The sequence below is a fragment of the Malaclemys terrapin genome, chromosome 13 (genome assembly GCF_027887155.1).
Source record: "Malaclemys terrapin pileata isolate rMalTer1 chromosome 13, rMalTer1.hap1, whole genome shotgun sequence".
Taxonomy (NCBI): Eukaryota; Metazoa; Chordata; order Testudines; family Emydidae; genus Malaclemys; species Malaclemys terrapin.
The window spans coordinates 38,747,449-38,817,889 of NC_071517.1; the positions used below are offsets into that span (position 1 = coordinate 38,747,449).

Sequence of the window (70,441 nt, forward strand, 5' to 3'; positions counted from 1 at the left end):
CCAAAAATTATCCAAACCTGCAGGGAGAGACCCAGAGGAAGGGCCGGGGCCAGGCAGGAAAGTGACTCTGCACCAAGGGCCCCTGCTTGTCCCAGCTCTGCTCCTGGGGCGGGGGGGGGGAGGACCAGTGGTCTGCAAGTCCCAGAGCTGCTGCCCTCCCTGACCCCCCCCCCCGGCTCTGCTCCCCTGAGCGCCTGCAGGTGCGGAGCCAGCTACAGCCGGGCAGTTCCCGAGTCACATTCAGTCCGTTCTGATCTCTCCTCCCCTCCCCATTGATCAGCTGTTGCTTCCCACCCATCCCCACTCAGTCACTTCGGATTTCAGATCCCCTCCCTCTACAGCATCCCCCCCCTTCCTCATTCTGCCTCCACCCAGGGCAGGGCAGTGGGGGTCGGGGGGGTGGGTGAGAACTGGCTGGTGCTTTTTGCTGCTGCTGCTTTTTTTCCTCAGCCGGACAGAGCTGTGGTGGACGGTGCTGGGCAGAACCCAGCGATCCCTGGGGAGCAGGAACACCAGCTGGGGGGCATTGACACCCCTACACTGGCTCACCTGGGAAACTGCCCCTACCAGGCACACCCCGCCAGCTCCGGGCCCTGGAGGGGGGGGACTGGTACTTTAAGAGGAATTTGCTCCGCCCCAACCAGCCAGGGACATGGACCGGACCGTTACGTTCACTTCCTCTTACTTCTGTACTTTCAGTTTTGAAGCATGTGGAAGGCCCAAGCGTGGGGCTCAGCCCTGTCAATTCAGCTACAAATGTAACAAAAATAACGATGACTGGTTGAGTCTCAAACCCTCCAGCTTCGTGACCCCATGTGCGGAACTGGTGCTGCAGCCTCGGTAAGTGACATGGGGACCAGGGCCGGATTTAGGGGCACGTAACCGAGGCGATTACCTGAGGTGCCAGGCTGGGGGGGCGCGGGGCTCGTGGGGCTGTTTATGTTAGCAATAAAAGGAAAAATCAAATGTTTGAAGTAAAATGTTTCAGGATTTCCTTATGTGGCTCATTTGTCACTAACCTCCTAGAATGTTCTAGATCTTTGTAGAATTTTGTGGAACCTTCCAGACTTTCTGGTTCAAAGCTTCTTTCTGTGACTCAGCAGGGAGGGGAGTTCCAGGCTCTGAATCCCCAGCTGCACGGCTCTGACTGAGATCTCCGGACACACAGCACTGAGGTCCCTTCAGATGGGCTGTTAGCACCAATGGGCCTCACTGAAGGGATTCTCAGGGAGAAACTAGTGTAGTGTAGGAAACGGCTCTCTGCAGGAATTTGCTACTTAGGGTACACTCAGCCGTCTCACAAAAACTGAGCATGCTCAGTAACATCTGCTGAAGCCACTGCCCTTCACCTGGCCCTTACTAGGCATAAGATTCTGCTTGGCAAGCAGGACCTAGGTTCCCCAGGGCTGGGTTCTTCCAGCCTCAGAATCAGACGAACAGACTTGAGACCATTACTCTGATCTAATGGTCCCTTTTGGCCTTAAATTTGGTCTCCATGAAAGTAGATATGGTTCTACTTTAGCTAGCTACACTTTTATCATTAAAAACCTCAACAAATAATCAAACTATCATCATAACTCCCCAGACAGTGTCCTCTAGCACCTCATGTTTCTATTGTTTGTCTTTGTTTGTGTGTGTCACAGGGCCTATATACCCATTCACCATGGGCAAAGAGCATTTGGGCCCACAGGCATGTCACTATGACTGCCCTTAGTCTCAGGGCTGCATGACCTAGTGGCCGGAGTCGATATATGAATCAGCGGGGGTGAGGGGGTCCAACCAGGGCCGGCTTTAGGCCAATTTGCCCGATTCCCTTGAATCGGGCCCCGCGCCTAAGAGGGCCCCGTGCCCAGCGGTGAGGTGGAGCCGGTTCCCAAGCTCCAGAAGCTGTCCACCCCACCCCCAGCTCTCCTCCCCTGAATGCTCCACCCCCTCCCCTACTTCCCGCGAATCAGATGTTCACACGAGAAACCTGGAAATAAGCAGTGGCAGGTAAGCTGGGGGGGCGTGAGGAGGGCTCCAGGGAGGCGTGGCGCAGATCCCTCCGGGCGGGGTTCTAATCAGGAGGTGTCACCAGGCTCTTCCTCGTGGGCCACGACAACCAGACTGCCACAGAAATGGTGGGAAGAGGAACCCAGCACTGTAGCAATTATTTCAAAGGACACGTTGGTATTTATGTCACCAGCTTTTATATTCGGTTGCTTTCAGCCCCGTTTCCCCATATATTGTCCGTATTTGGTGTGCCTCACCTGTGATCAGTCTTTTGCCTTTCTGGGAAGTCCAATAAATCTTGAGGGAGAGAAGTCTCAGCCTGTAGGATCTAGCCAGGAGCTTGTATTTTACAGGACTCAAACTCCCATTTCCAGCAGGTTTGCTTCAGGATTACTAGTAGCCAGGGCTCCCCTCCCCCACTGCATCAGTGAGTGAATCCAACTGGTCAACACCCTGGACTGAGGGAGTCACACACGTTTAAAGTCTCCCTTCTTCCCCAGGTGACCGGTTACTCTGCCAGCAGGAGAGATGAGTCTAGTATTTATGGTTGCTTTGCTCCTACCCCAGGGCACCATCCACTAGGCCAAAGTGTATTGAGGTAGGGTTACCATATTTCAACAATCAAAAAAGAGGACGGGAGGAGCCCCGCCCTAGCCCCGCCCCCATCCTGCCCTAGCCCCGCCCCTGCCCCTTCCACTCCCTCCCACTTCCTGCCCCCTCAGAACCCCCAACCCTCCCCCCCACGCCTTGTCCCCTGACTGCCCCCTCCTGGGACCCCTGCCCCTAACTGCCCCCCAGGACTCCACCCCCTACCTAAGCCTCCCTGCTCCTTGTCCCCTGACTGCCCCCTCCTGAGACCTTCCCCCACATCCTAACTGGCCCCCTAGGACCCTACCCCCCTACCTGTCCCCTGACTGCCCCAACCCTTATCCACACCCCCACCCCCTGACAGCCCCCCCCCCAGAACTCCTGACCCATCTAAACCCCTCTGCTCCCTGTCCCCTGACTGCTCCAATCCCTCTCCCCACCCCTGCCACCTGACAGCCCCCCCCAGAACTCCCAAACACCCCCCCCCGCTCCTTGTCCCCTGACTGCCCCCTCCTGAGACCCCCCCACCTGTACTCTGCCCAAAACCTTACACCCCCCACCCCCAGACAGCACCCCCCGAACTCCTGACCCATCAAACCCTCCCCCCTGCTCCTTGTCTCTTGACTACCCCCCCCAAACCTCCCTGCTGCTTCTCTGACCCCCTGGCCCCCTTACTGTGCTGCAGAGCGGCACGCTCGACAGCAGGGGAGGGGAGCAGGGTCGGAGCTCCAGACTGCCGGAGGCCGTGATCTGCCAATGCAGGGAGGGAGGGGGAGAGAGAGGAGGGGAGTGGTGTCAAGTTGCAGGAGAGAGGAGGGGGTAGTGGAGGAGGGGCTCTGGCTGCCGGAGCCCCATGCGAGTGGCACGATCCGGCTGGCTGCCCTGTAAGCCGTGCGTGCTCTGCATGGGGGGAAATCCGGACATTGACAAATTCCCCCGGACGCTATTTTTAACTGAAAAAAGCCGGACATGTCCGGGGGAATCCAGACGAATGGTAACCCTAATTGAGGAGGAGGACGTGCCTCCATTCTGTCTGTGTCCCAGCGGGACTGTGGGGTGTGCAGGGGCACACTGTCCGGTGCAGGGGACGCTGGGTGATTTTTCTCAGCAAGCCTCTAACAAGCTCTACAGAGCATAACAAATAAGGATACTCAGAGGCTGCTCACTCAGTCTGTTTGTGCTCCCAGCCCCTCTCCTCTGTTCCTTCTCTGCTTTTCCACTCCTCCTCCTTGACGATCTCCCATTCATTTCTCACTCTGTCTTTCCTTCTTGTTTCTCCTCCTCCCACTCCTGGCACCTCCTCAGTCTTCATTCCTGTGAGTGAGAATAGCTGATACCCGCAGCAGACACCTCCTGCTGCCAGCACAAGCCCACACAGAGCGGAGCAAGGGAAGAGAACAGAAATGCAGAGAGTCTGGCTGCCATGGCCTCAGCAACCCCAGCACAGACAATGCAAGACAAAGCCAGTGCCTGCCTGTCTCCTCACCCCCCTCTGCCCTCCTGGCACATGCCCCTCCCCTTGCACAGCCTCTGTCCCCTGACGCCTGCCTATCCCCTCGCCCTCTCCCCCCATGCTCCTGGCACCTGCCCCTCCCCACCCCCTCTTTGACCTCTTGGTGCCCACCCCTCACCTCACCCCCTCTTCCCCAAGGCAACCCAGAAATTGCCCTTCACCTCACCATCCCCAGCCTTCTTACCACCCGTCCCTCTCCTCCCCTTCCCTCTGCCTCTGGGTACCCACCCCTCATCTCCTCCCCTCTGCCCCCTAGCACCTGCTCCACCCCTCACCCCCCTCTGCACTTCTGTACACGTATCCCTTTGCTCACCCTGCCTCTGGCCCACGACACCTGCCCCTCCCCCAGCAACCTCTGTTCTTGTAGCATCCACCAGTCCTTTCACCCCCCTCTGCCTTCCTGGCACCTGCCCCTCCACACACCTCACCTCTGGCCTACAAAACCCACCCCTCTCCTCATACCCTCTGCCCTCCTGGCATCCTTCCCCTCTCCCCAGCAGCCCCCACCAACACTTGTCGGCCAATTCCCTGTTGAGGGAAATCAGCGTCCAATACATCTCCAACTCCCTCTTCAGTTCCAGCACCGTGTGATGTTCAATATCAACCTAGAGGTGCTGGTCGACTCGGGTGTCTCAGGCAATTTCATGGATCTGGAGTTTGTCTAAACTGCACAAGATCCCCTCCCAGTGCAACGACTCCCTGAGTTAGTCGAGTCCACAGATGGATCACTCCTTTTGTCAGGATTGGTCCCCTACCAGATGGCTCCCTTAGAAGTAACTACTCTTCAAGGCCACCAATAAGTCCTCCAGTTTCTTCTTCAATGCTTAGCCAAACAGTTGGTCCTCATGATCATTCTCCATTTGGTCCATTCCTGTGCAGCTGGAAGGGCTTGATGGCCTGAGAATCCAACATGGGAACAGACTTGATGAACCAATGTAATGGGGGGCTGCCTTTGGGCTGCCTCCACCCCTCAGTTGATGGAATTTTATCCAGGATATTTCAAGCCACCCAGATAACGGAGTTTCCCGGAAGGTCTTGTGGCATTCTTGCGACATGTCTGAAAAGTGTAAGGTGCCATATGCAGACAATGGCCCCAGTAGTCTGTAGACCAGAGCAACCGTAAAAATCTTCATTATACATGAAGTCATTCTACTTTATGCCCAGTATACGATGTTGGCATTTTGTGTGGAAAGCCTCCAGCTTTCCCCAGTCTGAGCTGCGTAGTGTCCATGTTTCACAGCCGTACAACAATATGGAGAGGATGCAGCTCAAATACATCCTGAACTTGGTTGTCATGCTGAGATGATGTTGGTTCCATCTTTGTTGTAAACGACTCATGGCAGATGCTGATTCAAATCTGATGGAGCACCTCCGTGTGTGAGTTGGAGGGTGTCGGGATATACCCCCCCCCAAATCTGAACTCTAAAAGACCCCCTAAGCTTATCTTCTACCACCTTAGGTTAAAACTCTTGAAATGCACAATATTCTGCCTTGGACAGATTTTGCTACCACCACCAAGTGACTTACACAAATATTCAGGGAAGGGTCACTTGGAATCCGTATCCCCTCAAAATATCCCCCCAAACCTCTATACCCCCTTTCCTGGGGAGGCTCAAGAATAAAATACCAACCAGCTGCCTTAGCAATGTGAGCACAGACCAAACCCTTCTCTAAGGACTTTGGAATCAAAGGATTCTTTAAAAAAAGGTAAATTTTATTAAAAAAGAAAGAAACACATCTGAAAACTCAGGCTTTAGGGATTAAACACCAAAAATAACTTTCTTGGGGTTCAGCTTAAAGGTTACAAGCAAAACAAAAGCACCTGGGGTTAGCACAGAGGAATCCACAAACCAAAACGGTTCCTAATTGCATCTGTCTTAACTTTTCCTGTGCTACTTACATATCTGGGGTTCCAAATGAGGAGTTTCTAGGTATGATGCTGATGATTTCCCATACCTGGCTTAAAGCTTACAGCTTGTTGCTGACTTCCCCTCTCTCCAGCCCGAGAGACAAACAATCCCCCCCACCCACACACCCCCAGCAGTTTTTCCAATTTGAAAGGGTACAGACTCCCTATTGGTTCCCCTGGTCAGGTGCCAACTCAGGTTAAGCCTCTCTTAATCCTTTACAGATAAGGCAATTAGGGTACAGCTGCTAAGGAGGATTCTATAGCTACTGACTGGCTGGGTGTCCATAAAAGGGAGCTACCCCCCCTCATTTATCACAGAGGGTCAATAGCACATTTTAGCAGCTCTGGGGGGGATGCCATCAGCACCGACCACATGTCCATCTTCAGGTTGCAGATGGCGTGCTTCACTTCATCCAATGTTGGTGCATCAGTACAAATGTCTGGGTCCAGAACCGCAGTGGCTGCCAGATCGTCCAGCTCTGAGCAAGCAGCAGCTGTAGCTTGGTTCACGGCACTATGATAATGTTCCCCCCCGTCATCATCTGATTTACATGGATGGCCTTGGCTGTCGTTCAGGATGCTGTTTGTAGTGACGACCTCTTGATCGCTGAGGTTGCGGATCACATGGAATGCTGGCTTTGAGTCACCCCTGACTAAGCCAAATTCAACATCATCTGCCTCTTGGTTATAATATGCCTTGCAATCGTGGACTGTTAGGGTGTTACATTTTCGCTTCAGCTGATTATCTTATCACCACGCTGGTGGCTGCGACTTTCAATTTAATTATTTGGAAGGCCTCCTCCGATAGCCATAGTCAGCGTGTTGGGTTCCTATAGCCAATCATCTGCTCAGTGGATTGGTTGAGAGTAGAAGTGAAAAGGACCAGGCATCCTCCATGTCATCAGGCAGGTTGGCTAGAGCCAATAATTCCTCATAGGTTTTCATAGAATATCAGGGTTGGAAGGGACCTCAGGAGGTCATCTAGACCAACCCCCTGCTCAAAGCAGGACTAATCCCCAGACAAATTTTTACCCCAGTTCCCTAAATGGCCCCCTCAAGGATTAAACTCACAACCCTGGGTTTAGCAGGCCAATGCTCAAACCACTGAGCTATCCCTCCTCCCTCTATTGCTGATGACAATACAAAACCTTTTGGCTAAACCTGGCACATGAAGTGCGTCAATGTCAAACTACTTCATAGTTGAAGAAGCCTTACCTGCTCATTGGAGTGTCAACACCATACGGGCAACCACTAAGTGGTGATCTGTGTTCGCCGTACATTCCGCACCACGATATACTCTACCGGAAGCGAAGAGTTGACTGTCATGTGTGATGATGTGGTCCAACTCCTTCTGAGTAATGCCATCATGAGAGATCCATGACATCTGGTGTATGTGTTGCTGCTTGAACCATGACCCAAGAATGGAAAGATTCTGGGAGGTGCAGAATGTGAACAAGCAGCAAAAGTATTAATTGAACATGCCTGAACCATATTGAACAATGACCTGTTCAAACCCAGTTTGCAGGGAGCCAGTAACTGCATTTAGGTCGCCCAGGATCACGAGATTATCATGTGGAGGAACTGTGCATACTAGAGATTCCAATTGATGATTGAGTTAAAGATAATTTCCACCAACAGATTCCTCTGTCGGTGCATAGACTATGACAATGAGGTAACTGTGCTGATGTTTAAGTCATGCAATAAGTAAACAAGAAGACACTGTTACCAGCTTTGCCCGTTACTTTGGGGTATGCTCATTTATTAGGGTTACTCTTCTGGGGGGGAAGGTGTTCTGTACTTCTATCAATGTACTGCTTATGTCACTTGTGTTCTCATACAGAGCTCTACTTCTTCCTTCTACATGTTACCTCCCAATAGAGCTATCCTGCAGGACCTAGGTTCCCCAGGGCTGGGTTCTTCCAGCCTCAGAATCAGATGAATAGACACGCACACAGTTACAGAGCGCGTCTGAGAGGACTGGGTTAATCAGCACTCCCAAGATGACCCCTTATATGTCCCTGGACTCAATAGGCTGGGTCAAGCAGCACTTCCAAGCTGCCACCCTCAAATGTCCCAGGTTCAGCATGTCACTATCCCCACTTTCACGTTACAATTGTTCTGGTAGTAACCCACTTGATGAGCAAACCCCACTGGGTTTTAGGGCTCTGCAGGAATCTTTTAGCTTAGGTATGAGGAGCGTTGCTGCAGAGCGAATAAAGAAACCAAAAAACACCTATGAGGGCACGAGAGAGAGAGAGAGAGAGAAGCAACCAGCTTAATCATGAAAGTTATTTATTGTCAGGTAATAACCATAGGGGAGCCAAACAAATAAAACAGTTTTATTAAATTTAACTTAAATTTGATCATAAATGTCAGGTTTATAAAACTATACTTGATCACACAAGTCAGGGTCAGAAGTCTATACCTAGAGAGAGACGGGTTCTCACCACTCCATTAAACTTGAATCAATCGGGGGCTCCCAGGTGATGGTGGTAGCTGAGGGTCTGGAGTGCTGGAGACAGGCAGAGCCCCCAGCATGATCAGTCAGGAGAAGATGAAGTCCCAATGGAACGGATACAGATTTTGGATCCAGGCATCAGAACACTTACTTGAGCATAGGTAGGGGTTTTTGTAGAGAAACCACAATGATTCAAGAGAGAACACTAGATTTGTTTGTGTGTAAACAAGGGAGAATACCAAAGTTGTTTTGTTCAGGCTAGACCATGGGAGCTGATCATTCCTGGCTTTGGGCAGTGTTCCTTGGAGGGAGCTCACAATGCAATTAGGTAGCTTCACTATTTTGGATACCAATAAAGGATTTATTACTAGAATTGGTCTGATAACTACTGAGCTGGATGTGTGCAGGCGTGGGTTCATTAACCTCTGGAGCAGAGATCCCCCATCATGCTGTGCTTCCCTGCTTTTCTGGTCCCAGAGTTCTGTGTGGTTCTTGCCTTGGAATCTCTGTTCTCTATTCTGTATGCTACTGGAGATGCCGCCTTCTCCCATCTTCGGCGCAAATGAGGCTAGGGGAGTTTCCTTAATCCTGTCATCCTTATTCCAGGGGTTTAGATGTCTCTCCAACTGCCTTTTCATTGCTTTTTGTAAGTCTTTCTTCTGATGCAGATTTGGTTCAAGCAGAGGCTGGGGGTGGAGGGGAAGGTCTTTTATGAGTCAGACAGGCTGGGTACAGCACCCTGGTTTCCCAAGAACACAGAGTTGAGAGGTAACAACACAGGTGTCCAGATTATCAAGGAGAACTTGGCCTCACCTCGCAGTAGTAGTGCTATCCCATGTAAGTAGTTGGGGCCGCCAGAATACAGAAATAAAGAATCTTCCAACTCGTGATGTCCGTGGTCTATCAGCCTTGTTTCTGTTAGGCCTGCGATTGATATGCCAAGACCGTTCATTTCGCATGAGACTGCGATCTGATGACCATGCCTGTGAAGAGTTGCAACATTCCAGGTAACAATTTTGATGGACTGGTGGAGATCCCAGATAAGATTGGATGCATAGTCACAGTATATTGCAGATGTGCCTGCCAACATCAGAGGACCTGCATCCCCAGGGGGGTCTTTGTCACAAACCCGTCATATTTGAGCTGAGAGAAGACAGCACCAACAAGGGATCTACAGCTGAAAGTAATGCAGGGGCTTTAACCCTGGTGCTGGGTACTAAGTAATTCCTCCAGTTTGGGATAATTCATTCACCACATCTATCAGTTGTCCTTGCCACTCCCTGGCTTCCTATCCACAACCCACGCAGATGCTGGCAGTCAGGGATGGTACCCTTTGACCTATCTTGCCAACAAACCTGTTTCCCAAGAGCCAACCTGGGACCAGCCACCCTTTGTGGTTTACTTGGTCCTCTAAAGAATTCAGAGATGTGAAGAGAGGATCTTGTTAAATATCAACACTATGCCGAAGTGTCTGACAAAAAGAAAACTGACACCCGACTGCCTAATCAGAGCTATGACTGCCTCATCAACCACCAGCTTAGAGCAGAGGTTCCCTACAGGTGCATTGACTCCCTCTCCAAACCCAAACTACAGGCACTCTGGAGCTATCTTGAGGAAATCCTGCAGAAGGGGTTCATTTGTCCCTGCATGTCCCCAGTGGAGGCCCAGATCTTCTTTGTTTCAAAAAAAGTCAGCTCCCTCCATCCTTCTGTGGAATACCGAGCTCTCAAGTTTATAATCTGAAACCAGTACCCCTTACCAGGGGCGGCTCCAGGCACTCCAAGCACATGCCTGGGGCAGCAAGCTGCCATGAGGGCGGCAGTCAGGCAGCCTTTGGCGGCTTGCCTGTGGGAGGGAGGTCTGCTGGTCCCACTGCTTCGGCGGCAGGTACGCCGAAGGCGCAGGACTGGCGGACCTCACGCAGGCATGTCGCCGAATCCGCATTATCAGAGGACCTCCCGCAGACTCCTGTGCTTGGGGCAGCAAAATACATAGAGCCGCCCCTGCCCCTTACTGCTAATTAATGAACTGTTTGAAAGACTCTGCTCTGCTGAAGTCTTCACAAAGTTGGACCTCTATGAATTTTATAGCTTGGTGAGGATCTGGGAAGGAAACAAATGGAAGTCCGCCTTTCATATCTGGTATAGCCACTTTGAACATTTGGTCATGCTGTTTGGATTGTGCAACGCCCCAGCAAACTTCCACCATTTCAAAAATGACATCTTTACAGACAGGCTGGACCAATTTGTAGTCATTTACATGGACAACATCCTTATTTTCTCTAAAAGTCAGGACCTCCACAATCATCATGTATGCACTGTCTTGGAGACCCTCCACCAACACCACCTCTACATGAAGCTTAAGAAATGCAAGTTTGATAAGGACACAGTGGAATTCTTGGGATGTTTTGACTTGCCTGAGGGATTCACCATGGAACCACGTAAGGTGGCGGCAATATCCGACAGGGTCTCACCCAAGGATGTACATCGAGTGCAGTGATTTCTGGAGTCCACCAATTTCTACATGAGGTTTATTAAAGGATTCTTCCACCTGGTTGCACCCATACTGGTGCTCCTGAAAAAGGGGGTCCAGTTCGCTTGTCCACTGAGGCTTATTTGGCCTTTGATCGACTGAAGAGGGCATTCACCTCATTACCCGTACTGATTCAACCACATCCCACCAAACGTTTTACAATTGAGTTCTAAACCTCAAACTTTGCCATAGGTACAGTATTATCTTAACATGTGGGCACCCACAACCAAGTACACCCCTGCACTTTCTATTCTCAGAAGCTAACCCTAGTGGGGAAAAATTACAATATTTGTGACAAGGAGTCACTGACTATCAAGGCAGCTTTTGAGGGTGGTGCTTCTTCTAGGAGGAATCCAATTCCTGGTCCAAGTCCTGATAGAGCACAAGAACTTGAAGAGCCTATGGACTGCTAGCTGCCTTAACCAATTCCAGATCCACTGGTCCCTCTTCTTTGATTGCTTCAATTTTGTGGTAACCTATGGCCCAAAGACAAGAAATGGGAAGGTGGATGCCTTTTCCTGGAAAAAAAATGACTATCATGAACCTGGCAAAAAACCCTCTACCACCATGCTCAAGGTTTCCAACTTTGTCAACGGGACAATAGACAGCAGTCTGAGTGATATCCTCCATCCACCCCAGGTTCTCCAATGATCCGTTTGCTACCCAAACCCACCAGATCCTGACTGATGTGGGTACCTGACCAAGTTCTAAATTCTGACTATAGAATGGCCTCCTCTATGACAAGGGTTGTATTCAAGTTCCAGCAACAGCCTAGGCTTCAGGAATTGAAACTATGTCACAATTCACTGCTTCAGGGCCATTTTGGCCAATTCAAGACCTCTGTAGCCTTGGTCTATTATATAAATGGACTTCGTCATAGAACTGCCATGCTCTCAGGGAAAACTCGGTAATCCTGGATGTTGTTGACCTCCTAACAAAGCAGGTGCACTTCATCCCATTTGGTATTGTTCCTACTGCACAGGAGATGGCATGGCTCTTCCTGAAAAATGTCTTCTGCTAACCATGGTGTCATAACTATAAAGGGAACGGTAACAGCTGTCCTGTGTACAGTACTATAAAATCCCTCCTGGCTAGAGACTCCAAAATCCTTTTCCCTGGAAAGGGTTAAGAAGCTCAGGTAACCTGGCTGACATCTGACCCAAAGGACCAATAAGGGGACAAGATACTTTCAAATTTGGGGGGGGGGGGGGGGAAGGCTTTTGTTTGTGTTCTTTGTTTGGGAAGTCGTTCGCTCTTGGGACTGAGAGGGACCAGACATCAATCCAGGTTCTCCACATCTTTCTAAACAAGTCTCTCATATTTCAAACTTGTACGTAAATAGCCATGCAAGGCGTGTTAGTTTTCCTTTGTTTTCTCAACTTGTAAATATACCTTTTACTAGAGTGTTTATCTTTGTTTGCTATACTTTGAACCTGAGGCTAGAGGGAGGTCCTCTGAGCTCTTTAAGTTTGATCACCCTGTAAAGTTATTTTCCATACTGATTTTACAGAGATGATTTTTACCTTTTTTTCTTTAATTAAAAGCCTTCTTTTTAAGAACCTGATTGATTTTTCCTTGTTTTAAGATCCAAGGGGTTTGGATCTTGGTCCACCAGGAGTTGGTGGGAGGAAGGAAGGGAATGGTTAATTTCTCCTTGTTTTAAGATCCAAGGGGTTTGGATCTTGGTCCACCAGGAGTTGGTGGGAGGAAGGAAGGGAATGGTTAATTTCTCCTTGTTTTAAGATCCAAGGGGTTTGGATCTGTATTCACCAGGGAATTGGTGAAGGTCTCTCAAGGCTACCCAGGGAAGGGAATTAGCACATTGGGAGTGGTGGCAGCGGACCAGACCTAAGCTGGTAGTTAAGCTTAGAAGTTTTCATGCAGGCCCCCACATTTGTACCCTAAAGTTCAGAGTGGGGAAGCAGCCTTGACACATGGGTTAACAATAGGCATTATATTGGACCATGCCCCCAGTGCATCTCCCAAATCTGGTGTATATTTCTAGACTCCTTGGCATCGAGTTCCTCACCTCATCCACCTATTTCCACCAGACTAATGTGCAAACAGAGAGGGTCAATCAAATCTTGGAGCAGTAGTTTTGCTGCCTTTTGAGTTACCACCAGGATGAATGGCACCCCCTGCTGTGCTATGTTGAGTTTGCATATAACAATCCAAGCCACACCTCAACCCAACATAGCTCGTTTCTTACAAGCCATGGCTTTCACCCCTGCTGCCACCCGGACTTTCCTGTGAGTTCCCCAGTATCAGCACCTGCAAATTTAACTTCCTAGTTACACTGGGTGCAGCAGGAGCTCAAGGAACATTTGCAGTCCTCCAAAGATGCCTATAAACACCATTCAGACCAAGACTGTCAGGCTCTTCCTAGTCTGGCCATAGGGGACAAGATGTGGCTCTCTGCCCTCAACCTTAAATAGAGTTTCCCATCCATCAAACTAGACTACTAATACCTGGGCCCCTTCAAGATTACAGAATGGTTAAACCCACTGCCTTTCCAGTTACAGTGCCTGAGTCCCTGAAGATCCACCCCGTCTTTCACATCTCACTTTGAAAACTCCAGACCAAGAACCAGACCCTAACTGCTCTAACTCACCTCCACCACCCATAACAGTCCAGGGACAGGAGGAGTACTTGGTCCACTGAATCCACAACTCTTGGCAAATTAGAGGAAGGCTCCAGTACCTGGTGGACTGGAAAGTCTACAGTCCAGACATGTGGTCATGGGACCCAGCAGAGAACATACATACCCAGGATCTATTGCGAGAGCTGCATGGGAAGTACCCCAAGAAACTGGGCCATGAGGCCCCTATGAGTTGCCATCGGGTCAGGGTCTACTGTCAGGAATCAGGGACTGCCAGTCTCTGGGCAACCGAACCAGTTCAGCTGGCCTGTAGTAAGCTGCCTGATTGGCTACGCTGCCTGATTTCCTTGGAAGAGTCAGCAGACTAGCTCTTAAGTCCACCAGCAACAGTGGTTCAGTGGCAGCTCAAGCCATTATCCCATGGCTGGGCTGTGACAGCTCCTGCACCGGCTTGTTCCCAGTTTTGTTCCTGCCTTGTTCTCATCCTGCTCCTAACTCGGCCCAAAATTTGCCCTTCTCTTGCCTCATTCCAAGTAACCCAGTTCTGGCCCTCGGCTCCAATTCCTGACCTCTGACATCAGCTCTAATCCCTGGGTCTGGCATCAATGACTCTTGCTCTGACCACCAGGCATGATCACTCATATCCTGGCCACAGACACTGAGATGTTTAATGTCTATTTTAGTTCAGTATTCACTAAAATTGTGACCAGATACTCCACACAATTAATATTAACAGCAAGGGGGAAGGAATGCCAGCCAAAACAGGGAAAGAACAGGTTAAAGTATATTTTGACAAGTTAGATGTATTGGAGTTGTCAGAGCCTGATGAAATTCACCCTAGGGCACATAAAGAACTCCCTGAAGTAATCTCAGAACTGTTCATAATTATTTTTGAGACCTCATGGAGGACAGGTGAGATCCCAGAGGACTGGAGATAGGCACATTGTACCTATCTTTAAAAAGGGGAATAGAAACGACCCAGGGAATTATAGACCACTCAGCCTAATTTCAGTACCTGGAAACACACTAGAACAAATTATTAGAGAGCTCCCCTAAGAGGTGTGGGAGACCCCAGTTCAAGTCCTTTCTCTCCCTCACACAGAGGGGAAGTGAACGTGGGTCTCTTCATACTGCAGGTGAGTGCTCTAACTATCGGGATGGCACATCCTCCTCTGTCCAAGTATCAGGAGGTAGCCGTGTTAGTCTGTATCTACAAAAACAACAAGGAGTCTGGTGGCACCTTAAAGACTAACAGATTTATTTGGGCATAAGCTTTCGTGAGTAAAAACCTCCTCTGGACAGACTTTGTCTGAGACTGTAACTGATGGTTGTCCTCTGAGCAGACCTGCTGGATCAGACCCTGCAAGTGAGATAAGCAGAGGAGCACCTGTATTCCCCAGGTTCATGGTTCGTGCTAGGGATTGGGCAGGAGATAGGCATGGGGGTGCCTAGTGGGAGGCAACAGTGCACATGGCTAGCGGCAGAAACAGGCACCTAAGGGACTTCGGTGGGTGGGAGCATCCGTGCTGAGCAGCAAGGACAGGGCACCAGATCTGGGCTCTGCTCCCCCGCCTGCTCCAGTTCCCTGTTTTGGAAGGAGCGGGGCTGGGGGGAGGGGAGCTCAGGTGATTTATCAGGATCCAGCCCAGGGAGCCCCACGGACCCCTCCTCTCCGGGCTGCTGGTTACAGCGTAACAGTGACGGGACCCGCCGCTTCCCCCCAGGATCCTCCTCTAGCCCCAGCCCTGAGCCCCCCGGAGATTTCACCGACACTCAGACCTGGTCATTGCACTCGGGGGGGGGGGGGGGGGGGGCGGCGGGACTGTCTCCGGGGGCGGGAACCAGCCTCGGGCTCTGCCGACAGCAGCTCCGGAGCCTGCAGCTGAGGGGAGAGACCCGGGGGAAGGGCCGGGGCCGGGCAGGAAAGTGACTCTGCACCAACGGCCCCTCCTCGCCCCAGCTCTGCTCCCGGGGGGTCTGCGAGTCCCAGAGCTGCTGCCCGCCCCCGCCCCTCTGCTCCCCTGAGCGCCTGCAGGAGCCGAGCCAGCTACAGCCCGGCAGTGCCTGAGTCCCAGTCAGTTCGTTCTGATCCCCCATTGACCAGCTGTTGCTTCCCGCCCCGTTCACACTCAGTCACTCCGGATTTCAGCTCCTCCCCCCCCCCAGCATCCCTCCCTCCTCCACCGTCCTCATTCTGCCGGGTTTCAGAGGGGAAGCCCTGTTACTCTGCATCAGCAAACACAAGGGGGAGTCCCTGTGGCACCTAGACTCAGAGACTAATACATGTATTTGGGCATGAGCTAAAACCCACTTCATCACCACATTTCTTAGTCTTTAAAGTGCCACAAAGACTCTTCATTGTTCTGCCTCATTCTGCCTTCACCTACGGAAGCGGGGGTGGGGTGAGAACTGGCTGGTGCTTTTTGCTGCTGCTGGTTTATGTCCCCAGCCGGACAGAGCTGTGGCGGGCGGTGAATTACTGAACCCAGCGATCCCCGGGGAGCAGGAACAGCAGCTGGGGGGGGGCATTGACACCCCTACACTGGCTCCCCGGCTAACTGCCCCCCCAGCCCTCCCCCCCAGCTCCAAGCCCCGCGGGGGGGCTGTTACTTTAAGAGGAATTTGCTCCGCCCCAACCAGCCCGGGACACGGACCGTGACTTCAACTTCCCGCTACTCTGGTACTTTCAGTTTTGAAGCGCAGTGAAGGCCCAGGCGGGGAGGGGGCTCGGCCCCCTCAGTTCAGCTACAAATGTAACAAATGTAACTGGTGCTGCAGCCTCGGTGAGTGACATGGGGACCAGGGCCGGATTTAGGGGCATGTAACCGAGGCGATTACCTGAGGTGCCAGGCTGGGGGGCGCCGGGCTCAGGGGCTGGGTTTGTTGTTGGTAATAAAAGGAAAAATCAAATGTTTGAAGTAAAATGTTTCAGGATTTCCTTATATGGCTCATTTGTCACTAACCTCCTAGAATGTTCTAGAATTTTGTGGAACTTTCCAGACTTTCTGGTTCAAATCTTCTTTCCTAGATTCAGCAGGGACGGGAGTTCCAGGCTCTGAATCCCCAGCTGTACGGCTCGGTCTGAGATCTCCGGACACATGGTGCTGAGGTCCCTTCAGATGGGCTGTTAGCACCAATGGGCCTCACTGAAGGGATTCTCAGGAGAAACCGGCACCTCCTGACTCTGAATGTCAACCTGGCTGTGGGAATGTCCCTGCAAATTCAGAAATTTCTCTGCATCTGAACACAGACTGGGAGGCTGGCACAGAGCTGGGCTCCCTTTGTGACAGGTGTGTGTGTGTGTATTTGTGTTTCTCCCCCCCCCCCCACTTTGCTATTAACTCCCTAAACTGAAGTTCCAGAGGCAGGGGGTGAAAGACTAGAAGAGAAAACCCTTGGTCCACATTCAGTGAATCCCTCCCAGCTCCACCTGGGTCTGCAGGGCCATTGCCCTGAAGGCAGGTGCTGTTACCATTGCCGCCCACCCTATGGGTGCCTGCCAGGGCAGGGAGTGCTTCACCTCCTTCCAGAGCTCTGCCAGGGGGAGTGTGTGTGTGTGTGGGGGGGGGGGGGGAGCACGGTTAGTAGGGAAGTCCATGAGTCAGTGACCTGGAGTCCTGGTCACATTCCCTTCCAGTCCAATGTTGGCCGCTCTGTGGGCAACACTGGCCCTGGTGGCTGTAGGGGAAGTTACAGGCACCTTCTGGTTCCTGGCAGGATTTTACACCACCGCACAGCCTGGCAGGAGTCGCATGGCTCAGTGCAGCGTGAGCCTAAAGCTCTTTGTCTCTAAGGGTACATCTACACTGCAGCTGGGTGGTGCAATTCCCACCATAAACAGACAGACACATGCTCAAGATAGATTTCAGAATGGTAGCCGTGTTAGTCTGTATCAGCAAGAAGAACAGGAGTAATTGTAGCACCTTAGAGACTAACAAATATATTTGAGCATCAGCTTTTGTGGGCTAAAGCCCACTTCATCAGATGCATGCAGTGGATGTATGCATGCTTCCTACTGCATTTTCCACTGCATGAATCTGATGAAGTGGGCTTTAGCCCACAAAAGCTTATGCCACAAATACTCCTAGTTCTTTATGCTCAAGATAGTGCAATAAAAACAGCAGTGTAGCATGGGTAGCCGTTCCAGCTAGCTGCCCAAGTACATGCCAACAGTGATCCTAGCACGTAACCCGAGCTGCTGCCTGGGCTACCAAAGCTACACTGCTGTGTTCAGAGCCAGCACATGTCTGTCTGCCCCACTGGGAAGCTCACTCCCAGCTGCAATGGAGACGGATCCTTAGGGTGGTTTCAATGTTACAGATCCCAGGGGCACAGAGACTTGGTGACCCTGCTCAGAATTCATTCCTGACATTGCACCAATGCTGAAGGCAATGAGAGTGGGTCACTGACATACAAAATCATCAGGGCCAGGGACTGATCTGCTCTTTGGGAGGTCCCCAGAGGTCCCTCAGCCGGGACAGGTGTGGTTGGGAGATGGAGCCACTTTTCCCCACAGCAATCAGTGGCCATTCATAGCACATTCAATGGCCCTGCCTGCACTGACTTGTTTTCCTTAATATGTTCCATTCTGCAGGAATCTCTAAATTCCCCAAGCAAGAGGGGTGCCTGATTGTGCCGGGCACCGTACACACCAGTAGTGAGGGACCATCCCTGCTCTTGAGAGTGTATTAAAATCTCAATAAGACCAGACAGCTCCATGGGTGCCAGCCATGGTGTGAGCATGGTATGGACCGGTTGCTGGCACAGTGACATCTAACCCTGCTCAGAGCCAGGGCAGAGGAGGACTGGGGGGAAATCCTTTCCCTTCTGGTGCATGGTAGGCAGCAGTGAGGCTTGTCACAGCCTCTGCACTGCCCCATGGCACTGTCCTGTCACTGCATCACACTCACTCGCCATCTGGTTTGTTATTTCTCCTGTTCCCCAGACTAAGCTATGATGACAGGGAAGATTCCCTTGTTCTCCCCTGGCTCCACAGTCAGCTCTGCTCTGCCCGGCTACGTCGCTCTCTGCCTCGCTCTACAGGTTCACAGGCTGGCATCAGGTAGGAGCTCTGGCCTCCTCACTGGGTTTGCTGCTGTTGCTGGTCATCACTGTACATCCCACATCACTGCCTTGTCTTGTAAACCACGTCTGCTCAACCTGCCTACAACCAGCAATGTGGAGAAACCACAGGGCACAGCTGGATCCCTAGTAAACATGTTTGCTACTTATATGCAATCTTGTCAGGCCTAGCTACACACACACTGCTGCTCTGACTGGAGGCTTCTAAGACATAGAACATGGTGAGCATCACTATGGGGCTCACAAACTATTTAAAGGGACACTACCCAATTCCTTTACACTACACAGATCAGACTCTTCAGCCCCAAAGAATCATGAATCCCCAACTCTCTGGTTATGAATTGAAAACACACAAGCCATTCGTACTGCATTGGGGACATCTGACTAAGGCTGAGAGGTAAACCTCATGTCTCAGTGAGGATATTTGCTGTCTTCTTTATTCTGTGCCATTGGTGAAGGCCTTATAGTGACCCACTCCACCCCCGTGACTACCTGCACAGCTACTCCGGCATTTTGGTTCCCTCCTGCTGTGGTTTCCATCCTGCTAATTTAACCAACTCTCTGTCTCTCCTGATGCTGAGTCTCTGCCCTGAGATGCCCCCTTTCTGTGCAGTTCCACAACGGCTGGTTCTCTGCCCCTGCTCTTTTCTATCTGCCTCCTCCCCTCTCTCCGTTATCTGACCTCTAACTTTGCCTGCATAGTGATGAGCTATTTTCATATCTTTATACCTTACAGACCCTCACACCATCCCTAAACTAGTTTGCAGAGGCCCCTGCTCTTCAGCATCATGAAAGATCCTTATGTATCAGTGAACCAGACCCTCCCCCCCCCAATATCCATTATACCCAAGGTGCCCATGAGAAGTCAGAGCCCTATTCAGAGAAAATATGGACAATGTATAACATTTACTTGTGTACTCTGTGTGACAGATATTGCAACCACACATGGTATTTTGGGGACTATGAATATTCTGTGTGTCTTTGTATCCCTTTTATAAATAGTATCTATATGTGCTATATCAGCGGTTCTCAAACTGTGGGTTGGGACCCTAAAGTTGGTCACGACCCTGTTTTAATGGGTCGCCAGGGCTGGCATTAGACTTGCTGAGGGCCAAAGCCCGAGCCCCACCAATAAGGGCCAAACCCTGAGCCCCATCACCTGGGTCCAAAGCCAAAGCTCGAGCCCCACTGCCTGAGGCTAAAGCCAAAGCCCAATGGCTTCAGCCCTGAGTGGCGGGGCTCAAGTTACAGGCCCCTCTGACAGGAGCTGAAGCGCTTGGGCTTTTGCTTTCCCCCCGCCAAGCCAGGATGGTGGGCCTTGGGCTCAAAATTTGGTTCCCCCGTCCTGGGATCGTGTAGTAATTTTTGTTGTCAGAAGCGGGTTGTGTTGCAATGAAGTTTGAGAACCCCTGTGCTATACGTATCTTTGTGGGCTCTGGATTGTAATCTACTCCATGGGGGAGGGTTACCCCATCTCCTCCAGTATCTACAAACCATCTGGGGTAATTACTTCTGGGACAGATAACACCTCCAGAGAAGTACCACCCCCAGGGAAAGTTGCTTAAACTAGTTCAGGGCAGGTCCCAGAAGCCCAAGAGAACAAAAATTTTTGGTATAAACCCTCAATTTAAACTGGTCAAAGGCCTGGGATCTTGGGCTACAAACTGACGTGACTTGTTAACCAAAAGAACAAACCCTTAGAGAAAGTTTTGGAAGACTTTGGACCCTAACAGTTTGTTCCATGTGCCAAATGAGAAGCCTTTGGTATAAGTGTAACATGTTCAGACCTTCAATTGGTTTATTGTAAGTTTTCTGTCAGGCTTTTATCCTTCAATGTTCTCTGCTTTGGAAGAGCTGTTTGGTTACTGGTAGCCACTGGCACACACTGTTCAGAGCCCTGGGAGTGAAAGCAAAGCACAGGTGCTGGCATGTTAGGCATGCTGGGAAAACCAGTTAATTGAAGGGGGCTGGAAGCCTAAAACCTCAGTGTGGAGGGAGAAGGACGTGGGTCCCTGCCCAGGGAGAGGTGACAGCTGGAGGCCTAAGATCTAAGGGGACGTTCCTTGAGCAGACCACAGAGTGGGTCAGAGGTGCAGTTACCCCAAGCCTGTGACTCTCTGCACTCAGACATGTCTAGGGCACTGCCTGGGTATGTAGTGTTCACTTTTAATGCAGGGCGCTCTCTTACTGTGTGTCTTACTGCTGAGTTAATGCCACTACCAGCCCCTTGCCAATTTAACTTCAATTTTTCTTTGCACATTTCACAGCACAGTTTACAGTGACTGGACCTGACCGTCCAATTACTGCCCCCCTAGGTGGGGAGGCCATCTTGCCCTGCCACCTCTCCCCCAGGATGAGCGCTGAGAACATGGAGCTGAGATGGTTCCGATCCGAGTTCGCTGTAGTCGTGCACCTGTACCGTGATGGACAGGATCAGTATGGACATCAGATGCCGGAATATCAAGGAAGAACTGAGCTCTTGAAAGGTGACATCAAGAATGGGAGTGTTTCCCTGAGAATACGTGATATCCGACCCTCAGACGATGGGCAGTACAAATGTGTTTTTCAGTCCAGTGTCTCTTCTAAAGATGCTTTTTTGGAACTGCAGGTGGCAGGTCAGTGACTTGTTCTGATACTTTGATGTCTTCAACAGGGTAATAAGTGGAGTCACAGGGTTCATTGTGAGAGGACTCTTGATTTTTCTCATTATGGTGGGGGATAGCTCTGCTCTGGTTAAGGTTGATTCTAGTTTACTGTTTAACAACTGTTTTTTTCCTGAGTGTTCAAAAATCCACACACACACTTGGATTCTCTTGAAAATTTCTATGACTCATTGGACTCTGGGGTGGGGTTAGTGAGCTATATTTGAGGTCATTAGAGCAAGGGGTTAATGAGATACACAAACACCCCTGAAAAGCCAGATTATATTAACATGTTGTGATTACTACAACTTTTTTGTGCACACCTGGGGCCAAACAATGGCTGATCCTCTGATGCCACCAGTTGGGATTGATTTTGGCTGGTGTCTGGCACCCACAGGGTAACAGTGCTCAATGCACAGGGTCCAGTAGCCCTGCATCTTGTCTAAGAGTGGGAGCGTTGAGGAATTCCCCCCAGGACAGAGGAAGGCAGGAGGCCTGATGTCTGAAGGTGCTGCCAGACAGACCAGAAGGGAACAGGTGTAGCTAGTTCTGTAACCATGACATGAGGTTTAGGTCAGGTGCAGCAAACACCAGACTGCTGACAATCCCCATGGCAATAAGGCACCTCTGTGCATTTCTACTGACACAGCCTACAACACTTAGCACTGAAATGAGGCAAAAGTGATCCCTCTCCCCACATTGCAGTGACAGATCTGCCAGCCTGCTCGAATTAATCCCTCTACCAGTCACTACGGTGACTCCGAACACAGGGAAGGCAGAGAGATGCTGGAAAACAAATCCAAGAAACACAAGCAATGGCACCTTCTCATAGCCCTCTCTCATGCCTGTTTATTATGGCACCACCCTCACTGCACCATTCCCAGCGCCTATTGCTAGCCAGGAGGCAGAGTTAAGGTTGCAGAGCTGGGGTGCTGTGTGCCATTACTTTGCATCTCTTGGGTTGCAGAAATTTAAGTTAACTGTTCTCTGCATTTGGGAAAGGCACAAGGCTCTGCTGGGCAACCGTTATTCTGCATTAACGAGTACAGTAACTCCTCGCTTAACGTTGTAGTTATGTTCCTGAAAAATGCTACTTTAAGCAAAACGATGTTAAGCGAATCCAATTTCCCCATAAGAATTAATGTAAATGGGGGGGTTAGGTTCCAGGAAAAAAAATTTTCACCAGACAAAAAAAACTATATATTATATAGATATACACACAATATACGTTTTAAACAAACAATTTAATACTGTTCACAGCTATGATGATTGTGAAGCTTGGTTGAGGTGATGAAGTTAGAGGGTGGAAGAGAGCTGAATGATGAACTAGCACTCGGCGGAGCCCTCAAGGGTTAACACATTGTTGTTAATGTAGCCTCTCACACAAGGCAGCAGGAACACAGGAGGGGAGACAGCATAGCAGACAGAGAGACACACACCTTGTGTGTGGGAGAGAGAGAGATGCACACTGCCCCTTTAAGTAAGCTGACCCACTCTTAAGTGCATTGTCTTTTTAAGTGGATCAGGAAGTTGAGATAGCAGCTGCTGCCCCAAACGCTCTGTCTCTCTCCCTCCCTGTCCCCTCCCTGATCTATATGGAGAAGGGGTAAGCGGGGTGCAGGAATAGGGGAGGGGGACACCCTGACATTAGCCCCCCCCGTCCCCCCTGCACAGCAAGCAAGAGTCTCTGGGAGCAGCTCCAAGGTAGAGGGCAGGAGCAGCACATGGCAGTGGGGGGAGGGACAGCTGAACTGCCGATTGCTAGCCTGCTGTGGGGCTGCAGCACAGGGAACTTAGGGGAGTGGGGAGCTGATAGGGGGGCTGCTGGTCCACCCTGGTTCTAACCCCCCCCCCCCATCAGCTACCTGCAACGGGCTGCTCTTCCTGCAAGCAGTGGACAAAGCAGGCAGCTGCCAAATGACATTAGAAGGGAGCATTGCACAACTTTAAATGAGCACGTTCCCTAGTTGATCAGCAACATAACAAAACAACGTTAACCGGGACGACTTTAAGTGAGGAGTTACTGTATTTGTTGGGAGCTAATATGTAACTATAGAGTCCCTGTGGTCAAGATGGAGTCCGCTTATAAATACTGGAGCACAGTACGGTAACTCCCTTCCAACCCAGGGCACAGGTGATGCGTCAGGGGAGCATGCGGGGTCACGTACTCTCACTCAGATTTGCTGCCTGGCTTGTACTGAGCATGCTTAGTAACACTGCTGGAGCCAGCTGCCCTCACTCTGTCCCCCCCCGGCCCCACTGTCAGCAGGCATGAGTTATCCCAGCCCCAGGGGCACCTGTTTGAAATCCTCTGTCGTAAACGCACACACCAGAATTAAAAATTGTATGAAAGTGAATGTTTAAAATTAAATATTCATGAGTTAAGAGGGAAGGTACTGTACAGCTGGGCTTGGGTTATGAGGGATTACAGTTATCGGTTGCAAGGGTGAAGAGATACATATATATCACATAACCGGCATAGACTCAGATTGGGGTGCAGGAGTAGTGCACTGAATATAGGCCAAGACTGGGTATTACACAGAGTTCACTTTGTAACCCCAACAAGATCATTCCCTTTTGTAAAGTTACCAAACTTTGGTTACACAAGTACCCACTATAATTACATGTTGTTATAACTGCAGGAAAAGTTAGCGGGTTCAGTCTGGTTTGACAGTAGAACTCCCACCCATGGATAAAAACATGAGATAAATATGCACATTTGGACAGTCGTGGATGCCCATACCCTGAGTTGTTTGGAATAAAGACACCACAGTGTAATAAAGCTGTTAAAACTAAAACAATCTTTAGGTTCATAAGAGGACAAGCTGAGGGATAACTGAGACTCCTCAAATCTGAAAACAATCTTATCATGACATCCACACAGCAAATACTTTGCAAACAGCAGCAACAAAATTAGTATCAAACATACAGATTTCTTCAGTGCCAAATGGTTCACAGGCCACACACCCTCTGAATTTAAAACATACACTGCAGATTTGGCATTAATATGACCACCCTGCCCTGAGCTGAACCAGCAGCAAGCACCCAGCTCTTTGAATAGGCTGGTATCCTCCTTGTGGTTATCTTCTTGCTGCAATGAGTAAAAGTAGGCCTGAGTATATCAAGGCTCAGGGCAAAGATCTTCACCTCCCCTGTGGTGTGGCTGTCGCCCTCTGGATCTGGCTGAACTATGGGCTTGTCTACACTATCACTTACTTTGGTGTAACTTATGGGGGTGAATAACCCACACCCCTGAGTGACATAAGTACCCCAGCACTTATGTCGGTGTAAGACAGCACCATATCAGTGGGAGAGCTTCTCCTGCTGACATAGCTACAGCCTCTCATGGAGGTGGAGTTATTATGCAGACAGGAGAGCTCTCTCCCATTGGCATAGAGTGTCTTCACCTGACGCACTACAGTGGTGCAGCTGCATCAGCACAGCTGTGCCATTGTAGTGCTGCTAGTGTAGACCAGCCCTAACTGCAGAGTTTGGCGCCTTTTTTCTTTATACCTGGGAGTGGAATTGGCCCCACCCTTGGAGATGTCCTACCGAGCATGCTGTAAGGGCTCAAAAACTTTTCCTTTGTTTATCTACTAGTCCCCAGCTAGCTGGAGTCAGTGGACAGCGGCTCCACTCTTCTGGCAGGAACAAAACCACTATTGGCTACTACTGTTTAAAAGGAACAGGAGCAAAGGCACTGGGGGGGGAGGTTACATATAATTTTCACCTTAGGCCCATTAACCTCAGTTCTTGTCTGTGGCTCTTGGGCATTTCCCATGAGTCTGTTGGACCAAAGCCTTGTGAGTCCCACCCCTTCTGGGAGAGGACTCCTGAGCCTGTGCTCTTCTGGGCAAGAATCCAATCGGGAAGGCTCCAGACACCCGTCCCTTCTCTGTCTCTTCTTCTTGGTTGTTTCTCTCTTTACGAAATTTCCAAACACCCTAAGGGCCTCTCTGCACGCACACTGATCCCACAATAATGAAGTGAGTTTGAATTCACACCTTTGGTTAAGGCACAACATTCTTGTTTCAATTTTTAAAATTTCAGTTTAGCTCATCAGTAACAAAAATCCCACATGGGATCTGGTGTGGGAGGCATGACCGTAACCCTGCATTTCCTTGTTATCTAGTGTTTGTGTTTGTTTTGCTGAGTGTATTTCCTGGTGTTCAGAGGTTCCGAGGGTCGCAGGGAACCCCCACCCCCTATTCCCACCTCACCTCAGAATAAGGCCACTGCCAGTCACCAACTAGCCCCCACTCCCTGGGGCAGACTGCAGTATAGGCCATTCATCACTGGCAAGGTTGGGTTTGGACCTGCTGCCTCTGCCTACCCCTGGGCTGCCCTCTGCAACCCCCAGTACCCCTTGGCCTCCTATTAGGCCGCAGCCCAGGGTTTTCCAGGCTGGAGTTCCCTAGCCCTGCTCCACTCAGGTACTCTGCTCAGGTCCCTACAGCTAGAGAGAGACTGCTGAGCAGCTGGCTCCCAGCCTCTTATATAGGGCCAGCTGAGACCTGATTGGGGCGTGGCCCAGCTGCAGCTACTTCCCCAATCAGACTAGTTGCTTTTCCTTTGCCCCAGCCCTCTGCCAGAGCTGTTTTAAGCCCTTCCAGGCAGGAGCAGGGGGTCCACCCCGCTACATAAGGTTTTTTTATTAGTGAATTAATTTAAGGCTTGTCTACACATACATGTGCACTGGTTTCAATGCACGAGTGCAAACCTCTGTGTGGACACTATTAAATGAGTTTGGAAATGGCTTATATTGATTTATCTTGAGTCAATTCCTTCCTGATTTCAGAATGTCCATACAGGGATTTGCTCTTGATTAACTAAATCGTTTTAGCTAAAGTGGAGCAAGTTTGTGCATAGAACAGCCCTGACATTAACATTAACTTTACTTGCTGTGTATTAAATAGGAATCTGACCAGAGTAACTGACCAGCCGCACTCGTGGACTCACATTCGATTATTAATTTAATGGGAAATGGCTTTTGATAACAGTGTAATAAAACTTTTGGCTCATTACTGGGCACTGTAGGATTGTCACAAGTTCATTTATTTCTTCTGTAGGTTTGGGCTCTGCTCCTGCCATCTCTGTGGAGGGACATCAGGACGGAGGGATCCGGGTTGTGTGTCGATCATCCGGATGGTACCCACAGCCTGAGGCTCAGTGGAGAGATCTCCAGGGGCAGCTCTTATCATCAGCCTCTGAAAAAATATTCCAAGAGGCCGATGGCCTGTTTCAAACAGAGATTGCCATTGTTATAACAGAAGAGTCCAACCAGAAAGTGTCCTGCTGTGTCAGGAACCTCCTTCTCAACCAGGAGAGAGAGTCAGCAATTTCCATAGCAGGTCAGTGCCCATCAGTGCATGGATAGTGCATGAGACGCTGCAGACCTGGGCAGAGAGTATTTATCATTGTGTTTCCGGTTCATTGGCCTGGACCTTCAAGGTGCTGAGCACTTCTTGGAAAGTCCTGAGCAACTTCAATTCTCTTTGGATATGTCTACACTGTAATTCAAAACCTGTGGCTGGCCCGTGCCAGCTGACTCAGGCTAAGGTACTGTTAAGCTGTGGTGTAGATGTTTGGGCTTGGGCTGGAGACCAGACTCTAGGTCCCTGCGACGTGAGAAGGTCCCAGAGCCTGAGCTGGAAAGTCTCCACTGCAATTAAACAGGCCCTTAGCCCGGGCCCAGAGAGGCTGAGTCAGTTGTCATGGGCCAGCTGCAAGTACTAGTTACAGTGTAGACGTACCCGTCGACTCCAGTAGAAGCTGAGGGTGTTTAGCCTCTTGCAGGCTGGGATGCCATTGGCCAGATTTTCATAACAGCTCAGTACTCAGCAATCATCATCCTTCTCAGTGGGGCTGGGGGAGGGAACACTCTTTTGTTGTGGTAGTATAGTGAGGATTGTGTTGGAATTGCAAGCTATCACTTTAAGAGTGGGGGGTTTCCAGGTTCTGTTTGCAGGCTAGAGGGCTCTGTAGCAAAGCAGGGGAGCAGAATCAGGGCTTGTCTACAGGGACAGTTAGTTCACGGCGAGCTGGGGTGTAAATCTGCCTCTCACTAGCTTGCTGCGCACTAACTGTCTGTGTGGACCCTGCTACGTGCACTAACAATTCCATAGTGAGCTTTGATTTATCCTGCTTTGAAATGGGAACAAAGCAATGTGCACAAGCAAACTTTTAGTGCATGACTGCATAGTGCACACAACCAGTTAGTGCACAGCAGGCTAGTGCAAGGTGGATTTATACCCCAGCCTCCCGCACACTAACTGTTCATATATAGACAAGGCAACATAAAGCAAGGTGGCATGATTTGTGCCCACTGGCTTAGGGAGCAGCCCTCCCCCCACCCCCTGCCTCTGGTTTGGGTTCTTGTGTGTTAAGGTTCTGGACTAAGACAAAGTCGTATTACGCTGCAACCTTCCAGCAAGAGAGTATTTATGTTTGTGTCTAACTTCTGTGTGTGTGCTGTGACCATCACAGTTCTCAGTGGGCTTGAGGAGGGAATTCTCCTCTGTTCTCAGCAAGAGCAGCCGGGTGCTGAGTATTTATGAAAATCAGGCTAATGAAGTCATTTTTCCTGACTGGCACAAGAGAACTCTGGATATGGTCTGAACATTGCTACTCCGATTACATCTGAAACTACCACATCAGTGTAACAGCTGCACTGTGGGCCCTGTCCTGTACTTCAGACTCTGGCAAAGCTCCCTTTGCCTTAAAGGAGAGTTTTGCCCAAGTCAAAACTGAGAATCAGACTATAACTTATATTCAAATGCAAAAAAGACCATAAACACAGAGCTCCACAGCTAGGGTAACCCCGCTCGCCCTGTGAATGTATGTTGTGGTTTTTCATTTCACAATCACACAGTGGGCCTGATCCTTCCTTCCCTGCATAACCAAGTCGAGGGGAGTTTTGTGAGTGCTGGCAATAAAGGATCATGCCCAAAATATTCAGAAGCAAAATCTGACCTAAGAGCAGCTTAATAATACATAAAATCTGAAGTTTTTCTAAAAATTATCAAATAACTTTGTTAATACTGAATGACTATTTCATCTATGTAATAATAAGACGGTTGCATTTGTAAAGCACTATTGGTCTGAGATCTCAAAGTGCTGCACTGCTGACTAGTTTATGGTATGCCCAGTATTACTTGATTCGTATATTCATGGCATACACGTGGAGAGTTAGAAACAAAATATAAATACTTGTCCTGAAAGGTTGCAATGTAACTCTGCTTTATTTCTAAGAATCCAGAACTCTAACACACAGCAGCCAAATACAGAGAGAGAAAGCAGGCTGCTCCCTAAGGCAGATCTTTGCCTTCCTTGCTGTAGGCTGGCTCTTTGAAGACTGACTGCCAAGGCCTCAGATTACATGGTCCCTACAGAGCCCCCTAGCCTGCAAACAGCACCAAGAAACCCCTCAGGATTTAAAGTGGCAGCTTGTAATTGTTATATAGTTTTCAATACACCACAGTAATCACTTAACAAGGGCACTCTAGTCATCCATTGCTCTAGGTGCAGGGAGCAGGAATCTGGAGGACTTTTTACTTTGAATTTCCAGACTTGAGTTTTGTTTTTATTAAAATCCTTCATTAACATATTTTGGGCTAGACTCTCTCAAGTAGCTGAGCCACTCTGAGCTCAGGAGAACTGGGGGGGTCAGGAAACAGGTCACAAATCTCTGATTCTGAGGGTCAGTCTGCACTGGCCACAGCTTTGGGATCAATTAGGCAAGCCCAGGGAATGCTTGAACTTATATCAGTGGGGGATAGGTGTAGCGTAGCAGAGCTCCACCCTACCCCCAACACACCCTTTCCCATTAATTAACCTTCTTCAGTATATGCAGAAACAAAATCTTGTCTAAAAGCATCTTAAAAAAGTTCAGATTTTATGTATTATTATCTACCAAATAACTTGGTTAATACAGAATGAATATTTCATCACTATAATAATAAGGATGTTGCATTTGTCAAGCAGTATTCACTTGAGATCTCAAAGTGCTGCACTGCTAATTATCCTCAGTATTACGTGATCGTTATGTTCACAGCATACATGCAGAGAATTAGAAACAAAACGTAAATACTCTTCCTGTAAGGCTGCAATGTAACTCTGCTTTATTTCTGAGAATCCAGAACTCTAACACACAACAGCTAAATACAGAAAGAGACAAAGTAGGCTGCTCCCTAAGGCAAAAAGGTAGAACTCAACCCACCTTCCTCTAGGCTGTCTCTTTGAAAGCTGAATGCATAGGATTGACATTGGATGCATCCTACAGAGACCCCTAGCCTGCAAGCAGGACAAGGGAATCCCTCAAGATTTGAAGTGACAGCTGGTGATTTTTATAGTTTTATATACACCACACTAATCACTTAGGAAGTACCCTCTAGTCAGCCATTGCTCCATGGCCCAGAGAAGAGGACTCTGGAAGAACTATTTACTTTGACTTGCCAGGCTCAAGTATTGATTTTATTAAAATCCTTCATTTAACTATTTTGGGTCAGATCATCTCACTTGGCTGAGCCCCAGTCAGCACAGGAGAGTTTGGGGGGTGTCAGGAAACTGGTTACAATTCTCTAATTTTGAACGTCAGTCTGCACTGGCTGCAGCCTTGGGATCAGTTAGAGATCCTAGGGACTGCTTGAATTTATGCCAGTGGGAGATAGGTGTTGTGATGGGTTGGACTCCTTGGGAAGCCACCTCATGTGCTGAGATAAAACAGTCTACCCGTTCTGCTAGCATGGGCCCCTTTAAACTGTCTTGCTAAGCCAGGCTTTTAAAACTTCCTCCAACACACACACAGGCAGGGCCACACCCAGCTGCAGATCAGCACTGGGACGACTCAGTTTAAGGGACTTGCTCCAGTACTCAGATGTCCACCTCCCTTGGAGTACAGTCCCAAAGATATATTATGAAATTTGCCCCCTCCCTCAATGTGGAGAGAGGTGTGCACACGTCTTGCCATGCCCCCCCGATAGAAATTACAGAAACTGAGTTTAATAATAAACAAAACGAATGTTATTAACTATAAAAGGCAGATTTTACATGGTAAAAGGGGTAACAAACAGAACAAAGCAGATTACTAATCAAATTAAATCAAACACACAAACTAATCTTAATACACTAAAGAAACTGGTTACATGTAAGTTCTCACCCTAAATGTGGTTCTAATAATCTTCTTCACAGGCCAGACGCCCTTCCAGCCTGGGTCCAGTTCTTTCCCCCTGTTCAGTTGTTTCTAGCAGTCATCGTAGGGGAGAACTGAGGACCTGGATTACCTCACTCCCCACATTTAAATAGGATTTGCATAAGGCGGGAGTCCTTTGTTTCCTAGTTTGACCCCCCACCGCCCAGCTTCTCGTGGAAAAGTACAGAATTCAAGCTGGGTTCCAGTATCAGGTGACATGGTCACATGCCTCTGTAGGGCCCCTGTAGCCATTCTTCACAGGCTGACCCACAGGTTCATGGCAAGACTAAGCTCTTTTACAGTCCATTGTCTCTTGCTGATGGGCCATCAGCATTGTCGGGCTTTTCCCATTATTGTACCTGTAGTGTTGGCAGTGGGCGTCACCCAAAGTAGCATAGTCGAAATACAGATACATAGTTAATATTCCTAACTTCAGATATAGAAATGATACAGGCACACAAATTGGATAGTCACATTCAATAAATCAGAACCTTTCCAATGATATCTCACATGAGCCATCTTGCATCAAGTATATCTCATTTATGTCATATTAATAAGCATATTTTCATAAATAATATGGAATGACACATCACAGGTGTAGCATAGTAGAGCTGCACCCTACCCCCTCCTTACCCACAACAGCCCCCATTCCATTAATTAACCATGTTCAGTAACCAGGCTAAAGCTTGGACTTTCATTAGCTGAATAATAAAGCACAAAGGAGCCACATCTTACCGTGAGATTCTTTTAACTAGTCACAGAGTCACCACTGTCGCAGGGTCCTGCCTTCATTCTGCACGTGTTAGTACCCAAGTCAATGGCACTTTCTCTTGCAGAGCTGTTTTTCCCACGAGTCAATCCTGGGCTGGTGGCTCTGGGGATGATCCTGGCTGTCCTGGCTGTTCTCATTCCCCTGGCCAGTTACTGCTTCTGGAGGCAGCACAGAGCAAAAGGTAAATTAACAAGAGACAGGAATTTGGTGTGTGTGATAGAGATTGAAAACCAAAACCAAAAGTAGAGAGACTGGGATTAAGGGGCTTTGATTCAGTGTTTCTCAGGAGAGTGTCAGGCAATGGGAGTCAGGCTGAGGGTAAAGGGGGAGCTGAATAAATTATGGCTTCATATTTGAAATGTCAAGTGGGTTCCCCCCTTCAGATCTCACTCAAGGATCCCAATTGAATGTGATCCTGAACTGTTCCATGGGGATCGGCCTGGCTCAGTTTGAAAGACCCAGGTGAGGCTCAGTGAGCTGGGCTTGGAGCTCCAATATACGTAACGGGGCTCCTTGAAGGAAAACCAGGATGCAAAGTGTTTGTGTGGGTGGGTGGGTGGGGGGTACTTAGGGCCCAGTTCTGCCCTTCAGTTTTGCATGAACCCCCCTCCCCACACAGCATCTAGGTAAGTAGGAGCTGCAGATGTGCAAAGTAGTGGCTGTGGAAATGGAAAGGTTAGCAGTTACTTTTCTACTCTAAGATTTGCTCAGCCTGTGTTCCTGTTACAGGAACGGGGCAGTGACCTCTCTGTTGTAGTATAAGTGCTGAGCTGTAGTTTTCTTTTCCTTTTGGTCACAAAAGGCAGAAATTGTCCTTCAGTGATCTCTGCGTTTATAGGGAGCTGGGGTTTTCATAGCTGCCTAGGGGGTCTGAATGCCCAATTTTTATTTACAGTAATGGGCACCGAATGTGCAAACACCCAAGGCAGCTGTGAAAGTCCCACCCAGAGGGTTTTCTCACCTGAAGTGCTGTGAACTGTATGTAGAGATGTACCAGTGTCAGAAGAATTGGGAAGGGGAAATGTCTGTTAGAATGATTTCCCAGTGGGGACAGAAGCAGGTAATTCAGAGAAGCAGAGAGGAGCTGTGCTGTTTACTTGTGCTTTGTACTTGTGAAAGTTGGAACCGGATGTTGCACCTTTAGAACTGTCACCTACACACTCTGTCAGCACCAGGTGTGATCTGGTTTAGTTCACAGCTTTATGTGGGCTGAGTCCACAGTATTGCTGTCAAGGCTGATTCCCTACTCTGGCACTTCGAGTGCAGAAGGTGGGGGCCCGTAAGGATTCTAAAAATTAATACTGGCCACTCCAGGCTTGTATTAAACTCCCAAGGTTAGATGCTGCAACCACCCAAATGCAAAACCACTTGGAACCCAGGAAGGTGCACGTGGGAATTCCTTCCTGTGGGATACCCTCAAGCCCTTTCACTTCCCCCATCGCCAGGGAAGAGCTGAGAAAGGAAAATAAAGAAATCAACTGTTGCCACCAGCTAACGAAAAAGTCATGTGCACAAACCTCTTAAGACACAAAAATCCAAATCCTGTTCTTTAAAAAGGTATTTTTTATTAAAAACAAAAAGAAAGAAAATACATCTGAAAACTCAGGGTATTGCTAGATTTTAAAAGAGCAATTCCAAAAATTAAGCACCAAAAATAGTTTTCTTTGTGTTCAGTTTAAAGATTACAAGCAACAAAAGCATCTGGGTTAGCACAGAGGAATCCACAAGCCATAAGAAGTAAACAAAATAAACTTAATTGTGTCTTCCTACACATTTTCTGATCTACTTACATATCTGGGTTCCAAATAAGCAATTCTAGGTATCATTCTGATGATTTTCATACCTGGCCTTCAGCTTCTCACAGCATAACTGTTGCCCTGTTCCCCTCTTCTCCGGAGAACAACAACAGACAGACAAAGAGAAGTTTTTTTCCCAATTTAAAAAAGTTCTAGCCTTCCCATTGGCTCTTTTGGTCAGGTGCCCACTCACTTCCCTTTACCTATGCGTGCAGTCAAACTTTTTAACCCTTTACAGGTAAAGCAAGTAGAGAACAGCTACCATGAGGGAGACTATAGCTAACTGGCTGGCTGGGTATCCACAAAAGGGACCAACCCGCCCCCCCACCCCCCGCCGCCCATTTATCACAGTTGCCAACCCCAAATGTTCAAAAACCATGAATCAGGCTCGCCAACAATCAGGAGATTGGCTTTAAAATCATGGGATGATGTAAAAATAATAGATCTGGTGTTCTTTTTATTTGCCTTCTGCTTTTTGAGCCTTTAGGGTGCACTGGAGTCACATTTTGAACCTTTCTCCACAGCCACAAGGGCTAGAAACATACTCTCTTTTTAAGAAGGGAGGCTGAAATCATCACATCTCCACTTGACTCCAGGAGCTGGGGGTTTAAGGAAAACAATAATTATCATGAGACTCATGACAAAATCATGAGAGTTGGCAGCACTGATTAGGTGACAGGGATTAACTCATTTTGAGTGGTGTATAGAATTTGTCTATATGCCCAGAGAGAATTCTGTTGGGCTCATTTCCAAACACTAAACCATCAGAACAATTAACTGTCACTGTCTTGTTCCGTGGGCCTTTCAGAGAATTCTCCGCACCAGCTGCCCTGGTGAGCTGTGGCTGGGATGCTGTAATAACACAAACACACTCAGGATTTTCACGGCTGGTCTGATACGCTGCTCACACTGGGCACAAGATGCTCTCGCTCAGGCTGTGCTCAGCAGTGACTGGCAGACATGACGCGACCTCCATTTCCAGCAGTGTTGGTGCCCAGGGCTGACACCAAATGGACGAGCTCCACATGGGAAAGAGCTGATCTTAGAGGCGATGCCTGTAGGGGCCCATCCACACCCCCCTCCCTGGCTCACGCTGACCTGAGCACCCAGCTAAAGAAAGGCCTCTCCACCCCATTCTTAGCTGGGGCATCTCCCACTGAACCTGGCCTTACAGGGATCTGTTCCCATGTCTCATTAGGACCAGGAGGCAGGCACCATCCCCAAGATTAGAAGTTGGCCTGGGATGGGAGTGCAGGGACCTCCACAGACAGACCTATCTGTGTCTCTCCCTTTGTTCCTCTATTTCATGACTACAGAAGAGCTGCATTAAACAACAATAGGAATTTCACCATAAACATGATGGAATGAAATCTCACCTGTCCCCCTTTTCTCCCTCTAGAGACGCTGCGATCTGAACTGGAGAGCGAGAAAGGTCAGTGTCTGGGCCCAGTTACATTCACTGATGTAAGGGTTATTCCCATAAATATGACAGCAGAATATCACCTCTTCCCCTTTTCTCCCCATAGAGATGCTGCGATCTGATCTGGAGAGCGAGAAAGGTCAGTGTCTGGGGCCAATGGGGTAGGTTAAAGGAAAGGTTATACGAGAATGTTACCCAAAAATGTTGCAGGTGTAAAGATCATCACAGTTGGAGATTCCCCCCTCAGCCCTGGGGACCCGGCTGTGCCTGGAGGGCCCATAGGACGTGATGGCTCAGGCTGCATCTACAGAGCTGCGTGGGATGCAGCACCTCTGGTGGGCACACGCCCGAGCAATGGGGCGCGGTGCTGAGTGGGAAATCAGCAGAGCCCTTCCCTTCAGCAGGCGATGTGGGGGAAGGTATTTGCACAGAGACAATTCCAATGGGGAGGGAGGAAAGGGGGAGAGTAAATGTGTGTGCTGGAGAAAGTGCAAAACACCCGTGGGATGGAACAATTACAAATAACGTGCTGGTGTTTGAAGGGGTGATGGGGAATGTCTCCGTATCGGCACCAGAGCCCAAGCAGTGAGCTCAGGGCTGCTTGCGCTGACATAGACGGGCTCTGAAGGGGAAGGGGCCATTTGTCCTAAAACCCCTTGGAAATTACAGACACAGCACCCTGAGCCCAGGCCTGAGTAGCGCTAGCCCGGCCGGGCCAGAGTCATTGCTGGGGACTGTGAGACTTGTCCAGTATTTAATACAATTCCTCACATGTGATCCCCCCATGTTCTAACCTTTCCACGGCCATGTAATGAGGGAAGGGGCAGGATTTCACCCTCAATGACCGTGTGTGTGTGTGTGTGTGTATGTGTGTGTGTGTTCTGGTATCCAGGACCATGAGGCATTTCGTACTTGAGGGAAGGGAGGGAGAATGTATCTCCTCTCTCTCCCCTCCCTGTTTTAGCAGGCACAGAGGTCACACTGTATTTGGATTCAGAGAGGGGCCTGAATTCACTGTTCCTCACCCCAGCAGCCTTTGATGACAGGTATCTGCCCCTCTGCCATTGCCGCACTGCCGCCCTCCCCAGTACCTGTCCTCATCCAGCTGTGAGGGAGAAGCACATGAGCTGGATGTTTCTGCTAAAATAATCAGCAGTGAGAAAATTGCAAATGGTGACAATTAAATTGTCATCGATCAGGCCTTAGTGTCACCATCCCAACCCCACTGTGCTGCGTGTGAGCAGCAAACAGCGCTGCCTGCAGACTCAGGCAGATCTCAGTGGGCTGGAGCACAGCTTACACCGAGGTCACTTGCTCAATGCTACCTTCATACCCAGAAAGGCTGGGCACATTTTAATAAATGGAGGGTGAGATTTTCAACCCCTTCACGGTCAGTAAAATGACCAGAGCAGCATAAAAGGGCTCCAGAAGGCCTGGATCCAGCTGGTGGGGGGGATTCCTTCAGTGCAGGCAGTGCAGAGAACAGCTGCAGGCTGCCCCCTGAGGACCCACTCACAAGCCCTATTGAAGGGGTGTGTGGGAGATCAGCCTGGGAACAAGAGGTGGGTGTCAGGAGAGGGACCCAGGGCACAGTGCTGCAGAGATCCTGTGCCGTGCTGCTGCCCTTCACCCAGGGAAAGGCTGCCATAACTAAAGGCACAAGTTAACCAGAAAAACTCACTCCCATTACGGAATAAGAGCGCTGACGTGGGGCGTTGTACCGGTGTAACAAGAGCAGTTTAAATTCCCACCTTACCTTACACTGGTGTAACCTTCCCATACAGACAAGCCCTGAGTTACAGCGGAGGCTGCTTTGGGATCCGGAGCCCCCAGGATCAGGGGGATGCAATGTGGGCTTAGCCCTCCTGTGCCCCTGGGCTCCGGGTTCTGAGCACAGAATCTCACCCTGAGAGATCACGGAGCACAATTATGTGGCAATTCTGTAACTAGAGGGTTGCTTATTTCATTGCTTACATAGGCCCAGGGGTGCATCCAGCTGGGCTCACCCCAGCCGTCAAATGGGTCCCTTCCCCCCCCCCCCACTGTAGCTATAACCCGACTGATTTTCAAGAAAAGCAGAAAACTGGAAAAACTAATTTCCACGAAAATCAGGCTTTTCCGATTTCCCCCCATATCCGTAGGGTTCTGAGCAGGGTGGGGAGGCGAGGAGCCTGGCTGGAATATGGGGGTGAGGAGTCCACCTGGCAGGGCCTGGCTGAAGAGGAGGCAAGAAGCCCAGCTGGGGAGGGGGGTGACTGGAGTGGACTGAGGGGCCTGTTAAGCCTAACTCTGACCTCACCCTCACCTTAAACCTTTAGCCCACCTTAATTGATCACTCTCGTTATAGCTGGTATAGCAGCACCCATTTTTTCATGTTCTATGTGTATATATATCTTCCTACTGTATTTTCCACTCCATGCATCCGATGAAGTGGGTTTTAGCCCACCAAAGCTTATGCCCAAATAAATGTGTTAGTCTCTAAGGTGCCACAAGGACTCCTCGTTTTTGTTGTTGTTTTTTCCCCCTCACCCTGTATCTCGAGGGAATCAGGCTTTTACAAATTTCCAGTTTTCATGAAAATCAGGAGGGTTCTGCCCACTGATGCCTAGAGCACGCCCTGAAACACTGGAGCTGATGGGACGTGGTTTTCAAAAGTTATCCCATTACAGACAGACAGAAACGCCATCGAGTTCAGTGTGGGGCCTCCCTTCACTCGGCCAGAAGGGAAAGGAGACGGCCATTTACTCAGTGTTTTACCTGCACTAGGCCTTGTGTCCCCAGTATAATGCGGGCAGTGGAAATAGCTAGAGGCAGAGGGCCCCCCCCCCCCCGTCTGTTTTTCTACCAGCAGAAAAATGACTCCAATGAGTTTGCAATAATTGAGTTAAATCTTCTGCCTTGTAACATATCTCTCCTGTTATTCACTTCCAGCGGCACATCAGGCAGAGAAAGGTGAGGTCCCTTTGTTCATTTCACTGGGGACGGGAGGGGGAATCTCAGACTTTACAAGAAGTTTCATAGACCCTCTGGGCAACTCTCAGAGCCCTCGCTGTGAACAGAAAGTCAGTCTGGTTTGCGCAGTGCACAGACAAGCTCTGCCCCTCGTCCCTCACAGCACACAGAGCGAACAGACCCAAACCCCACTCACTGAACTCACAGGGGGTTTGTTGCTCCCACACAGCCGGAGGCGTGAGCAGGTTTGGGGTCACTCTGCGTGTAGCCAGCATTGTGCCCAGGCTGTGAGCTGGCTGTAGTAGTTCACATCCTCGGTGTAACCCTGTCAGGCCGATGGCAGCCAGGGACATGGTGACTGATGATGTCACCATGCTGCTTGTGACAGTGTCACTCTGCCTGTCTTCTCTCCTGTGCTGATTGGCTGACAGCTCCAACCCCCTCCCACCCAGTCTTGTCACCCCAACCTCACTCCACCCCCTGTCCCCCTCCCCCATCCCTTTCCATGTAGCTCGTCCCCTCCCCCCTGCACAGCACAGTGTGACTGTTAAATGGTGGCACTGATGTTTCACTTGCACCATCGCTCTGCTTGTGTGTTCTGCCCCTTCCCTGCCCTGTGCCTGTCTTGTCCGGTTAGACTGTGAGCTCTTCAGGGGAGGGATTGGCTACTCCTCTGTGCTTTAAGGTCTTTTTGACTCGCTTCTCTTCTGCAAGGTAATGTGATATTGACTCATTTCTCTTTATTTTATTTTTAGACAAACTCCAGGCTGAGCTCAGTAAGTTCCATTCCCCCGTGTATCATCCTGTGTGACATTGTCTCCTGCTCAGCGTGTCAGTGTTCAGGGATGTTCTCACCCCTCTGTCTGTGTTTGGTTGCAGGGTGGAGAAGCGCCCAAATCTTCGCAGGTACTGTACATACCACTGATGTTTTATCCATGGTGAGATCCACCTCCCCCTGGGAGCTCTCTGCTCCTTTCCCTGCACAAAGCATTTTCCTATGACATTCAATAGGCTAGAAACAGCAATGTCACTGGGGTGGATGGAAAGGGGCAGACAAAACCCAGGTTTGTTGCAGAGCAGGGACCTGCCCCCTTTGGGACAGGGCTGATTAGTGAGGAAATGCTGCCCCCTGGTGTCACCTTTGCAGGGGTACCTGGGATCTGCAGGATGGACATTCTTATCTGGCCATAACTGAACTGAACTGCCAAGCTCTCTCCTCCCAGCAGCAGGATCAGGCCAGGCTTTAGCCACAATTTCCTTCTAGCGTAACAGGCCCAGACAGGAGCTGTTCAGTGTCTGGATTTGGGGGGAGGGAGGCCCTGTCCCCACTGCAAGAGCAGACAGGTTTTTATAACCAGCTTGTGACACTCCCCTGACCCAGTGACAACAAGTTGTGCCGACACGGCAGCTTTTCTGCCTGACAGCCGACGCTGAGCTGTGTATGTGCATGGGGGTTGACTTTTGGTTTTGCCGGTGGGTGCCCCATCCTTGCTCCGCCCCTTCCCCAAGGCCCCGTCCTCACTCTACCCCACTCTGCCCCTTCCCCTTAGGTCCTCTCCCCTGAGCATCTCCTGCCCACTGCTCACTCCTTTCTGCCCCCTCCTGCCTTGAAGGCAAGGTGTGTGTGTTTGGGGGGGCTCAGCCTCCCCCAAAATTGGCAATTTTCAGCATATTTATAAACTTCTTTCATATTCTATTATTGAATGTGAGTCTGTCACTGGCATCTTAACAATGTCATCATTATTAAAATAGTAACGAACTACATCATTACATTATCATGAATTACAGTGTATTAAACTCATTACACTCGGCTACACGCTGTCTTCACTAACACCCCAGTGTAAAGTCATTATGTTCGCTCTGGGCTTCACACCGGCTTAGGGCCTGTGTGGGAGCTGAGGCCATGGATGGCTGTGGGAAGAAGGTGGATGGGAGGCACAAGCAGTGGGGAGTCTTTCCCCTCTCCCTGCCCCTTCTCCTCCCTCTTGTTTCTTCTCTAAGTCCTTGCTCCCTCCCCTTCCTGATGTTTCCCCCTTCTTGCTTTTCGCTCATGTCCCATTTCCCATCTCTCTCTACTCTCCACCTCCTGGTGGCTCTGTCTAGTGCCCACTCCCACCCACACACTCAAAGTGGCAGAGGAGGTTCCCCCTCCTCGGGTAGGAAGGGTGGCTTAATGGTTAAGGCACAGGCCTTGGGCTCAGGTGTCCTGGGTTTGGTTCTCTGCTCTGCCACAGACTCCCTGCTTAGCCTTGGGAAAGTCACTTCACCCCTTGGTGCCCTAGATCCCACCTGCCAAATGGGGCTAATGCTGACCCTGCCTCCTAGGCTAAATCCATTCATGGCTGTGTGGTGATGGGGAAATGGAGATACCAAAGTGAATAGATTTGGCTGAATTTCTCCACAGCAGGAGAGTGAGAGCCAGCTCCGCATGGGGGACGTGAGAGAGAGGGGCTCAGGGCAGCTCCTCACAGAGTGGGGTCAGGGCTTCAGCCCTGCAGCTTCTGCCACTAGGGTGCCGGGGCTCCCGACCCGGGGAATTCAGCCCCACATCTTCTGCCAGGGTCCAGGGCTTCTCCTCCCCCCTCCCGCCCCCAGCATGGCTCCTGCTGGGGTCGGGGGCTTCTCCTCCCTCCTCCTTCCTCTCCCAGCAGCGCGGTTCCTGCTGGGGTCTGGGGTTTCTCCTCTCCCACCAGCGCAGCTCCTGCCAGGGTCCGGGGCTTCTCCTCTCCCTAATCCACCACTACACCGAGCCCTAGCCTAGCTGGGCTCCCTTGGGTCACCTGATGCCTGCTGTTGCCGGAGTCGAGCCTGGCTGGCAGGGAGCAACCATACACATGGACGCCATGGCCATCAGGCCAAGAGGTGTGGGGTAGCCCCAGGTGAGCAGGGGCTGATAGCCCCACAATCCTGCCCACGCCTAACCCTAAGGCTTTTTTTTTTTCTGAGACTCACTCAGCCCCTCCTGGAGCAGGGAGGTGAGAAACAGCTGATCTGAGCCTGCCTGCCAAATAGCTAATCGCAGCTGCGCGCAGGCTGCCCCTAGGAAACAGCTCATCTGCTGAGGCACCCGCAAAACACTTGATCCCTGGCTGCCAACAGCGGGTCATCCCAGTGAATGCTGAGCACCCCCTATTTTTTTCCCGTGGGTGCTCCAGCCCCAGAGCACACATGGAGTCGGTACCTGTGTGTGTGTGTTTGCTCCCAGCCTGCTGCCTGACTCTGTGTGTGCCCTGGTGCACGCTGGGAGTCTGGGCAGCTCCAGCTCCAGCTCCAGGGGCTGTGTGCACATGTTACAGCACCACTGGCCCAGGTGTCCATGCACCGCAGGGCAGCCTACCAAACAAAGCTGGGAGGGAGCGGGGAGCCCAAGACAGTTACACAAACACGGTTAGGGGTCCTGTTAGGGTCATCACCTCTGCTCCACATACAGCACCTGTCCCCCCACCCAGAGCACTGTGTCCCCATCCCACCCCCGGGAGAGGGCACCAGCCCCTGCAGGCTCCTGTTCATTTGGCTGCCCCAGACACCAACTTCACCAAGTAGGACATGGCACTAAATCTACCCCGCTGCCCCCGGCGGTGACCCTCAGAGCCAGTACCTCCCTCACCCCCCACTCTGCCCCCTTGCCCTCCTTGCATCTGCCCCTCTGCTTGACCCCCCCCAAACCGCCTGGGGTCTGCCCCTTCCCACCATCTCCCTCTTGATGCCCACTCCTCCCCTCACTCCCCCCATTCCCCTCTGGTGCCTGCCCCACCCCTCACTGCCTTTGTCACCGGTCACCTGCGCCTTCCGCCGGCCCCTCCTTTGCCCACCTCATGCTTCTTCCCTCGCTCCCCTCTAGCCTCCTGGGGCCAACCCCTCCTTTTTCACCCCCTCTGCCTCCCTGGTGCCTGCCCCTCCATTCACCCCTTGTGTCCACTGGTGCAACCCCCTTCCCTCTGCCTCCCCTGTGCCCCAGTGCCTACCCCTTCTCCTGCCTATCTTTGCCCTCCTGGTGCCCACCCCTCCCCTCTCTCCCCCTAGGCACCAGCCCCTCCCCCCACCCTCTACCCCCCCTCCATTCCTCTCCTCACCCCACTCTGTCCCCTGACACCAGTCCCTCCCCTCTCCCGGCTCTGCCCTCCAGTGACTGCCCCTGCCCTAGCCACCTCCTCTCCCCCAGGTTCCTGCCTCACTCTGTCCCCCTGGCACCTGCCCATTCTCTTCTCCCCCCCTCCCACCATGCTCCTGATGCCTGCCCCACTCCTCATCCTCCCACCCCTGGCACCTGTCCCTCCCCTCAACTCTGATCTGCCCCTCTGGAGTCCACCCCTCTCCTCATTTCCCCTGTCCCTTGGAGCCCCCCACATTCCCTTACACCCCCTTCCCCCTGCTATCCCCTTCCTTTGCTTCCCCGTGCCCCCTGGGGTCTGTCCTCTTCTTCTTGATGTCCACCCCTCCCCTCATCCCCTGGAACCTGCCCTTCCCTTCTCCATCCCTCTGCTCTCCACCTTCCTGTCAGTCCCCTGAACTTTTATCTCATGGGCAGACAGGGCCCTGACTCTCCTTAAAAAGCAATACCCCCCCCCCCCGCCCAGTGATTAATGGGGACACAGATTAATTTACTGTTGATCCCAGTGACAAGCCCCTGGCCCTGGCCCTGACTCTGTGATTCTCTCCCCAGTGGATGTGACTCTGGATCCAGACACGGCAAATCCCAACCTCATCCTGTCTGAGGATCGGAAATGTGTGAGATGTGGAGACACACGCCAGGATCTGCCCAACAACCCTGAGAGATTTGATCCTTGTCCCTCTGTCCTGGGTGCTGAGGGGTTCACGGGTGGGAGCTGTTACTGGGAGGTGGAGGTGGGAGACAAGACGAGATGGGATCTGGGGGTTTGTAGGGAATCTGTGAGTAGGAAGGGATGGGTCACAGCCACACCTGAGGATGGGTTCTGGGTTGTGTGGCTGAGGGATGGGGAATACAAGGCTCTCACCTACCCATGGACCCCGCTCCGTGTGAAGGTCAGGCCCAGGCGGGTGGGGATTTTCCTGGACTATCAGGTGGGCGAGGTCTCGTTTTACAATGTGACTGACAGGTCCCATCTCTTCACTTTCACTGGCACCTTCTCCGGGACGCTCCGCCCTTATTTCTATGCTGGTGTCAACACTTCGGGTACAAACGCGGCTCCCCTGAAAATCTGCCCAGTCCCAGCTCAGAATGGAGGCAATCTCTGTCCCTGACAGCAACACCTGCAGCACAGTCTGTCCTATCGCAGCACCGCTGCTCTTCTCGCCCTCCCCTCCCCAAGTGGGGGAGGCCAGTTACTGCCAGTAACTGGACTTTTTGTGCTGACCTGGCGCTGCCAGTTTCCCTTTTCAACTGGTGGTTCCAGTTGAAAACTGGACACCAGGCAACCCCTAACCCTCACCTTTCCCTGCCCCCTGCCCCAGGGGTAGCAGATGGGGGTGGACGGGGGTGGACTTTTGTCAGAATTTTGTACCCCTGAGCAGAGTATCGGAGGCATATCACATGGCATTGCTAGGACTACTTTTTGTTTTAAACGTGATGCGTTATGAACATTTTCAACGTAATAATTCAGTTTTGAAGATTTATTCACACTGTGCCATCCATGGCATGTGCCCTAAACTTACCTTGATTATTTGAAAATAAATACCCTACAATTATCTTTTGATGGATTCATTTGTGGTTTTTATCCAGTCTGCTGGTGTCTAGGTGGCATGGGCTGCTGAAACTATTTTTCCTAGACAATTTTCCCCTAAACTTTCTTTCAGAAATATCTGTGTTCCTTTCCCTATTTTTCACTGACTTACGTGTAATTACTGTGGTTTCTTATCCAATCTTATTGTGTTATTATATGGGAAAATATGTTGGCAAATATGTTAACATACCACATGGTTTTTACTCTCTGACAAGACATAAAAATGTGTTGTCACTCACAATTTACAGCATGAAGTGTCAGTAAGAGATTGCAGGCAATGTTCATTTTTAAATTTCTAACTATGAATGGGCTCCCCCATCAGTTCCTGCAACCCTGGGCTGGCAGAGCTCTTTGTGAATTAAGCAGCAGGCGGTCTGCCAGGGAACTTCCACCGTGTCTCTTTATGACTTTTTATGGTGCCTCACAACATAGCAGCAGTTACGAGGAGCCCCCTTCCTGCTCCCTGGTTCAGACTTTTATACTGCTGCTTTCTTCTCAGCGCTGAGCTAGTGACCTCATCCCTACAGGTGCCAGTGATCCCCTCTGCCCTTCCAAACCCAAACTGCTCAGTCCTTCCTACTCTAACTGCTCCCGGTGCCCTGGGTGTGCTCAGTGACCAGGGTTCTGGCTTCCAAAGGGCTCAGTTTGTAGTCGCTAAATGCCCCCTGTCACACGGCCATGGTTGTGTAATTGGCAATATAGTGAAAATAACACCAAATGTAAACTGTTACCTTATTATTCAATTCAGAACCTAGATCTGCCAGGATCTGCTCTGGACAGTCATGTTGATATATAATTTTACATGTCTTCTTCTCCCCCTCATATGCTGTCATAGATCTAAGTGGAAATTCTTCTAACTCTTTTGAAAAATCATCTGTAGCTGTCAGTACAAACTGGTATCGCTTCTGTGGTACTGGATAGAGCCCGATTCAATCTGCTCCCAGGAATTTCCAGAGTTTGGCAACCTATGTGCAAGAACACAGGCTAGAGTTCTCATTTTAATCTTTCCTGTGACATTTTTATTATAATCCCATATATAGTAAGCAAAGTAAATGTTTTAATGTGGTTGTGATGTTCCCCTCTGGTGTTATCTGGACCAGTGATATACTAGGTCACTCCAATCCTTGACTCTGGGAGCCAGCCTTACCCTGCTCTGCTGTGAGAACCCCCACTCCTGGGCGGTTCATGCACAGCCTCTGGCATGTAAACTGCTCCTTGGATTGTGCAACCAAATGACACTAGCCAATATCTCCAATCCCAGATGCAACCCTAGAAATCTCCGTCTTGCAGTGTCCAGTTATGCCCACTGGACGCGGAAAGCTTATATGAGCTCGTCAATTTAACAAAGCAATTGATATGTACCAGGCTTATTATCCCAAGGGGAGTCTCTGACATGCTTCAAACCAAATGCACTGCTTCAGGTAGAACAAACAAACAGATGTATTAACTACAAAGATAAATTTTAAGTGATTGTAAATCAAAGCATAACAAGTTGGATTTGGTCAAATGAAATAAAAGCAAAATGCATTCTAAGCTGATTTTAACACTTTCAGCGCCCTTACAAACTTAGATGCTTTTCACCACAGACTGGCTGGTTGCCCTTCAGCCAGGCTCTCCCCTTTGATCAGCGCTTCAGTCACGTGGTGGTGATGTCTGTAGATGGAGGTGGAAGAGAGAGAGGAAGAGCATGGTAAATGCCTCTCCCTTTTATCATGTTCTTTCTTCCCTCTTGGCTTTGTCCCCCACCTTTCAGGTGAGCATTACCTCATCGCAGTCCCAAAGTGACCAAATGAAGGGAGGTGACTCAATCCAGAGTCCAACAAATCCTTTGTTATTGCCTAGGCCAGTGTCCTTTGTTCCTGTGAGGCTGGGCTGGGTTTGTCCCATACATGCCCTGATGAGGTGTGAACCCCCTCTGCTCTTGGGGAGTTTTTGCATGGTCTTGCTTTAAGACACGAGGACACATTTTCAGCCTCATAATTATATATACATGAAATTACAACCTATAACATTACTATGACAACAATTACTATAACATTACCATAACAACAGTTCTCAGTATACCATGAGCCTTTCAAAGACACCCAACATGACAAACCTTTCCTTAGATACCCCACAATCATAAGGATTAACATGGGAGTGTAGGGTGTTCCCATGAGGTACAGAACATCACAGTGGTTTCTATAATAGTTGATGTCTCCATATAATCAGAATCTAACTTTTGGTGTTTTTCAGAAGTAAATAAATACAGGCCAAACTTCTGCAACTGAAAACTTGCATAAATACACTGTCAAGTAGGTTATTAAATTGGGCCTCTGGTGCATATTTTTTAGTCTTTAACTTAAAGGCCATGATTTTGTTTTATTTATATAGCTATTTTCAGTATGTCACATTTTGGTGTGTTTACTAGCTTGAGTTGTTAGAAAGGATGAGAAAATAAATGTACTACAAGGGCAGTGTTAATTTTCTTGTTATTTGATTTCATATTAAATAAACATCTTAAGATGGGCACCTTAATTTTCCTTTGTTTTAATATTCTTGATTTTTAATTTGTACTGGTGGCGCACATCCGCACATTACCTCGATATTGGTGCTGCACATACCAAAATTTATTCTGCACATGGGTGGAAAATATTAGAGGGAACATTGCTTGGAACCCTCTTTTATGTTGTAATTTTGACTTCACCTAACTGTCTATGCATGTGTATGAAGGTGTCCCCTGCCTTTTCCTTATCTGTATTTCCATACTCCATAAATATTGGGGGGCCCATTTTTCCTATGTTATTTGTGGTTCCTCTTATTTTCATTAGCATCTATGCATAACATGTACACTGCAGTCAGGATATGTGTTATAAACAATGTTACAATAAGGTATCTCATGATCTTGAACAGTATATTGCGTTTCATTTTCTGCAACATCACCTGTTGGCACATCTTTCCAGTAGTCTTGTGACCTTACTGGCATAGGGTCATTCTTTGGTCACTCACTTATGTCAGGCATTCTTAAGCCTATGGCTTCATATGGCTGAGCTGAAATATTACAGGCCTAGGCCTTGCATTTCTGCTGTGCTTTACTTATATTCCTAATGCATACTGATCACTCCTAAATACTTATCAACCTTATACTTCTATTATCCTACAACTGAAATCTATTTAGCATACATTAGTTCTTCTTCGAGTGATTGCTCAGGTGTATTCCACAGTAGGTGTGTGTGCTTGCCACGTGCACTGGTGCTGGAATTTTTTCTCTTAGCAGTACCCATGGGGGGGGGAGCACCGCGGCGACCCCTGGAGTGGCACCTCTATATCACGCTATAAGGGGAGCTGCACACTCCCCCACCCTCAGTTCCTTCTTGCCGCTAGTGAAGGTAGTCGGAACTTCGTGCTCCAGCCTAGCTGTAGCTCTTCTAGTTAGCCTTAGTAGTACATGTCTTCTTCAATAGTTGAATAGCTTCTTTAGTTAGTTGCTGGGCTTGGGGCATGCCCCGTGCCCCAGGCTTCAAGTCGTGCGACTCTTGTCGCAGTTCTATGCCAAGAAGCGACCCACACACTCAGTGTCTCCGCTGCTTGGGTGAGACCCACGTAAGTGAGTGCTGTAAGATCTGTAGATTGTTCAAGCCTCGGACTAAACGTGAGAGAGATATCTGGCTCTGGGCCCTGCTAATGGAATCTGTGCTGGCCTCGGCACCGGTGCGCCGACCCGACTCGGCGCCGGGCACCACATCCTCAGTGCGGAGTGAGGCTCCCTCCACCGGTCGGCACCACTCAACCACCAAGAAGCAGGGAAAGACTCAGAAGTACTGAGAGAAAGACAGGGGTGAGGCCGGACCCGAGTTGGGCAGCCCACGATCCCCCTTGGGACCCAGACCGCCGACTCGCGCTGAGCGGAGTAGACGGGTCCCGTCCGCGCGTGCCTCTCCCGCGGTGAGAATGCCGTCGATGCTGAAGGCTGAGCAAGCCGCATGTGACATTCTCTCCCTTCCGGTGCCCAGGAGCACCACCTGAGACGGGCCCCCGGTCCGGAGGGAAGCCGCCGTTGGGAGCACAGGCCGTTGCTATGCCCCGCTGCTCCTCCAGCCTACGCCCCCCCCTCGCTCCTCTGGCCGCGGCTGCAGGGCCGGGCCGCATGCTGCGCCCCCCTGCTCCTCCAGCTGTGCGCACCCACCATCCCCCCATGGCTGCCGGCCAGGCTACTGGCGGCCAGCCTGCGCTCCCCCCTCGCTCCTCCGGCCGTGCTGCGGGCGGCCAGCCTGCGCTCCCACCTTGCTCCTCTGGCCGTGCTGCGGGCAGCCAGCCTGTGCCCCCCCACTCCTCTGACCGCATGGTACGCCACCCTGATCCTCCGGCTGGGCGCCCTCCACCCCCCCCCCCCCCCCATGGCTGCTGGCCGCGCTGCGAGCGGCCGGACGCGCTGCGAGCGGCCAGCCTGCGCCCCCCCTCACTCCTCCGGCCGGCAGCCGCCTTTGGAAAGGTGCCGCTTTTGGCAAATTTGCTGAGGGGAAGCGGCTGCTTCCCCTGCACCCCGCTAGCTACGCTACTGATTTACACTAGTCCAGTAGTTCTCAAACTGTGGGTCGGGACCCCAAGTGGGTCACAACCCCCTTTGAATGGGGTCACCAGGGATGGCTTAGACTAGCTGCGGCCTGGGGCTGAAGCCCAAGCCCCACTGCCCAGGGGAGAAGCCAAAGCCCAAGGGCTTCAGTGCTGGGCAGCAGGACTCAGGTTGCAAGCCCCAGACCCTTGAGCTTCAGCTTTGGCCCTCCTGTCCGGAGCAGTGGGAGTCGGGCTTTGGCCCCCACACCCAGGGCAGTGGGGCTTGAGCTGGGTCAGGCTTCACTCCCCCGTCCTGGGGTCATGAAGTAATTTTTGTTGTCAGAAGATGGTCCCAGTGCAATAAAGTTTGAGAACCCTGCACTAGTCTAAACCTGAATGTGATCCATGCCTCAAGCTGCAGAGGTAGGTGAAAAACTCCCAAGGAATCTGCCAATCTGACCCAGGGAAAAATTCCTTCCTTTACCCAAATATAGCGATCGCTTACACCTTGACCAAGATGCACCAGCCAGACACCTGGGAAAAAATTCTCCGTAGTAACTCAGAGCCCTCCTCATCTAGTGTCCCATCACCAGCCATTGGAGATACTTGCTGCTAGCACTCGCAGATTGGATACATGGCATTTTAGGCAATCACATCATACCATCCATACACTTATCAAGCTCAGTCTTGAAGCCATTTAGGTTTTTTGCCCCCACTGGTCTCCTTGGAAGGCTCTTCCGGAACTTCACTCTTCTGATGGCTAGAAACCTTCCTCTAATTTCAAGCCTAAACTTATTGATGGACAGTTTATATCCATTTGTTCTTGTGTCCACCTGGGCACTTAACTTAAATAACTCCTCTCTTTCCCTGGTATTTATCCCTCTGATATATTTATAGAGAGCAATCATATCACCCCTCAGCCTTCTTTTGGCTAGGTTAAACAAGCCAAGCTCTTTGAGTCTCCTTTCATAAGACAGGTTTTCCATTTCTCTGATCATCCTAGCAGCCCTTCTCTGCACCTGTTTCAGTTTGAGTTCATCTTTCTTAAATGTGGGAGACCAGAATTTCACACAGTATTCCAGACGAGGTCTCACCAGGGCCTTCTATAACAGGACTAAGACTTCTCTGTCTCTATTGGAAATACCTCACTTGATATCCTAGGATTGCATTGGCCTTTTTCACAGCTGCCTCACATTGGCCACTTATAGTTATCCTGTGATCGACCAATACACCCAGGTCTTTCTCCTCTGTCACTTCCAACTAATACATTCCCATCTTATAGCAAAAATTCTTGTTTTAGTCCCTAAGTGCATGACCTTGCATTTTTCATTATTAAATTTCATCCAATTTCTACTACTCCAGCTTTCAATGTTGGCCAGATCTTCTTGTATGATATTCTGGTCATCCTCCGTGTTGAAAATAACTCCCAATTTTGTGTCTTCCACAAATTTTATTAGCACACTCCCAATTTTTGTACCAAGGTCATTTCAATGATGGAGAATCCAATCGACCTCCTTAGGGGGAAAAACAAAACATCCTTTTTAAAAATGTTTGGAAAGTCTGAGAGTGCTTAACAGCTATTTGTTTTTAAATACACTTTTTTGAAACAAAAAATATTTCCCCCAAAACCAACTAAGAATCCTCCCTTCTGTGCATATGGCTAGAGCTCCCAGCAAGAAATAGGCATTTTCATTAAGATGGATGTGATGAGTTGGATCACAGAGACCCCCTTAGACTGCCACCTGATGCGCTGAGACTACCTCTGAGCCCATTCTCCCTGCCAGCTTGGGACTTCAGTACCCTGCCTTGTTGAGCCAGACAAGCTAGCCTGCTACAAACACAGGCCCAGGTCTGAACCACATCCCCCCAAAACTGCAGGCTGTCTGAAAACACCTTAAGAAGTGCTCCTGTGTCCAGCACCAGATACCCAGTTTCCAATGGGATCCAAACCCCAAATAAATCCGTTTTACTCTGTATAAAGCTTATACAGGGTAAACTCATAAATTGTTCACCCTCTATAACACTGATAGAGAGACAGGCACAGCTGTTTGCTCTCCCAGGTATTAATTACTTGCTCTGGGTTAATTAATAAGTAAAAAGTGATTTTATTAAATATAAAAATTAAGATTTAATGGTTCCAAGTAATAACAGACAGAACAAAGTAAATTACCAAGCAAAATAAAACAAAAACACGCAAGTCTAAGCCTAATAAAGTAGGGAACTAAATAAGGTAAATCTCACCCTCAGAGATGTTCCAATAAGCTTCTTTGACAGACTAGACTCCTTCCTAGTCTGGGTCCAGCAATCATTCACACCCTTGTAGTTACTGTCCTTTGTTCCAATTTCTTTCAGGCATCTCTTTGGGGTGGAGAGGCTATCTTTTGAGTCAGCTGAAGCCCAAATGGAGGGGTTTCCAGGGCCTTTTATATTCTTTCTCTTGTGGGCAGAAACACCTTTGTTCTCCTGTGCAAAATGACAGCAACAAGATGGAGTTTGTAGCCACCTGGGCAAGTCCCATGTCTATGAATGATTCAGCTTTCTGCAGGCTAATGCCATTGTTTACATGTTAATTTGAACATTCCCAGGAAAGCTCAGATGTGGCTTGGCATCTCCCAAAGTCCATTGTTAGTTAAGTACTCCCATTTACTTGAATAACCCCTTCACACTATGTTGACCAAATCTGCCTTATGTGCTTCCTACGGCAAACACTTTAAATAGAAGCATAGAGCCAACACTCATAACTTCAGATATAAAAATGATGAATGCATACAAATAGGATGGATATATTCAGTAGATCATAAGCTTTGAAGAGATATGTTACATGGCATATCTAGCATAAAACATATTCCAGTTATGTCATATTTACACTCATAAGCATATTTCTATAAAGCATTATGGGTGCAACATCACAATAAGCAAAAACATTAAGTGTCCCAATACTTCCAAGGGCTCCATGGGTCCTTTTAGGAGGTATCACATTAGTTATAAGGAAGAGGGTTTGTCTGGAAATATTCATACAAATACACCCAGTCCATGTCCTTTCAGGCCTGCTGTAGCTGATGAAGCTAGAATGCACCTGTCAGCACTTGAATACAGGGGAGATTTACCTGATGAAGGGACCCCACCACTTATCTCTGAGGGGGGTGGTAATGTGAGGAGATTTTTAAATCAGAGAATAACCCCCTGATCTCACCTCTCCTCTGTGCTGGCCACTGTGCTCCTCTCTCCTGTTACTTCCCTAAGGGCAGGTCTACAAGACCGCTTACATCGATATAACTTAAGTCACTCAGGAGTGTAATGACGCCACCCCCCTGAGCAACACAACTTACAGTGGCCTAAGCGCTGTCCACAGCAGCCACTATGTCAGTGGGAGGAGCTCTCCCGCCAACACAACTACTCCACCTCCGCGAGAGGGGGAAGCTATGCCGACAGGAGAGCTCTCTCCCTTGGCACAGAGAGTCTTCACCAGACACGGTGCAGCCGCGCCGACTTAGCGCATCTAGTGCAGACTAGCCCTGACTGGGCAGAGATGTTTAACTGCCACTTTTCACCATGTCTCCTGCCTCCGCTCCCTCCTTCTGTCTATAGCCGCCTTATTTCTCAGCCTTTACCTTCCTGACAACTTTACTGCCCAGAGACAAAGGGGAAACCCCGCTGGGGCCCCATCCTGGTCCTTCTGCACCCCCTGTGCCCTTCCCTCTGCTTTGGCCCCTGCGGCAGATCCAGACCGGAGCTGAGCACAGAGTGAGGGCAGGTGCCTCCCACGGCCTGTGAGAGCTGAAGCTCCAGAGTCACTTTCCTGCCTGGGCCCAGCCCTTTCCCCCGGGTCTCTCCTCACCTGCAGGCTCCAGCTCAGAGGCTGGTATCAGCAGAGCCCGGGGCTGCCCCAGGGGCTGGTTCCAGCCAGTGGAGAAAGTCCCCCCCAGGCTGGGCACAGAGGGGGGTTAGTGCTGGTCTCTCCTCAATACAGACACCGCTGGGGGCAGCAGCAGCCCAGCCTGGCTTCTACGGCAGACGCAGCCCAGGCCCCCACTGCCCCCTGAGCAGCTGGTTTGTGCAGCAGACCCCAGAGCCCCAAACCTCCTGCACCGGACACACCCGCTGGTCTTGTGGCTGCTCCCCCAGGCCCCAGGATACCGCCTGGCCGCAGCATCCCCAGCCAGGTGTAGTGTAGGAAACTGCTCTCTGTAGCATTCCTACACTACACCAACGGACCCTAGGTACAGCCATTATACAACCGGAGCAAACCCCCAAAACACCCCCCCCGCCCCATCTGGGGCACCACAGATGCCCAAGACTGACCAATAAGCAGCACAGGACAGTGGAGCCGCCCCACCCCCACAATCCCCAGCCCAGCCATGCCAACCCCCCCTACTCCCATAAGCTGTCATTGTCCCTTCTCTCTGAGCTGACACTCCTCTGCCCAGAGTCAGACAAAGCCAAAACATGGATCCCTGACTCGTATTTCCCCTCAGCAGAACCAGTCCACACAGTGATTATGAGCTCAGAATTGACCCAGAATGACTGGAGGAGACCGGGACAGCTGGAATGGGGCAGGATGTGGGTGGGGAGTGGGTAAGATTGTTACTTTCCCTTCTGAGTATGGAGTTTTACAAAGTTTAAACCTAAAATCTTTCCAGCTCTGAGGGGGTGATTTGAAGGGGCTGGGCTGTGACCTTTAGACTGCAATGTCACAAAGCTTAGAGCGGTGGTTTTCAAACTTTTTTTTCTGGCAACCCAGTTGAAGAAAATTGTGGATGCCCGCAACCCAGCGGAGCAGGGGATGAGGGGTTTGGGGTGTGGAAGGCGCTGAGGGATGGGGCAGAGGGTTGGGGTGCAGGGATGAGGGCTGTGGGGTGGGGCCAGAAATGCGGGGTTCAGGGTTTTGGAGGAGGCTCTGGGCTGGGGCAGGGGGTTGGGGTGCAGGAGGGTCTCAGGGCTCTGGGTTCAGGGTGCAGGCTCTGGGGTAGGGCTGGGGATGAGGGGTTTCAGGTGCAGGAGAGGGATCCGGGTTGGAGGGGCTCAGGGATGGGGCAGGCTTTGGGGTGCAGGAGGGGGTCAGAGCTCTGGACTGGGGGTGCAGGCTCTGGGGTGGGGCCAGGGATGAGGGTTTTGGGGTGCAGGAAGGGGCTCTGGGTTTGGGGGTCTCAGGGCTGGGGCAGGGGACTGGGGCACGAGGGTGGAGTGTAGGCTTACCTTGGGTGGCTCTTGGTTAGTAGCGCAGTGGCGGTGCTAAGGCAGGCTTCCTGCCTGTCCTGGCTCCACAGACCACGCTGCACCCCAGAAGTGGCCAGCTCCAACAGGCACCATCTCCCCCAGCTCCCATTGGCCGGGAAGTGGGGAGCCAGTGCTAGGGGTGGGTGCAGCGCATGGAACCCTGTGACCCCCCTGCCTAGGAGCCGGACCTGTGGCTGGCTGCTTCCAGGGCGCAGTGAGGTGTTGGAACAGGTAGGGACTTGCCTGCCTTAGCCAGGCAGGACTGCTGATGAGACTTTTAAGGGCCCAGTCGGCGGTGCTGACCAGAGTCGCCACAACCCAGAGCCTTACATTCTACACCCACAGTTTGAAAACCACTGGCTTACAGGATCTACCATAATGTCACCCTTCAGCTCAGGAGTTCCTCCTGATTAATAAGTCGCTGCTGTTTTCCTGCCTTGTCACTAACACACACCAGCTGCCTCTGACCTTAACCCAGGGAGCCCCTGTAGCCCGGCTGGTCCCAGGCGGGTGGTTAGAGGTTCAGCAAGACACAGCCAAGCCAAGGCTCCTCTGCACACACATTGTCACTGAAATCACTCAAGGGGGTTTAGTTCCCACCCATTGTTTCAGTGCAAGTCTGTGTGTGACTGTGGACACCCTCGCTGTGAATTAACATTTCCCTTCTGCCAGTTGGAGTCAGCAGCAACCAGGGCCGGGTTCAATATCTAGGGGTTCCTCTTCAACAATACAACACAGAACCGTCTCGAGCCCCAACCCAGTAACCTGGGAAAATTACACACCATCCCCAGGCACCTCTAGAGGCAAAACTTCCCCCCTCCCAAGCACAGAGTCCAAGTGTAAAAAAGAAACTTTTAATGAAAGGAGGGAAGTAACCCGGCATTAATTTGGGAAAACGCCACAAGCAGGATTCATAAACATAAAACCACAAGCAAACATCCATCTCAGGGATCACTGGGCAGTGTCCTTTGCCTCAGGTCTTAAGTCCAGCAAGCTAAAGTTCCTTTAATGTGCCCCTCCCTTCTCCTCCTGCCACACTCACAGTGAAGACCCAGAGTTCAGAGGTGTGTGTGTGTGTGAGGGGTGCACCTTGCTCACTCAGTTGTCCAGGCATTTGCTCTGGCACCCGCTGCCATGCCAACCGCTCACCGCTCTACTTGCCACTTTGCCAGCTGCTTGGCCAGCTGTCCACTCACCGCCCCACACTGTCTGGGATATTTTCAGATCCTATCACTTAGGACAGCTCTCAGTGATTTCAGCTGTTAGTGGGGAAGTTTCATTGCTAGCACAGATAGGACAGTCTGTTCTATCAGAGACACTGTCCCAAAGCACATCTAATGCTTAGGACTAGTTATCAGTGATTTCAGCTCTGTTGGTATGTAACAAGACTCCCAGTTGAGTCTTAGGCTACGTCTACACTACGGGAGGGGGGGTCGATTTCAGATATGCAAATTCAGCTACGGGAATAGCGTAGCTGAATTCGACATATCTGATCCAACTTACCCTGCTGTGAGGACGGTGGCAAATCGACCGCTGCGGCTCCCCCGTCGACGGCGCTTACTCCTACCTGGGCTGCTGGAGTACGCGCGTCGATTCGGGGATTGATTGTCGCGTCCCGACGAGACGCGATAAATCGATCCCCAAGAGATCGATTTCTACCCGCCGATCCAGGCGGGTAGTGAAGACAAGCCCTTAGTCAGGGTGTGGGCTCCGGCCGGGCGTTGCTTACCTGGGGTTGATCCCGGGCGGCAGCACAGTGGAGCTAAGGCAAAAGCAGCCAGCAGGTTTGGCAGCGGCTCCTGGGGTGGCAACAGGTGGCTCCACGCGCTGCCCGTCTGCAGCCAATGCCCCCACAGCACCCATTGGCTGCAGTTCCCTGTTCCTGGCCAATAGGAGCTGCAGGGGCAGCACCTGCAGGTAAGGGCAGCACACAGAGACACCCCACCCAGGGGCTGCAGGGACTTTCCAGCCGCTTCTGGGAGCAGCATGGGACCAGGGTAGGCAGGGAGCCTCTATTAGCACCGCTGTGCCACTAGACTGCTAATCCTAAAGGCCAGATTAAAAGACCTGACACACCTGACAGAGCCCACAGGCTGTAGTTTGTCCCCAACTGATCTCACAACTCCACTAGTCTTTGGCACCCATGTCCCCTGCCTTGTGAGTGCAATTTAGTTGAGGGTGAGTCCTTCAATCAGGGTATGTCAAGCACATTTCTGCTGCCCTTGATTCACACAACAGGAATAACAACCCTTTAGTGCCCTGTGTGACTTTGCACCCCATAATGCTTTATAGAAATATGCTTATGAGTGTAAATATGACATAACTGGAATATGTTTTATGCTAGATATGCCATGTAACATATCTCTGCAAAGGTTATGATCTACTGGATATCTTCATCCTATTTACATGCATGTATAATTTTTTCATTTGAAGTTATGAGCATTGGCTGTGTACTTGTTTGATTTTAAGTAGCCCCGGTGCAGCATTTGGTCAGCTTCTTGAGAAAAGACTATTCTCAGTAAGTGCCCAATCAAGAAAAACTTAAGCTAACAATGATCTTTGAGAGACACCAATCCACATCTGAGCTTTCCTGGGAATGTAGCTCAGTTATTCAGTTCTGAGTCATGCATGGACATGTGACTTGCCCATGTGACTCCAAAACTCCATCTTGCACCTGGATTCTGCATAGGAGAGGGGAAGGGGTTTCCACCCTCAAGAGAGAGTCTATTTAAGCCCCTGGAAGCCCCTCCCTTTGGTCTTCAGCTAGCTCAAGAGGTGGCCTCTCCACCCCCAAAGGATACCTGAAAGAAACTGGAACAAAGGACAGTAACCACAGGGGTGTGAGTGATTGCTGGACCCAGACTAGAAGGAGGCTAGTCTGTAAAATACGCTTATTGAAACCTCTGTGACAGTGAGATTTCATCTGTAATCACTTTCTTACTGTATTAGGCTTAGACTTGTGTGTTTTATTTTATTTTGCTTGGTAATTCACTTTGTTCTGTCTGTTATTACTTGGAACCACTAAAATCCTACTTTTTGTATTTAATAAAATCACTTTTTACATACTCATTAACCCAGAGTATGTATTAATACCTCTGTGGGGGGGGGGGGCAAACACCTGTGCATATCTCTCTATCAGTGTTATAGAGGGCGAACAATTTATGAGTTTACCCTATATAAGCTTTATAGAGGGCAAAATGGATTTATTTGGGGTTTGGACCCCACTGGCAACTGGGCATCTAGGTGTTGGAGACAGGAGCACTTCTTAAGCTGTTTTCAGTTAAGCCTGCAGTTTTGGGGGGATGTGGTTCAGACCTGGGTCTGTGCTTGTAGCAGGCTAGCGTGTCTGGCACAAGCAGGCAGAGCACTGAAGCCCCAAGTTGGCAGGGAAAATGGGCTCAGAGGTAGTGTGGAAGAAAACAAGACCTCCCTCTGCGTTTGTTAGCAACAAGGCAGAGACAGTTTATTACGAGCAATTGCAAGCCAAGACTGTGGTCGGAAAGGGGGTCCCCTGACCTTAGGCAGATCTTCCCCCTACAAGCAGTATAAGACAAGTATTTATACTTTCCCGTTACATACATCAATGGCTAACGGTTATCCTTTGTTTATACAAATTCCCTCCAGCAGCCCTGATCTAGGCATTCTGGGAATTGTCTCACTGGATTCAATAGATGCAAATACTATAGACTGAGGCCATCATGCGCCTGGCCACTCCCCACTGCTCTTTGCTTCCAGTTCCCTGGAGTTTCTCCCAAGGTCTCTGTCTTTGACAGAGCTGCTGCTTTTCATTTGTAACCAGGATCCAAGTTTTCCTGAACACCCCAGGTCCTGCCAGGGGTTTCCTCAGGAAATGGGGGACAAAATGTCTTTTTGCCTCTCCTTATATTTCCCAGAACTCATTGTTTTGCTCCTGAAAGGCAGGATGACCCCTGGTTCAGCCCTACTGCTCCCCAGGATGGTGTCCCCCAAGGAGGTGCTGGGATGGAAGGAAAACACCATCCATACGCACAGCACTGAGAAGGCTGCCGTGCCTGGCATCGTGAGTGCCAAATTAGAGACCCACCTTGGCCTTACATTCACAAGACCTGGTGACTCTGGCCCATGTCGTGGGTGTTTAGAGCTTTTTTTTTATATATATACATTTTCTCTGTGTTCTGTTTGTCCTTCAATAAATTGGCTCGGCTTTGGAATAGCTGCCTGATTCCTGGCCAATTGCAGCCACTGTCCTCAGAGAGAAAGCACAGAGCAGGGTCTCGATGTTCTCCTAGGGGAGAATCCCAGTGAGTGCAAGGGGACTGCAGCTTCACTGCCCCAGTCAGGCGGGAGTGGGATGTGGGTGTCTGCCCAGAGGGGACGCCTACAGGCCTGAGACAGTGCAGGCATTGCTGGAGCAGACCATGGTAGGGGTCAGAGGTGCCGTAAACCTGAAACTGTGACACTAGTGATTCAACAGGCACTAGCTGTTCTTCAGTATCCAACCCCAACTGCACAGCCAAGCCAAGGAGCCATTAACACCAGTACCAGGATTTGAAGAGAAAGCCCACTGTCATGCACAGAATGTACCAGACCTGGGGCCCATTGCATCATGAGTTGTTGCAGGAAGTGGGTTGTAATTTGGAAATTCGCACCTAGAGGCCCCAATCATAGATTATGGCCCTACTGCGCTAGGTGCTGTACCAACACAGACAATCCCTGCCACAGAGTGACTACAATGTAAGTATCAGAGACAGATACAGACTGTGACATACCCAGGGTACAATCTGGACTGATGAACTGCTGTGTTTCCTCAATTCTCCAGCCCACGGTGCCTCTTACACTGCTTTGTGTGAGAACTACTGCTCCTGGTCTGCTTACAGTCGAGGAGTTATATATTGTATCCCACCATTTGTGATTTTTTAAATTATTATGATAACTCTGTTCTGCTTTGAAATTCTGAGAAAAGAGCCAGGTACATGAGACAGCAGCAGGGTAAATGTGTTTGATGGATATGACGTTATTGATATAAATAGGATGAAGGATGAAGATATTGTGGGTGAGGGAGAGATGTTTGTGTCTCTGTTTCTCATCTCGTCCTCCCAAGAGATCTGGTGAAAAATGGCAGGTCCCAACCCCGGTGGAGAAGTTTCTCTGGTAACACAGACAGACCAGGAGAGGGAAGGGCTGTGTCAGAAGCTGAGCACAGAATGTGACTGTGCAGTCAGAGGCAGCCGGAGCATTTTAGAGCAGGCCTGAAAAAATCATTATTTTCATTCCCACCATGTACTCAGTTCCTGTCCACTGTGATCACCTGACTGCACAGGGCTGGCCAGTGATTGTGGGGAGGGTCAGTGAGAAGATCATTAGACAAACTTTACTGTTGTGTTTGCCCTGTGCGTAGCTTTGTCCCTGTCCTCCTCTCCCAGGCTCATAATGCTGAGAAAAAGTCTGGTCCGGTGGTTTAGCTGTTCACTTGGAAGGCTCAGGTTCAGTTCCCTGCTCTGTGACCGTATTCCTGTGTGACGTCAGGCAAGTCATTTATCCGCTTTGTGCCAGATGTTCCTCTCTCTGAAATGGGGTAACAGCACTTCCCCCACCTCCCAGGCGTGTTGTGAGTCTAAACCCATGGCACTGGGAGTAGGGGCAGATAAGAACCTTCAATAGTCAGAAATGCAGCCGTTTCATTTCCACGGTAAATCACACTGAGGTTGTCACAAACTCTCCCGATTTCACCTTGAGTCTATGAGTGCCTGGTGCTTTTCTTAAAGCCCCAACTCTGGGAATCCTGTGATGCCGTGTGAATCTCAGCTCTCATTTCCGTACCATGAGAAGCTTCTTGCTCTCCTGGCTCAGTAGAAAAGCCTGAGAATGTGACCAGAGTGAAACCTCGTCACTCAGAGACAAACAAACAAAAAGTCCAATCTCGTGAGTTTTGAGCACTGGGTGCTGGGCTGGCAGTTACTGCCTTGGCATTGATCAGTTGATGTTTTGGCTTGAGTTCTCCAGCTAAGGCCCTAAATAGAAAAACAAATATTCTGCGTTATCTTTTTCATGGGTGGCCGGTGGCCAGCCCCTTCTTCCTGAGGCCCCGCCGCTCCTGCTGGAGCCCAGAGCCCCCCCACATGTGGCAGCCAGCCTTCCCCCTCCTCCCCTGCAGCCACCCCAGCACCCCTAGCCCTGGAGCACCAGGCGGGTGAGTGGGTGGCACGTCCCCCCCCAGAGTGCTGGGTGGGTGGGCAGTGCACCTCCTCTAGCCCTGGTGTGTCCCCCCCCATCCCCAGGTGGGAGGACAGGTGGCACAAACCTGCCAGGCTGGAGCTCTGACCACGGGGGCGGGGAAGAACCCCCAACAGCACAGCCTGAGAAACAGGAAGGGGCCTGGGGGAGGAGCAGGGGTGAGGCCATGCAAGCAGGGCCGGCTCTAGGCACCAGCCCACCAAGCATGTGCTTGGGGCGGCGCCTGGAGGGGGGCGGCGCGGTGGGGCGCTCCGGCCCGAGAGCGGGGCCGCGACTGGGCTCGCCGCCCTCCCCACGGCGCTCCTGCCGCCGGGGGCTCTCCGCCCTGCTCCCGGCACTCTGGCCGCCGGGGAGAGCGGAGAGCCTCGGCCGGGCTCCCCGCCCTCCTCCCAGCGCTGTGGCCGCCGGGGAGAGCGGAGAGCCTCGGCCGGGCTCCCCGCCCTCCTCCCAGCGCTGTGGCCGCCGGGGAGAGCAGAGCCGCGGTGGGCTCGCTGCCCTCCCCCCGGCGCTCTGGCCGGTGGGGGATTGCTCGGCACCCTCCCCTGCCGCGCTGGCGGGGGGGTGGGGGAGGGCGGCTGTTTGGGAAGACACAGCCTCTCTGTACCTTTGATACCCGCTGCCCGTGATCTTTTTAGTTCATCCCCAGTTCAGCGGGTCTGTGCTCATTTCCTGCTTGGGGCCCACAGCCCAGCTCTGTGCGCACGCCCTTACCTTCGCCTCTCTATTTCCCTTTCTGTAGACTGGGCTGTTTTAGACAATGACAATGCTCCTTTAGGGGGGCTCGCCTTGGGGAACTGATAGAGAGTTAAGGCCTGAATTCTCGCTGACTGCTGGAATCCCCCTTTCCACTCAGCGAGAGCAGCCTTCACGTAAATGAGAATCAGGCTTTTGAAACGTTGATTCTGCCTTAACCAAGTTTTTAGCCTGTGAATTTAACATCCCTCCTTAGACCACAGCCCCTGCTCCTGCAGACTCAGCATCACAGGGGGCAGGGGTGTAGTACTGTGGGGCCCGAGCCGGGCCGGGACCGGGACCGGGGCCAGAGCTGCGGGGCCCGGGCCAGAGCCACTCGGCTGGGACTGGGACTGCGGGGCCCGAGCCAGGCCAGGGCCGGGACTGGGCTGCGGCGCTCAGCGGGGGCCAGGCCAGGGCCAGGGCCAGGGGTCCGGGACGGAGGGAGCTGCTTGGCTGGAGTCGGACTGGGCCGCGCTGCGCCTCCCTGGAGCCCTCCTCGTGCCCCAGCTTACCTGCCTGCTGCTTGTTTCAGGCTTCCGGGGAACATCTGATTCACGGGCAGCAGGGGAGGGGGAGGAGAAGGGGGCGGAGCATTCAGGGGGGAGGGGGAAGTGAGCTGGGCCCGGGTCGGGGTGGACAGCTGCCTGAGCTTTTGTTAAATGTAAAAGCCCTTTTAGAACCGGTTGTCCGGGAACAGCCAGTTCTCAAAGGGCTTCTAAATTTAACAACCGGCTCCAGCTCACCACTGCCCCTGTCCTAGTGACACATTTTTCACTAAAGCCTCCAAGGTTGAAATTCACAGTGGGCTCCTTCCTGCTCAGCAAACAGCAGGAGTCAGTTCCAGGAAGGGAAACACCCGCCGGGACATATCTCTGAGCTCAGGAAAGTGAAACTAACCCCGTTCCACTGCCCAGAGAGAGCCATGGCTGCAGAGAACCCCGTGGAAAGTCTCCAGGAGGAAGCGACATGTCCCGTCTGTCTGGAGTATTTCACAGAACCTGTCACTCTGGAGTGTGGGCACAATTTCTGCCGAGCCTGCATCAGCCAGTGCTGGGAGGGATTCGATACAGCCGTCTCCTGCCCTCAGTGCAGAGAAACTGTGCAACAGAGAAACCTCAGGCCCAACAGGCAGCTGGCAAATGTTGTAGAAATCACCAAACGGCTGAGTTTACAGGCAGCAAGAGGGGACAGGGTTTGTGGGGAACATCAGGAGGCTCTGAAACTGTTCTGTGAGGAGGATCAAACTTCAATCTGTGTGGTTTGCAACAGATCCCGGGCTCACCACGCTCACAAGGTAGTTCCCATACAGGAAGCTGCCCAGGAGTACAAGGTACTGAGTTGCTGTCCAGTCTAATGTGTAATAACTTTGGATTTCAATTACAGGTTAGCGGCATCACAACTTCCCTGGCAGATGTAACTGCATCATTTTGCTGTGTGTAGCCTTCATTGCATGAAAAGTGATATACACATAAATGATACTCCAGCCTGGCAAGAAAGGCAATAGATGAAGATTTTAAATTTGTCTGATGTGGGAAAGTTTTATCTGAGAAGCTGAATCCTTTTCAACCCACCTACTCTATTTAATATCTTGCATTTTGACTATAAAACACCCCGTACACAGACAGTCATCCCTCAAAATAAACCCACCAAATCATTTCTGTTGGTCAGGAAAAAATCCAAGCCCATTTGCAGACTCTGCGGGAAGAGAGAGAAAAGCTGCTGGGATTTAAAGTGACTGGAGAGCAGAGAAGCCAGGAGTATCTGGTAAGTGCCTGTTGTTCTGCACCTGCTGGGACATGGAGGTGGGAGGTTTGCTTGTTGGTAGATTTCTCTGTGGTGTGGGGAATGTGGGCTTGTGTGTGTTTCTCTGTGATCATGGAGTATTCTGGGTGTCTGTGGGTGTGTGTACACATGTGTATGTGTATCACAAATGTTCTCTCCCTGGAGAAGGACAAATCATCTTCTGCAGCATCTAAGATGTATTTTAATTAATGAGTTAATCATGATCCCTTGTGGTTTTCACAAAACTCCCGAACTGCCCTGATTATATCCCAGCAGTCCTGTGTTCCGGCGTCTGCCATCGTCTCTTTTATTTGTTAATCATTTGATTATTTTTTCTCCCCTGATAATTCTAGCGATGTGCTGAATCCTGCTGCCCTGGATCTGGATTCTCAGGGCCTCTGGGCCCTGCTCAGCAGAGTGGGGCTCATGGGGCTCACAGGGAAGCACTAAAAATAACTGCATAGATGGCGCTTTTCAGCTGCAGCTCGGGCAGGAGCTCAGGCTCTGAAGTCCAACCCCCTTCCCCCCCTCCCTCCCTCACTAGGCTTCAGAGTCTGAGCTCCAGGTCGAATGTCTACACACTGGTAGCATGAGCCCCAAGAGCCTGAATCTGTTGCACTGAGCTTGGAGGCTCCCTGCTGTGAGCTGTGTAGATGTACCCTCAGGGGCCATTGGTAACACAGGGTCCGAACCACGTCAGACATGGAGACATCCCTTTAAGGGATATTGGGGCCAAATGGGAAGCAGTAAGAAAATCCTCTCCCATGTGTAAGGGGACTGTTGCCCCCTTACTAACACTTAGTGGGGGGGTTTGGTTGTTAGCTCCCAGCACTAAAAGGGGAGGGGTCGATGGCAAATCAGGAGCCTGAGACTGACAGTCCCCAGGAACAATGGGGAGAGGCCAATGCTCCAGATCAGCCTGATTGACAGGGTGGGCAGCTAATCAGGGAGTCAGGAGGCCAGAGGGGGTCCCGTCCTCCGTGTGAGCTGGAATGGCCTGAGTCAGACAGAGTGGGGCCGAGCTAAGGAGAGAGCAGGGGCCCGAGCTAAGCTGCTGGGAGCAGAGCTGCAGCCCCAAAGCCAGAGCACAGCCCAGAGCTGCCCTGGGAGCAGAGCTGCAGCAACCAGAGCCAGAGGGGCCAGACAAGCAGCCAGGGAGCAGGTCAGAGCTGGGAGCAGAGTCACAGAAGCAGCCTGCAGAGCTGACCTGTGCTGGGGGCAGAGCTGCAGCAACCAGAGCCAGAGAGGCCAGAGAAGCAGCCCAGGGAGCTGAAGGCAGAGCAGCAGCAGCAGCAGCCGTGCTGAGGCCGAGTGGAGCTGGGGCTGGGGCTGGGGCAGTCCGGAGCCATGTGCAGTCTGAGTGCGGTGAGCAGCTGGGGAGAGTGAGGGGGACCCTGGGCAGTGGGCCCAGCACAGGGAGACGCCTCAGCCAAGAGGCCTTGCAGGCCAGACTTGCAGGGGGATCATAACCCCGACCGGGCGGGGGCGACGCTGGGAAGAAGGGTCCTGCCACCTAGAGCCTGAGAGCGTGTGGCCACCACCAGAGCAAGTGTCCAACCCACAGCGTCCCTGAAGCACAGACAGGGCCTGAGAAGCAGGCCTGGGACCTACAAGGAACAGACTGAACTGCCCTGACGTCCCAGAGACACTGTTTGTGATGTTCCCTGCCACAGAGCAGGGTGATGTGTTTTCCTTTAACCTTTCCCATTTTTCCTTATTCTTTTTTAAAATTAATTGTTAATTAAACAACTTGTATTTGCTTTAAATTGTATGAAATGATCAGGGGGTCAGGGAGGTGCCCAGTACAGAGAGAGTACCCCGGAGTGGGGACACCCTAGCCCCTGTCCTGGGTGACCACAGCAGGGTTGGGGGTCGAGCCCCCCAGGAATCCTGAGCCCAGCCTTGTCGGGGTTTACGAGGACTCTGCCAGACAGGATAGTGGAAGGGGAGTCCTCAAGGGCAGGGAGGCCTCTGGGTAAAGGAAGTGGGAGCGAGGACTCGGATCCTTTCGCTAGCCCACTTCACCGGGGTAGTGCAGAAGCCAGGAAAGTTCCCCACAATAGCGGGACCATTCCCCCGCTTACACATGTGATCACAACGTATAGTCGAGTGTTAGGATGTGAATGATCACAGGCTTCAAACCCCAGTCCCCGGGTCCCAGACTGTCACCGGCGCAACCCGACAGCTCTCCGGAACCAGCAGGGGAGGGGCTAGTGGAACTCCGGCCCACCAGAGGATCTGCCTACGAAGCTCCTCATTGGAGCAGGCATTTGGATGCATGAATTATTCCAGCAGGAGTCACGGGAAGTTGTCCAAACAACTGAGTGAACTCCCGATCTGCTGCTGGACTGGACCCTGACTCTGGCTTGGCCCTGGCATTGTTCCTGGCTCAGGTTTGACCTGCTGTACTGCTCTCTGACTCTGGCTGGGCCCTTTGTGTGGCTGCCTGACTCCGACTCCAGTCCCGCCCCTCCCCTCCCGTGTGACTCCAGACACTGATTCTGGCTCATCCTTTGGTATGACTCCTGATCTCAACTGTGGCCCCAACCTTGGTGAGATCCTGACTCTGACTCCAGGCCTAACTCTGGCTTTAGTTCCTGGCTTCCAACCACAACTCTGACCAGTAGGTATGACTGCTCATTCTCTGGTCCCTACGCAGATATCTTAGAAATTGTAAAGAAATTCTGTCTTGTAAAACTGTATTAAAGGCCATCAGGCTCCATCCATGCTCCTGACCAGCTCTTTCCTTATTTCTTATAGAAACAGACAGAAACCGTGAGACAGAAGATTGTGTCTGAATTTCAGGAACTGCGGCAGTTCCTGGAGGAACAAGAGCGACTCCTGCTGGCTGGGTTGGACAAGCTGGACAAGGAGATTCTGAAGAAACAAAATGAAAATGTCACTAAACTCTCCAAGCAGATTTCCCGTCTCAGTGAGCTGATCAGTGAGATGGAGGGGAAGTGTCAGAAGCCAGTGAGTGAATTCCTGCAGGTGAGATTGAGTGAGAAACATCCCAGATCCCCACACGGGGAAGGGAGGGCTCCTGAATCATAAGCACTGGGGCCAGCAAGCAGAGATCTCAGTGTAACTCAGCGTGTGCGTTCCTGACATGTGAATGACTATTGTTCTTTGCAGAGTTACAGACACAGAGATATTAGTGAAGGAAAAGCCCCATTACCTCAGGGAATCCATGGCCCTGGGGCCATGGCAGGGCCTCTCTTCCCCTTACTTGCCAAATCCCTTCTCTGGGATCCCCTGTGTGTGTCCATTGGGACTGAGATTTTCTCTTTCTCTCCCCTATAGGATGTCAGAAGCACCTTGAGCAGGTATGTGGCTCTCTCTCACTCCGCCTCACACTTCACAACGCTGGGAAAGAGTTTGGAGATGATGTTAGCACCACATCTCCACAGGGCGCTACAGCAAAATGTGTGAGGAAGGTCACATACTGGACACAAATCTCTCTGATCAACTTCATCCTGAGGTTCTCACCAATGTTCCCTCTAAGCTCTGTGGCCACCCAAGAGTCAATCAAGTGCCACGCACTGATTAGCAGAGCCGCACACCTCCGGCAACGTGTGTTCAGGTGCCCCCAGTCCCCACTGCTCTGCAGCCGCATTGCTCCTGCCCTCTACCTTGCAGCTCCTGGCCAGCTGCTCCTGGGACCCTCCTGCTTGCTGTGCAGAGTGGAGGAGGGGAGGGGGGTGCTGATGTCAGGGTGTCCCCCTCCCCCCATGCCTATGTACCCCATCTCTGCAGTGTGGGGGGGACAAGTCTCAGGAGCAGGATGGAGCTGCTGGGAGCTGCTGCGGTCTGAGCGAGCCTTCTGGTGACTGCCTCTCCGCTTAAAGAGACAGCGCATGGTCTCTCATACACTTCCCCAGCAGCCAGCACACACTCACTCTGCCTCTGTCTATGACACACATACACCCACACTGTCTCTGTGTGTGTGTGTGTGTGTCTCTCTCTCTCACACACATACACACACACAGTGTCTTTCACACTCACCTCCCAACACATACTTGTGTCATTGTTGTTGTTACTCCTTGGTACTTACTGCAATACACATCAATTCTCTTTACTTTGATTCTTTCAAAGTTCTGTTATTTGAGATTTTTGACTGGTCTCTGAATTTCATAATTTTATTTCTCTCTTATGCTTAAATTTTATTCTTTGAATAGTGAGTTCTAATATGCCTAACCTGTCCTGGCTGCAGTAATTTTCCATATGGTAACTTTTAAAAAATATATATTGTATCTAGGTTTTTTGTTTCTACTGGTGGCACACATCTGCACATTATGTCAATATTGGTACACATAACAAAATTCATTCCACACATTGATGGTAGAAATTGGATGGAACACTGGTTCTCACCATTTTATAGAAGACTCTGGAATTATCCATTCAGTGGGAAAGACTGACCTCAATTATTTCCTACAGCTGTCACGTCCCTGGGGGACTGGCTGTCTCAGGATTGTGGGGATGGAATACGGGCCTGTTACTGCTGGGGCCCTGGTTACCATTTAGCCCTGGGCAGCAGTGGTCAAGAGTCTTTCCCACCTGTGGACTGTTTGGAGACATGTGTGGAATGAGCTGGGGAGTGGGGAGTTGGTGTCACAGTCTAGTTCCCAGTGGACAGATTTCTATAACACTCAATGTGGGAACCTCCTGTCCATCAGAGCCTGGAGGCAATGGAGTGAACTGGACATAGAGACTCAATTCCCCTCTTATCTCCAAAGATGATCTCTCCAGGCCAGAGTTGAAGAATAATAATGGATCCTTTGGGAGATAAGGTTACATTGCCATGGTCTGTGCTGCTCCTGCTCTGAGGCTGGGAGAAGCAGAGGAATTCTAACTCCAGGCCCATTAGAGCAGCAACTCACTAGCGAGAACTCTTAATGAGTCACTACATGAAATATAATCATGAGAAATTATTTCTCTCCAGGTGTGAGAAGGGGAAGTTCCAGCAGCCAGAGGAGATTTTTCCTGAACTGGAAAAGAGACTCGGTGATTTATCCAAGAAAACTGTTGCTCTAATGGAGACTCTGAGGAAGTTCAAAGGTACTGAGAAGGGACCTAGGAGGGGAAATTGGGATGAGCCTCTGAGATTGTGGGAGGAGAATGGCTCTGGCCAATTGGTTCATAATTAGATTATGCTTCTATTTAATTGTTGGGTGACAATGTCAGACACTTGGGGTCCTATTAATTAATTAATTAATTAATTCTAACTTTTACTTGTACCAAAAATATGCCTTGACGTTACAATTACTATTAAAATAAGAAAAGACTCATAGACTTTCAGGTCAGAAGGGACCATCGTGGTCATCTAATCTGATCTCCTGCACATTGCAGGCCACAGAACCTCACCCACCCACTCCTGTAATTGACCCATACTGAATTGCTCAAATCATGATTTAAAGACTTCAAGTTAGAGACTCCACCATTTACTCTAGTTTAACATCTGCAAATATCTGTGCCCCATTCCTCAGAGGAAAGCAAACAAAACCAGGGTCTCTGCGAATTTGATCGGCTGGAAAATTCCTTCCCGATCCCAAATATGGTGGTCCGTTGGATGCTGAGCATTTCAGCAAGACCCAACAGCCAGACACCTGTGAAAGAGTTCTCCATAACTCAGAACCCTCCCTGTCTAGTGCGCCATCACCAGCCATTGGGATATTTCCCACTAGCCATCGCATATAGAAAGAAGTGATGGTCAGTTGCCTTCTCCTGGAGTATAGTCAGGTCACGGTGGATTTTTACTATGAAGTTCCGACTACCCCTTACAATGTCAAACATAATATACACATCTGAATTATATATTTATTAGTTCTTTTCCAATCACCTTTGAGTGTTATGAATATTAACAATACACATGAATGAACTTTTTCAGTGGTAGGGCTTTTTTTGTCAAAGATATTTTCATATTATTCTCTTTTCTGATTGGTTTATTATCACTGATTATGCATAGGTCACTTTATCACTTTTCTCCGCACTGTGGTTTTTGGACTTTGCTAACTGCTCCTGGGCAGTACATTTTGGGTGTCTGTTGTCTTTAAGCACATTGTGTGGTCAAATCATCTCTTTGTCCCACATAGAGAATTATGAACACATCACTTTACAATAAGGTCACTTAAGGCAATATTTCCTGTATGCCAAGCAAACTGCTCACCAGGCCAAAGCCAAGTCAGTCAATGCAAACGCATAATCTCCGTCTGTCCAAACTGCTGCACATGAAATGACCCTTGTACCAATTCTCAATATTTAACCTAATAACTAGTGGAAAGGTGACAAATGGAGCAGGTGAAGCAGGGTCCCAGGTGTCAGGATGTCTCACATTAATTCATGACTTACCAAATTAAAAAAATTAAGGCCCAATTGTAGCAAAATGGCCTAATTTGGAGCACCTGAGTTTCTCTCCCAACGAGAGAGCTGCAGGGCAGGTGCTCCAGAGCCGTGCAGCCTCCACAGCTGCAGGTGGAGTCGGTAGGAGTTGCAGGTGCCCAACCCCTCTGAGAACCAGGCCCCAGGTGCTTAAAGCTCGGCACCCAAAATCTAGACCCTAAATTAAAGGCCGTTTGTTAAAGCTGGACCCAGCCCATCACTGGGCTCTGGTCCCGTAGGGCAGCTAGTCTGGGCCAAATGGGCTGGAGGGAAGGAGAAAGCCCCTCCCCCACAGCGAGGGATCCCTCCAGCACAGGAGCCTCTTGTGCCTCCTTCCCTGCAGCTGCAGGCACAAGGCATGTTCCTGAGAGGGCTGGGAATGGGGTGGGGGAGGGGTGAGGGCAGGTGGAAGAGGGAGGGGGTGGACGAGGGGACAGAGGGACGTGGGCAGTGTAAAGCTGGGCCTGTGACACTCTGCACACTGGGCAAGACACACGGGGCCATTGTCATAGGGCTGTAACTCTGGCTGCTTCAGAACTTCCTCAGCCTGTGCCAAGGTCTGCACCGGCCCCTACAGCCGCTGAACAGCAGAGTCACAAATGGCCCCTCCCCTCTCTCCTTTAGCCGGTACAGGGGTGAATCTGGCCCATGGAGCCAACCTTCCCCTGCCTCAATTCCCACATGGATAAAATGATTTTATTATTATTCCCATTTCTGCCTATGGAAGACGAGGGCCCCATTGTGCTGCTCTCTGTAGAGACTCTGTGCAAACAGAAGCAGCGGGATCAGGGGTGATGTGGGCGGGGGACGCTGAGCTCAGGGGCAGCGGGGGCCAGGACTGGAACCCAAGGCCCCACGGCCAGATCCTGGGGTCCCGCAGCTGGAGGCTGGGGCCCCATGGCTGGGAGATGCAGCCTAGGGCCAGAGCCCGCTGCCACACGGCCGAAGCCCATGGTTGGAAGAGGCAGCGGGGGCCAAGGGTGATGCGGGGGGGTGGTGAGCCCGAAGTCCCACAGATGGAGCCCAGGGTCCCACAGCCAGATCGCAGGGCCCGCCGCCAGGGGGAATGGAGCCCCATGACCAGAGCCTGCTGCTTGCCACCCCAGGACTGAAGCCCAGAGCCCGAGCCCCACTGTCCCAGGGAAGGTGGGAAACTCACACCGGCTGCCTGCTCCTCCAGAGTTTGTGTCTGCAGAGGGGGGCAGAGTCCAACACCTACTGGTGGCCCCACTACTTTCCCCCCTGCCGCCCCCAATCACCGCACAGGAGGCTGTAGCTGCAAGAAAAGCCCTTTGTGGCCTTATGTGGCTCCTGGTGGCCGAATTTGAGAAACACTGGTCTAGGCAGGGCTGGTGCTTCCACTAGGTGACCCTAGGCAATTGCCTAGGGCAGCAGGATTTGGGGGGCGGCATTTTGCCACCCTCGGCGGAAATTCGGCGGTGGTGTCCTTCACTTGCTCCGGGACCCGCCGCTGAAGTGCCCCGAAGACGTGGAGCAGAAGGACCCCCGCCGCCAAAGACCCCAGGCCCCCTGAATGCTCAGAGGAGGAGTGCTGCTGCCTAGGGCGGCAAATACCCTGGCGCTGCTCCTGGGTCTAGGTTATGACAAAAGGCAATAAGTGAATGAGGCAAACCAACTAGAGTCTGAAGGGAGGGAGGGGATGAGGAGGGGAAAAGTAAATCTCACTTACAGATTGTCTGTCCTGCGATGGTTGTGAGTCTGCAAGGATGTTGGTTCCATTGCTGAGAGATGCCCAGATGAGAGAGAAAATAGAAGGTTTCAGATCATTTTATACTAAATCCCTGAGTGTGTCTCTGGGCCTCTGTCTGTTTCTCTGTCACAGTTATGAGAGTTCAGAGTGGAGATGCTGTTATAAATATGAAAGCCTGAAATCTCGTCTCTTTTCTCCTTTCCATCGCCAGACACTCTGCCGTCTGCACTGGAGACAAGAAGAGGGGAATCCCTAAGAGCACACAGACAGGGTGAGTTTGCAGGTGGAGCTTGTCTTTAGAGTATGAGAAAATTCCAGTGAAAACGTCTTCATGGGATTGTAGCCAAAGTTACCAACCAAACCGACGCCGACCATGGTACCCACAGCCCTAAAAATAACACATTAAACTGTGGGGAGATCCCAGGCTGAAGTCACACAAACACTCCTGAGACCATCCTTCGTGCTGAGTTCATGCCCACGCTGATGAACAGAAACACTCACTGAGCAGCACCAGAACAGAGCTCTCTGCCCTGAGGGCTGACACATCCCTCTGCTTTACCCTGGTGCAGGGGGTCTCCCCATCGCTCTTCTCCAACCTCCTGCCTTTCCTTTGGGCAGCGCTGGGCTCTCCCATTGGAGCTGCTCCCTGGACTGGGGAGATGCTCTCCCTGTGATGCTGCCGGCTCCTCCCTTCTCTCTGGGCTGGGGATGGGGCTACCCCAGCC

The 70,441-nt window shown here is 50.8% G+C and overlaps 2 protein-coding genes and 1 long non-coding RNA gene across 4 annotated transcripts in view; 2 read left to right on the forward strand and 1 right to left on the reverse strand.

The window, feature by feature from the left end:
- The first annotated feature begins 743 nt into the window (after nt 1–743).
- Nucleotides 744–45,664, forward strand: LOC128847229 (butyrophilin subfamily 1 member A1-like). Of its 2 annotated transcripts, none has more exons than XM_054046599.1 (12): nt 744–840; nt 16,620–16,881; nt 18,537–18,653; nt 20,941–21,288; nt 26,385–26,666; nt 31,342–31,458; nt 34,473–34,505; nt 34,600–34,632; nt 37,425–37,445; nt 38,201–38,221; nt 38,325–38,351; nt 42,109–45,664. In XM_054046599.1, the coding sequence occupies exons 3-12, from the start codon at nt 18,545–18,547 to the stop codon at nt 42,666–42,668; spliced, it is 1,551 nt and encodes a 516-aa protein (XP_053902574.1). In that variant the 5' UTR covers nt 744–840; nt 16,620–16,881; nt 18,537–18,544; the 3' UTR covers nt 42,669–45,664. The 2 variants fall into 2 exon arrangements, with proteins under 2 accessions (XP_053902574.1, XP_053902573.1); XM_054046598.1 differs by lacking the exon at nt 744–840 and adding an exon at nt 16,298–16,374.
- Nucleotides 45,665–55,842: 10,178 nt separating this feature from the next.
- Nucleotides 55,843–60,422, reverse strand: LOC128847265 (uncharacterized). The gene is made up of 2 exons (XR_008446882.1): nt 60,358–60,422; nt 55,843–58,887 (listed from the first exon to the last, which is right to left on the reverse strand). It is a non-coding gene; the product is annotated as an uncharacterized LOC128847265 (long non-coding RNA).
- A 254-nt stretch (nt 60,423–60,676) lies between these two features.
- LOC128847260 (zinc finger protein RFP-like) overlaps nt 60,677–70,441 on the forward strand; it is a 12,451-nt gene continuing 2,686 nt past the window's right edge. The window contains exons 1-6 of the mRNA XM_054046651.1: nt 60,677–61,175; nt 61,514–61,609; nt 64,388–64,618; nt 64,931–64,953; nt 66,570–66,685; nt 69,928–69,987. Of these exons, the coding sequence (XP_053902626.1) occupies nt 60,768–61,175; nt 61,514–61,609; nt 64,388–64,618; nt 64,931–64,953; nt 66,570–66,685; nt 69,928–69,987 (934 nt within the window). The 5' untranslated portion in view covers nt 60,677–60,767. The remainder of the gene's footprint in view (nt 61,176–61,513; nt 61,610–64,387; nt 64,619–64,930; nt 64,954–66,569; nt 66,686–69,927; nt 69,988–70,441) is intronic.

Excerpts from the sequence above, each read along its gene's own strand:
- LOC128847229 (XM_054046599.1), top strand. The coding sequence starts at position 18,545 with ATGATGACAGGGAAGATTCCCTTGTTCTCCCCTGGCTCCACAGTCAGC. Across the intron at positions 34,506-34,599 it reads TGAACTGGAGAGCGAGAAAG|AGATGCTGCGATCTGATCTG; the intron begins GTCAGTGTCTGG and ends TTCTCCCCATAG. Across the intron at positions 38,352-42,108 it reads AAGCGCCCAAATCTTCGCAG|TGGATGTGACTCTGGATCCA; the intron begins GTACTGTACATA and ends TTCTCTCCCCAG.